The sequence below is a fragment of the Pongo abelii genome, chromosome 16, assembly GCF_028885655.2.
Source record: "Pongo abelii isolate AG06213 chromosome 16, NHGRI_mPonAbe1-v2.0_pri, whole genome shotgun sequence".
Classification (NCBI taxonomy): domain Eukaryota; kingdom Metazoa; phylum Chordata; class Mammalia; order Primates; family Hominidae; genus Pongo; species Pongo abelii.
This window is the reverse complement of record NC_072001.2, coordinates 27,073,824-27,145,912: the sequence shown is the minus strand read 5'-3', so window position 1 is coordinate 27,145,912 and position 72,089 is coordinate 27,073,824. Positions and strand designations below refer to the sequence as shown.

Genomic DNA, 72,089 nt, shown 5'->3' with positions numbered 1-72,089 from the left:
ATCATATTTATGGAATCATGTTCCTTTTATTTCTTTCCTAAGAAGATGAATCATACAGACCAGCACTATTCAATAGAAACATAATGCAAGCCACATTTGTCATTTAAAATTTCTAGTGCCACATTAGAAAAAGCTTAAAAAAAGTAAAATTAATTATAATATATTCAATGTAATCCAATATATCAAAAATATTATTTCAACATGTAATCAGTGTAAAATAATATCCATTAGGTATTTTAAATTCTTTTTGTACCAACTATTTAAAATGTATATTATTTTTAAATTGCAGTACATTTCAATTTTAAGTGGTCATATTCAAGAGCCACACTGTGGCTAGTGGCCATCATATTACAGAGTATTTGTGTAAACACAGACCCATATCAAATGTAACATAATATATAATAAAAAATTATTTTTAATTGTGTATTTCTTTTTTTCTTTCGTTTTTAACTTTTAGGTTCAGCGGTACATGTGCAAGTTTGTTATATAGATAAATTCGTGTCACAGCGGTTTGTTCTACAGATTATTTCATCATGCAGGTACTAAGCCTAGTACCCAATAGTTATTTTTTCTCTTCCTCTTCCTCTTCCCATCCTCCAGTCTCAAGTAGGTCCCAGTGTCTGTTGTTACCTTCTTTCCGTCAATGTGTTCTCATCATTCGGCTCCCACTCAGAAGTGAGAACATGTGGTGTTTGGTTTTCTGTTCCTGCATTAGTTTGCTGAAGATAATGGCCTCCAGCTCCATCCATGTTCCTGCCAAAGGCATTACCTTGTTATTTTTATGGCTCCACCGTATTCCATGGTGTATATGTACCACATTTTCTTTGTCCAGTCTACCATTGATGGGCACTTGGGTGGATTCCCCATGCTTACTCTCAGCACAGGCTTCCAAAATCCTAGTGCTATTCACTCTTAGGGATACCAGTAACAGGCTGTCTTGGTTTCAGGAGGGCTGCTTCTATATTGCTCACAGATCAAGGGTGTCAGAAATTAGAAGACACGAAGTTTTCTCATTTCTCCAACTCTCGAGCTTTATGTTTTTGAGACAGGGTCCCGCACTATCACCAAGGCTGGAGTGCAATGGCACAATCACGGCTCACTGCCTCAGCCTCCCAGGTTCAAACACCCTCCTCCCTCAGCCTCCTGAGTAGCTGGGACCATAGGCATGCACCACCATGCCTAGTTTTTAAATCTTTTATGGAGCTAGGGTCTCTCCATGTTGCCCAGGCTGGTCTGGAACTCCTGCGTTCAAAAGGTGCTCCTGTATCAGTCTCCTATAACTGCTGGGATTATAAGGCATGAGTGCCGAGCCCCCTGTACTTTACATGCACTAATTCAGAAAGCTCATCAGGTCCTACAGGCCAGTAGGCTAGAGCTGTGGACACCAAACTTATAGCACATTAGTTTGAGTTCCTGTTAACCTCAATAATGTTCTGAAAGTTGCTTAAAAAAAAAAAAAAAAAAAAAGCAAACTATAATTAAATTAAGATTGACATGTTACTCTTTTAAGTTAAAAGTAAAATACACTTTTTATTTGGTTTTATCACAATAAAATATGTCTATATATTTTCCTGATTGGTAATACAATTTACAATACAACTAGGGAGTATGCCAACAAATATGTCATATTGTGTCCAGCAGTGGTTCCTTCTGGTGGACTCTCGGTCTCGCTGACTTCAAGAATGAAGCTGTGGACCCTCACAGTGACTGTTTCAGCTCTTGAAGACGGTGTGTCCAGAGTCTCTTCCTTCCAGTGGGTTCCTGATCTCACTGACTTCAAGAGTGAAACTGCACACTTTTGCAGTGAGTGTTACAGCTCTTAAAAGTGTCACATCCAGAGTTGTTTGTTTCTCCCAGAGGGATTTGTGTTCATGCTCTTACAGACTTCAGGAATGAAGCTGCATATTCTCTCCATAAGGTAGTGCACACTCAGAATCAGCAAGATGCATTGTGCAGAGGAAAAGAACAAAGCTCCAACAACATGGAATAAGACCCCACCGGGTTGGCACTTAGGGTGCGGATGACCAGCTTTTATTCCCTTATTTGGCCCTGCCCACATCCTGCTGATTGGTCCACTTTACAGAGTGCTGATTGGTCCATTTTACAGAGTGCTGATTGGTCCGTTTTTACAGAGTGCTGATTGGTATGTTTACAAACCTTTAGCTAGACACAGAGCGCTGATTGGTGTGTTTACAATCCTTTAGCTAGACAGAAAAGTTCTCCAAGTCCCCACCCCACCCAGAAGCCCAGCCGGCTTCACCTCTCAGTGTCCATCTGCACCCTTATCTCTGTCATCTTTTTCATTTTTGCTTGTGTTGATGCAGAGATCCCACATCCAACAATAACTATGGCAGCAAGAGTGCCTCATGTGGAGCTGTCTGCAGAGCTTGCCAACTTGCCAGAGACTCCCTTGTGGTGGGCTCCAGGTTTCATGTCACAAACTTGGGTACAAAAAAGGAAACTGTCCCAGCCCTTTGGGAGGGCAAAGCAGAAGGATTTATTGAGACCAGGAGTTTGAGACTAGCTTGGGGAACATAGTGAGATCCCGTCTCTACAAAAAAATAAAAAAATATTTAGCCAAGCTTGGTGGCACCTGTAGTCCCAGCTACTTGGGAGGCTGAGGCAGGAGGATGGCTTGAGCCCAGGAGTTTGACGCTGCAGTGCACTATGATGACACCACTGCACTTCAGCCTGGGTGACAGAGGTCCTTTCTCTGAAAAAAAGAAAGAAGGCCAGGCATGGTGGCTCACGCCTGTAATCCCAGCACTTTGGGAGGCTGAGGCCGGTGGATTCACAAGGTCAGGAGATCAAGACCATCCTGGCTAACACGGTGAAACCCCCATCTCTACTAAAAACACAAAAAATTAGCCGGGTGTGGTGGTGGGTGCCTGTAGTCCCAGCTACTAGGGAGGCTGAGACAGGAGAATGGCGTGAACCCAGGAGGCAGAGCTTGCAGTGAGGTGAGATTGGGCCACTGCACTCTAGGCTGGGCGACAGACTCCGTCTTGAAAAAAAAAAAAAAGAAAACTATACAAAAAAGTAATCTGTCAATTTCTGGGTTTTCTGATAAATTCGAGATCTCCCCTCAGGCTCCTTCCCTGGAGGATGGGTTTACTCAGGCAGGAGCTCCCATTGGCTTGAGGGGCGGGGCTCTCTTCTATATGGTGTGTGCTTGAGGGGCTGGCACCTACCGTGAGAGCCTCTCCACCTCACCTGGGTGTTTGCTAAGCTCTTCTGCAGGGCCTGGTCAGCCTCTGGTCTGGTCTGGGCTGCGAGGCTTTCCAGCACCTTGGCTCTTAGCCTCAGTCTTGCATTTCTCCAGGCAGTGCAGGAACATGCTTGCTGTCCTCCCATGCCCTTCCAGAGGGCTGAAGAACTCCCGGACCTGCAGTGTGGTGCCGGTGAGGGAGAACTGTGGGACTGTCTCAGAAGGGCCCATCCTCAGTGTTCCTATCAATACTCACATCTCTTGTTTTCTCCTAAGCCCTCTCCATCTTGCTTTCTAGTTTTAGCAAGTATTTTCCTAAAACTTGTCTTCTATTTGCCTCTGGGTTTACTTGTTTATTTTAAGACTGTTTCATCTTTGTGCCCTGAACTAGCTGTAACCATTCCCTTAGGGACATAGTAGCCTCATCGAGCTGTTGATGCCATGGGAAGTGACCTCATACTACTGCCAAGCAATACGATCAAATGATGGGACAGGGTGCGCCAGTTAATCACTGCAAACTGCAACGTAAAGGTATGAAATTAGGAGATTAGTTCATTCTCAGAAAACAGGTGCTGCGTAAATAACTGAGGTTATGATGGCTTTCCAAGGTCTCCAAACTAGGGCACTCACAGTAGGGCACACATACATTTCTCCCATAAGATTTTCCAGTAAACCACTTCATCATAAACCACATCATCATAAAATGATTCATACTGATCAAATTTTGAAGAGCAGTTCCATAAAAACATGGTAAGATCTACAATGAGTTGACTTTAACTTGGGAAAAGAAAAGCTATTGGAATGCTTCCACCTTAATTGAAATAAACTTGGACTTGCAGCCGGGCACGGTGGCTCACGCCTGTAATACCAGCACTTTGGGAGGCTGAGGCAGGTGGATAACCTGAGGTCAGGAGTTCGAGACCAGTCTGTCCAACACAGTAAAACCCTGTCTCTACTAAAAATACAAAAATTAGCTAGGCGTGTTAGCAATTGCCTGTAATCCCAGCTACTCAGAAGGCTGAGGCAGGAGAATCGCTTGAACCCAGGAGATGGAGGCTGCAGTGAGCTGAGATCCAGCCTGGGGGAGAAACGCGAAACTCCATCTGAAAACAAACAGACAAAAGAAACACTTGGATTTGCAATAAACGGTGGTTAACCCAATGTTTCACATGAGCATGAAATTCGCCTGAGGACATTTGTCCCCAGAGATTGATCAGAGGAGCTCTAAATTCTCTGGGCATTTTGCACTCCCCTGAAACAGCAAGCCTTCTGGTAGTGACATTTAGGTTGTGGTATGCCTAGCTATGGGAGCTGGTACACAATTGCCTGCCTCCTTGGGGCTTATTTGGGTGTTTTTTGTTTTTTTTTTTTTTGCTATCACAGATCTTGAGCTTTAGAAACACTAGAAATCCTGTGGGTTGTCTCTGGTGCCACTTTGATAACCCAAGTAAGGTAGAATTAGTTATCAGCCTAGACAAAGTAAAATGATTCTTGGCTTAAATGAATGTTATTTGATCCCACATCTGTTTTTAGAAGTGATGTCCCTGTCTGTGCAGTATCCTGGTGGCACTTCAACCTATAGGCAGGAGGAAGGAAAATGTGGGCTGCCATTTGGAGGAAGAACTGGAAACCAGACCCTCTTATTTGGATCCATTTAGGATGCCTGTGTGTTTGTGCCAATTCCAGACTTGGAAAGCGGGGCGCTTTTTCAAAGAGAGTTTGCAGAGGGACCCAGAGAGGAGCCTGGGAGCAGAACAGGGTCCATTTGTTCCACCTGGAGAATGACATTAGCATGGTAAGGTTTGCTAAGCTCCTTGCACCTCTGCACAGCCAGGGTGCTATTACCCAGGCTTCATGCATCAGGGCTTTGGTTTTGATCTGGAGGAGTGGGTTCCTGTGTTCTCTGGGTTCTTTGTTGTCCTTAGGATCCTACAGACACATCACATATACTTGTGCTTCCTTTTTGAAAAGATGTGCTTCCTTTTTGAAAAGAACTACACCTCTAGGCTGTAGTTCTCCTCCCACATCATCCTTGGCCTCTCATCAGGAGTTTGCCTCCTTAGGCAACAAGGGAGGGGCATTGCTGCAGGCTCAACTCTGCTTCCTCGTGTGGGTGCCCTGCCCTTGGGTGTGCTGGGCTGAGCCACCTCTTACTGATGCCAGGGAAGAGACTGCTATGGCCCAGTCGGCACCAGGACCCACCTGTTAAGTTGGGCTTCAGGATGATGTACTGCCATTGTTTCCTTTTGCCTTGTTTTCTTCTGTCCTCCTTCAGTGTGCTGCACAGCAGCTTGTGTATCTGTCAGCCACCCAGCTTCTCCCTGAGCCCCAGGGCCTCGGGGGGCCATGCTGCCTCATTGTTGGTAGAGTGTGCACACAGTGCTTGGGCACCTGCTCTTTCTTCTCCCAGTCTGCTCTCCCCAAAGGCTGCCAGAGGGTCTGATCACATCCCCTTTCCCCTCCCACCCCACACATGTTAGGCCTTTAGCCCCATACCCTGGGCACCCTGCCTTGCCTCAACTTCACCACTCTCTTTTTTTTATTACTATTTTTCATTTTTTATTTTGAGACAGAGTCTCACCCTGTTACCCAGACTGGAGTGCATTGGCGTGATCTCGGCTCACTGTCAACTCCACCTCCCAAGTTCAAGCCGTTCTCGTGCCTCAGCCTCCTGAGTAGCTGGGATTGCAGGTTTGTGCCACCATGCCTGGCTAATTTTTTTTTTTTTTTTTGGTATCTTTAGTAGAGATGGGGTTTCACCATGTTGGTCAGGCTGGTCCTGAACTCCTGACCTCGTGATCCACCCACCTCGACTCCCAAAGTGCTGGGATTACAGGTGTGAGCCACTGTGCCCGGCCACCTTCACCACTCTTGTTCTGAGCCCCAATTTTGCTGGGCTCCCTCGCTGATCTGTGTTCCCTTCCTGGGTCCTTTTTGCTCCCTTTGGGCCTATACAACCCTTCCAGGTCACTAACTCTTATCATGACCAACCAGGCCAGGCCCTCCGTGGCTCACTCTTCTGGAGATGCTCATTGGAGCTCACACCACTGTAACAACGTCACCTGCCGTGCTGTGGCTCTTTCCCTGGTCTCAAGCCTCTTTGAGTGCAAGGACCACGTCAGGTTTGCTCAGGCCTGAACCTTTCGTGCTTGGCTCTGAGTAGGCCCACAGTAATGCCTGTGTGTTCGACGGGAGTATGAATGAGCTGTACCTTGCTATCCCAGCACACCCTACCCTACCCAACTCCAGTCCTAAATAGTGGCAGAGATGGATAGATCATAAGCAATTCTAAATCAGTTGTACCAGTGTGGTGGATACTGATAAAACTATTTAAAGAATCGCATATGATATATGATCTTCCAAATCATTTGTGATGTATGTTATTTGGCATTATATTATCAGGGCCTTAAAAAATCCTCTTCTCTCATTAAAATATAATAGTTCCTATTAGGAGCATTTCAGACCCAGTAGATACCTAATGCTTGTTTATTGATGGTGGTGATGACAGCCTTTTAGTATAGAGGTAATTGATTTTCACAGTGACAAGCCGGAGGCTCGTTGATGAATGAGCAAATGAGGCCCTGCAAGACACTGAAATGCCTTGTGAATGAAAGCAATTATTTCAGTGCAGTTTTACTGTTAAGTGCTTTTATTGGATTTCAAATTTAAAAAATTAGCAATTCCTGGAGGATATACGCCACAACTATATGGAACAGGATGTGTGATTGACAACTCACAGCACCCTTAGTGAAGCTCGGACTTTGGGAGCTTGAGCTTCCCCTGCTAATTCTGCCCCGCTCTCTGAGGCATGTGCAGGTTTTTGTGAACCTTTCTGTTTTTGTCAAACAATCACTGTAGGGCTGGACAGTGAGTTGACAAACTGGTGATTTATGGAATGGATACCCGCTTTGCACTTTCCCTTTTTGATGATTATCTTAGCAAAGCAGAGCATTCCGTGGACAGCTCCAGCGTGCTTCTCCAGCTGCTAAAAGCAGGTAGTGCAACTCAGATCCAGATTAAATGTCCATTTATTGAGTCCCACTGCTTCCTGGGTGCTTTCTCTAAATGTAAGATTCAGTCCAATCTTCCGGGCACCCTGGTGGCTTGGGGTTCACTGTGCATATTTTTCACGTGTAGAAACTAAGACTCAACTTGGGGAGGTTGGAGAACTTCCATGTCCAGCATTTTTATCTGCATGCTCCCGGGCCCACTCCACTCCTTGCAATTTTTTGGTCATATCCTGGGGAGGTAAGGCCAGCAAACCTTTCGCAAATATATGGTTGAGAGAAAAAGCAACCCGCGGCAGGGAAGGTGACTCTGCGATTGCCATATACAAACAAAATCAGAAAATTCTAAACCAGTCACAAACAAAATGCAGTTGAGCAAATCTTTCTAGGATCTTAATTGTTTATGCAGTAATGGGTGGCATTTGTCTGCTATCATTTGTCAATTGAAAAAGCAAACAGTTTCAATTCAGTGGTGGAAAACTGCATTCAGGAACGAGTGACAGAATAATCGCTGAAGGAAAATGTTATTGGAAACCATTAAGCAAGAATTTATGGGAAAATGAAAGACAAGCTGTCCCCTCATCCCACTCTGTTGAGCTTTCCCTGGAAACTGCAAGCTGCCAATGAGAAGCCAAGTTGAAACGCAAGGCCAGCCAATCAAACGGCTTATCACGTAAGGCAACGTAGGTGAAACAAAGGTACTATGGCTGAAAGGGAACAGGGAGGAAGGACTCAGGAAGCCTTGTGTGCTGAATTTAAACACCTGGCTACCCAGCAAAAAGCAGGTATATTTCGTCTAAAAATTAGGTCAGAATACAAGTCAAATCCAATTATAAAACACATCCTTTTTTTCCCCTTCTGCAAAACATATTTCACGATAAAAGGCAATAACCCTAGCATTATCTGCCACATCATTTAAGAAATAGAGAGGCTTCTAGCATTCCTCCTTCTCTTCCTCCCTGTCCTTCTCCCTCTGTGCTGTACCTGCTTCCATCCATCTCTTTGTATAACTCCCCCTCCCTTTCTCTTTCCCTCCTTCCATTCCTTCCTCCTGCTCTCCCTTCCTCTATTCATTCATCTGTCCATCCATTTACCTACCCACTAGTGTACACTCAACACATATTTTCATTGGCTGTGATGTTCCAGGGACAGTGCTAGGTTCTAGGGATGCAGTCATTTATAAGAGCATCATGGTCTCTGTTTCTCATGGAGTTCACAGTCTCAGGTTGGTGCAGACACGTGACCAGTTACAGTCCTTCCTAATAAGTGCAGGAAGCACCTCCTCTGCAGAGATTTGCAGTGCTAATGTGAAGTTCCTAGCTAGTACTACTACTGCTGCGTCTGCTGCTCCTGGCTGTGCTTACATAATGCCTGCGAAGTGCCTCCCTGTTTTAAAGACTTCACGTATAGTAACTTACTTAATCCCGTAATTACCCTATAAAGTTCCTGCTGTGTTTATCCCTTTGCAGAGGAGGAAATTGAGCTGCAGAAGGATGGAATGACCTGCCAGAGGTGCCCTATCTGTTGGCATAGGCTGGAGCACATATTGGATATAGAAGCACCCCTTCCTTTTTCCTCCCCTCCAGCTCTTTGCTGACAGGATTCTCTCTTGCCTTCTCTGATTGTGCCTGTGCTATGTGCCACATCCTTTCCCTCAATGAATTTCAGGTATACACACTCACTGCAATGAAATAGTGTTTACATCAAGGAGCTTGGGCTATGTTGAGAAGTAAATAAAATATCACCACAGTTGTGGTTCCCCCTAACTCACTGTGTTTTCTTATTCTTGTAAAATCTTCCTTTGCAGACAGTGGAAGGGGGCCGCAGAAGTTCCTTGACTCACGAGGCGAGGCATTCAGAGGCCTCGTGACACCTCCCGGGATCTGCAGTCACTGGGCTGCACTTGTCAATAGCAACATCTGGCAAAAATAGCCAAGAAGCAGAGTGGCCTGGGCTCAGGAGCTGAGCAACCCCTGACTGGCCAGATGGAGACTGTGTTGAGCTCTGCCCAAGCCCTGTGATCCTGGAAAACAGTGAAGTTAAGGAGCCATCTGCATTCTGGGGAATGGCCCACTGCAAAAAGTACCCTTCCTTATAGGACGTAGAGGACTCATGATGTCCCCTCATTTATGACGAGCCCAGACACAGCCCTTCCAAATTCCAATTCTTTGCTTCATAACTGATTAGCTGTTTTGCTCCCACTGGTCAATCAGAACAACATTCTTGTTAACCAGACTTTGGTTCAGCTCTTCTCCCTCCCCATGTCCCTGCCCCATGTCCTATCCTCATCCTGAGCCAGCACACACCCCTCCTTAGCAGCTCCTCCTGCAGCAGGCTGACCTCAGACCCTCTCTGATCCATGGTCCAAATATATCACCCTTTCACCCTACATCCTTACACCCCATTCTTTCTAGTTTTGTTCATTCCTCCCTGTGAAAGATGAACCCTCTTTCCCTAACCCTGGACCTGCTTGCAGACTGCTATGATGGCCAGAGTGTCCCCGCTACTGCAAGAGTCCCTTCTGTCCCTTGCAACATCTTTTAAATAAAATCTGTGCTTACCAAGCCTGGATTTGTGTCTTATTTAACTAGAGAGATCCCAGCTGGAAGCTCCTGCATTAATAATGTGGGTACCTGTTCGTAAGAACTGGAGAGCTGGTCTCTAGCCAGAGCTGCTGTTGCTGGGGTCAGGCTTTTGGGAATATTGAGTACTGGTGGGTAGGATTTAAGGAAGAAAGAGAGAGAGAGAGGGAGAAAGGGAGAGAGGGAAAGAGAGAAGAAAGAAAAAAGAGAAAGAAAAAAAAGAAAGAGGAAGAAAGAAAGAAAAAGAAGAAAGAAAAAGGAAAATAAGGAAAGAAGAGAAAAGGCAGATTCTGAGAAACTATGTCTTATATTCCAAATGAAGTTTTGAGGTCTGTAATGTGGAGAGTTTTATAGAATCAATCCTTTCCTCCAACTTTATTGAGATGGTTTAATGAGAGTCCTTCCCTACTGGGGCCCTGAGAAACACATCCTACTACCGCAGTCACAAAGCATGGAGGGGATTCAAATCCCCACATTTCTTTCTTTCTTTCTTTTTTTTTTCTTTTGAGATGGAGTCTTGCTCTGTGCCCCAGGCTGAAGTGCAGTGGAGGGATCTCGGCTCACTGCAACCTCCGCCTCCCAGGTTCAAGCAATTCTCCTGTCTTAGCCTCCCGAGTAGCTGGGACTACAGGCTTGTGCCACCACGCCCAGCTGTTTTTTGTGTTTTTTAGTAGACACAGGGTTTCGCCATGTTGGACAGGCTGGTCTCGAACTCCTTACCTCAGGTGATCTGCCCACCTCAGCCTCCCAAAGTGCTGGGATTACAGGTGTGAGCCACCACACCTGGCTGAAACCCCACATTTCTTAGGGACAGAGGTCTTTGTCCACACCTGTACTTCCACTAGGCTCCCCACCTCCACTGAGTCCTCATCGCTCTCATCCATACAAGTTTCTCTAATACCTACCCTTGCCCCAAAGCCTCAGAGCAGGGCCCATGGTTCAGCTACAGAAACACTAGTATACTGCTGGGCATACAGGGAGGATGGGGGAGAGAGTGCCTGGGAATTACTCACATTTCTAAATAACCCCTAACTAATCAGCATTCCTGATACAACTGTTGTTGTCTATAGATAATGCTGTACATTCACTCTTTTTTAAAAAATTAATTCCATTCATTCACTTAACAGACATTTACTGGCCACCACTATGTTCCAGGTTAGCGTAGGGATCGATTCACTCAGCTGAGAGGAGAGAGCCCCCATCCCATGGGACTCCCCCCCGCCATGGCCAGTGTGGACGCAATGCTATGGTAGCCCAGAGGATAAAGCAATTACATTTTCCTTGGAAAGTCCATACATTCATCAAAGAAGGGGTGGCACGGGTGACACTTGACATGAACAGTGAACATTGGGCAAAGAGAGAGAGAGAGACAGCACCTCCCTAGAAGGAGGAAAGGATGATGGAGAAGAGTGGAGGTCGGCACCAGCTGGAGAGAAGAATGACTGGGGCTCCAAGTGGGGAGAAGAATGCCTGGGGCTCCAAGCGGCTGGAGGGAGAAAAACGGGGTGTGGTGGGAGTGCAAGGAATGAGATGGGTGATGGGAGCAGGGTGAGGCTGTAGCCCTTGTCTTGGGTCTGACGGGTATTCTAAGGCTCTAAGAAGAAACCCCGCTGCATCCACTCTGTGTTTTAAGATCGTAAGTCTGGCCACAGTATAGAGTAGGCTATCGGAGGCCACTTATAGGCTGAGCAGATGACCAAGAAGCTGCCAGAAAGAACCCGAGATGGGAAGACTAGCCTCAGTCTTCTGGAATGGACGTGGAGATCCAGGGCAGAGGGCAGCAGGCAGGGGCAGAGTTCCATCCACCTCACCACAGCCTGCTCTCTGCCCAGACTTCACAGACTCCTCTCAAGGTATTAGCTCGTGCTGCTGGGGCAAGAGTGGCTTCACTAACCAAGACAGAGGCCAAAAGGAAGTCCAGATGTGTGGGGGACGAGTATGAGCATGGCTTTGACACACCAAACCTGAGTTGCTTCAGAGACGCCAGGGCCAAGTGTTTGCAGCAGCAGATGACGAATGAATGCCACCTTGAAGTCACGGACAGAGGAAATTGTTGGAGCCCTGAGAAGGGGTAAGATTTGGACATGATATTGAAGTGAGGAGAAGGTTGGGTTTAGAAACTTTTATTTACATTCAGCAAGAAGAAAATGGATGGGTTTAAATGTCATCTTAGTATTTTTCCTGTGTTTCTTCTGCTTGGGGTACCAATGAATAAATGAGTCCCCTGAAAAAAGGGGATAAAGCTAGTAAGAGTTTATGAGTTAAACAGTCAGCACCAAAACAACAGTGGTGGACTAAATGGAAATGTTGGATGATAGGCTATGGAAAGATAAAAACTTAACTGCTCAGCCTTTCTGTAAATAAGCTTTCTGAAGTCTAGAATTTGGAATAAGAACCTTCATTCATTATCCATTATTGATGGAGAAAAGGGATGGAGATTTATGAGAAGTACCAGGAAGATATTACTGTACAATGAAGAAGCTGGTATTTATAATATACTCCAGTTATTATACATCCAGAAGCTGTCATTACAGTGGATTTCATTACCTTCTTAATTGTGATACTTTCTTTACCTTCTCAAGTACCCATGAACTTTCTCATATATAATACATTTAATTAAGTTAATAGCTATACCTTACACATCATTTTAAAAAATGATAGCTAAGGAGAAGTAAAATAGAGGAAAAGAAACACAATGCCTGACTTGCTCAAATATGCAGGGCAGCTTAAGGAGTGGTGAGTGACAGCACAGGATTCTTGATCACCAACACTGCTTCCTGAGCTCCCAGCTGTGGGAAGTGTTATACACAGCGTATGTAAACCAATCTGAAGGTGGAAGGCTTTCTGTACATCTACTTCAAATGAGACTACAATCTTCAATACTTATTTGTTGTCCCAAATTTTCGTTCTGATGTGAATGAAACTTTTAAAAAATTGGTATTATTAAAATTGATGTGTATTGTAAACAAGATAAAGGTAATTTATCTACAAAGACTTACGTGATGTCAAATAATCTTTCCTGTTCCCTAACTTTCTGTTCTTAAGTGCCTTTGGTGTTTTGTGAGAAAATAATCAGTAAGTATAAGCCATTAATGTGTCTTTGATTACAAACAATTTATTGCACACCTACCATCATGATACAATCATCAAAAAGCATTAGAATCATGAAAGTGTATAGACAAGAGGCACAGTCTTGGCATCAGAAGGTCTCTAAATTTAATTTAACAAGCGTTGTTGAGTATGCACAATGGAGAGGGCATGTCATAGGTGTATTTCATACCCAAAGTGATTGAGACAGCCTCCCTCCTCTCCTCAAGACATCCCATGTTTTATGTGCTTTGCTTTATTGTGCTTTGCAGATGCTGCAGTTTTGTTTTTTTTTCTCACAAATGCAAGGTTTGTGGGGGCCCTGCATCGAGCAAGTCCATCACCACCATTTCTCCAACAGCAGATACTCACTTCATGTCTCTGTGTCATATTTCGGTAATTCTCATGATATTTCAAACTTTTTCATTATTATTATATCTGTTACGGTGATCTGTAATTCTGTGATTGGTAATCTTTGATGTTACTGAGAGGTAACAACGTGCTGGCAGCCCGCACAGCTCTTGCTGGCTCTCGGCGCCTCCTCCGCCTTGGCGCCCACTCTGGCCACGCTTGAGGAGACTCCAGCCCGCCGCTGCACTGTGGGAGCCCCTTTCTGGGCTGGCCAAGGCCGGAGCCGCTTCCTCAGCTTGCAGGCAGGTGTGAAGGGACAGGTGCGGGCGGGAACCGGGGCTGCGCTCAGCGCTTGAGGGCCAGCACAAGTTCCAGGTGGGTGTGGGCTCAGCGGGCCCCGCATTCGGAGCGGCCGGCCAGCTGGCCCGCCCGCAAACCCCAGGCAGTGAGGGGCTTAGCACCTGGATCAGCAGCTGCTGTGCTCAATTTCCCGCCAGGCCTTAGCTGCCTCCCTGCGGGGCAGGGCTCCAGACCTGCAGCCCGCCATGCCTGAGCCTTCCCCACCCTCCGTGGGCTCCTGTGCAGCCCAAGCCTCCCTGACGAGTGCCACCCCCTGCTCTAGGGCACCCAGTCCCATCGACCACCCAAGGGTTGAGGAGTGCAGGTGCACGAGGCCGGACTGGCAGGCAGCTCCACCTGCACCCCGGTGTGGGATCCACTGGGTGAAGCCAGCTGGGCTCCTGAGTCTGGTGGGGACTTGGAGAACCTTTATATCTAGCTAAGGGACTGTAAATACACCAATCAGCACCCTGTGTCTAGCTCAGGGTTTGTGAATGCACCAATGGACACTGGTATCTAGCTACCCCGGTGGGGACTTGAAGAACCTTTATGTCTAGCTAAGGGATTGTAAATATACCAGTCAGCACTCTGTATCTAGCTCAAGGTTTGTAAACACACCAATCAGCACCCTGTGTCGAGCTCAGGGTTTGTGAATGCACCAATCGACACTCTGTATCTAGCTACTCTGGTGGGGACTGGGAGAACCTTTGTGCCCACACTCTGTATCTAGCCAATCTAGTGGGGATGTGGAGAACTTTTGTGTCTAGCTCTGGGATTGTAAACGACCAATCAGCACCCTGTCAAAACGGACCAATCAGCTCTCTGTAAAATGGACCAATCAGCAGAATGTGGGTGGGGCCAGATAAGAGAATAAAAGCAGGCTGCCCCAAGCCAGCAGTGGCAACCCTTTGGGGTCACCTTCTGTACTGTGGAAGCTTTGTTTTTTTGCTCTTTGCAATAAGTCTTACTGCTCCTTACTCTTTGGGTGCACACTGATTTTATGAGCTGTAACACTCACCCGGAAGGTCTGCAACTTCACTCTTGAAGCCAGTGAGACCACAAACTCACCAGGAGAAATGCACAACAACTCCAGATGCACTGCATTAGAAGCTGTAACAGTCACCGCAAAGGTTTGCAGCTTCATTCCTGAGCCAGCAAGACCACGAACCCACCAGAAGGAAGAAACTCTGAACACATCTGAACATCAGAAGGAAAAAAATCCGGACACACCACCTTTAAGAGCTGTAACACTCAACGGTGAGGGTCTGCGGCTTCGTTCTTGGGGTTAGTGAGACCAGGGACCCACCAATGCCACACATATTACTGTTGTAATTGTTTTGGGGGTGCCACAAACCATGTCTATATTGGGCAGCAAACTTAATTTACAAGTGTGTGTGTTCTGACTGTTCCACCAACCAGCAATTCTCCCATCTCTCTCCCCTTTTGAGGCCTCCCTGTTGCTTGAGTCACAACAGTAGTGAAACTAGACCAATTAATAACTCTATAATGGCGTCAAGTGCTTAAGTGAAAGAGTTGCACATCCCTCGCTGTAAATCAAAAGCTAGAAATGATTAAACCATACCCAGCTAATTTTTAAATTTTTTTGCAGAGGTGAGGGTTTCACTAAGTTTTCCAGGCTGGTTTTGAACTCCTGGCTTCAAGCGATCTTCCTGCACAGGACTTCCAAAGTGCCGGGGTTACAGGGATGAACCACCATGACCAGTTTCATTTTAAACTTTCTTTGGTAGAGAAGAAAGTCAATGCCTGGCTTCAAAGCTTCAGGAGACAGACTGACCTCCTTGTTAGGGGCTAATGCAGCTGATGACTTTAAGTTGAGGCCAGTGTTCATTTATTATTCCAAAAATCTTCAAGCTCTTAGAATTATGCCAAATCTACTCTGCCTGTGCTCCATAAATGGAAAAACAAAGCCTGAATGACAGCGTATCTATTTAAATGTTGGTTTACTGGCTATTTTAAGCTCACTGTTGAGATCTACTGTTCAGAAAAAAGATTCCTCTCAAAATATTACTTCTCATTGACAGTACACCTAGTCACTTAAGATCTCTGATAAAGACGTATAAGGAGATTAATGTTGTTTTCATGGTCCACTAACACAAGGTTTGTTCTAAAGCCCATAGGTGAAGGAGTAATTTTGATTTCCTAGTCTCATTATTTAGGAAATACATTTTGTAAGGCTATAGTTGCCATAGATTCCTGTTATAAATCTGGACAGAAACTAAAAACCTTCTGGAAAGGATTCACCATTATAGATGCTATTAAGAATGTTTGTGATTTATGAGCAGAGGTCAACATAGCAACGTTAATGGAAGTTTGGGAAAAGTTGATTCTAGCCCTCATGGTTGACTTTGAGGGGTTCAGGACTTCAGTGAAGGTAGTAAGTGAAGACATGATAGAAATAGCAAGAGAACTAGAATTAAAAGTGGGGTCTGACGATGTGGCTAATTGTTGCAATGTCATGATAAAACTTGAGCAGATGAGGGTCTGTTTCTTGTGGATGAGCAAAGAAAGTGGTTTCTTGAGATAGAATCTACTCCTGGTGAGATGCTGAGAACGCTTGTGAAATGACAACAAAGGATTTAGAATATTACATAAATTAGTTGATAAAATAGTGACAGAGTTTGAGACGGTTGACTCCAATTTTGAGAGAGGTTTCATTGTGGGTAAAATGCTATCAAACAGCATTGCATGCTATAGAGAAATATGTGGAATCAATTGGCACAGCAAACTTCACTGTTGTCTTATTTTATGTATTTATTTATTTGTTTGTTTGTTTATTTATTTTAGACAGTGTCTCGCTCAGTTGCCAGGCTGGAGTGCAGTGGCGCAATCTCAGCTCACTGCAACCTCCGCCTCCCAGGTTCAAGCACTTCCCCTGCCTCAGCCTCGTGAGTAGCTGGGACTACAGGTGCCCACCACCATGCCTGGCTAATTTTTTTTGTATTTTAGTAGAGACGGGATGGCCATGTGGCCAGGATGGTCTGGATCTCCTGACTTCGTAATCCACCCGCCTCAGCCTCCCAAAGTGCTGGGATTACAGGCGTGAGCCATAGCACCTGGCCCACTGTTTTCTTATTTTAAGAAATTGCCAAAGCCATCTCAACTTACAGCAACCACCACTGAGATCAGTCAGCAACCATCAACATCAAGGCAAGACCCTCCACCAGCAAAAAGATTATGACTCACTGAAGGCTCGGGTGATTGTTAGCATTTTTTAGTAATAAAGTGTTTTCTATTTAAGATATGCATATTATTTATATTAGACATAATTCTATTGTACACTGATGTGGTTTGGCTGTGCCCCCAAAATCTCATCTTGAATTGTAATTCCCCTTAATCCCCATGTATCATGGGAGGGACCTGGCGGGAGGTAATTCAGTTATGGGGGTGGTTTCCCCCATGCTGTTCTCATGATAGTGAGCAAGTTCTCATGAGATCTGAAGATTTTATAATCACCTGGCATTTCCCCTGCTAGCACTCATTCTCTCTCCTGCCACCCTGTGAAGAGGTGCTTTCTGCCATGATTGTAAGTTTCCTGAGGTCTCCCCAACTATGCAGAACTGTGAGTCGATTAAACCTCTTTTCTTTATAAAATACCCTGTGTCAGATATTTCTTCATAGCAGCTTGAGAATGGACTAATACACACATAATATATAATAGACTGTGTAGTGTAAACATAACTTTTACATGTACTCAAAAATTTAAAAATTTGTGTGACTGGCTTTATTGGGGTGTAGTGCTGGAACTGAATCTGCAGTATCTCTATGGTGTGCCTGTAGTCACCATGTTAGCTATGCATCTTGGTACAATCTAACACAAGGGTGGCACATGGTAAGGGAGGAGAACAGCATGTTTTCAGATGCGTTACTTCATGTGATATTCTTAAGAAGCCTGGGAGTGAGCTGTGTCTCCCTAGAGCAGATGGGGAGTGGAGCAGTGTATCACCTATGCTCTCTGTCACCTTTAGCCTGGTGCTGTTGCTTAAGTAATGCCTGGTCAATGGTTCACCTTTACTCAACAACAGTGTTTTTCCAAGAGAAACAAGCATGAAAACATCACAGAGAATTAATTGAGAGGCAAATGTGCTTTTAATCTATTACATTCTTGTATTGTAATTCAAATGATAAAAATGTACTTCCCCTTGTTCCCAAGCTAAGTAATTTTAAACATTGTATAAACCAAAAAAAAAAAAAAAAAAAAAAAAAATTCCGTGGCTAAAATTCCTGAACGTTTGTGAACACTTTGTGACGTTTCTCTTGCTTCTCTCGGTGCTGTCCACTGGCCTCATAATCGGTTGGTCATTTTTTGTTTCTCTTATGTATCATTCTGTCTTTGGGTGCTCTTTGTTTCTGCATTGGAGCACACAGCTGATGAGGGTAAGTGCTCCCGCTCCCCTCTCTTGGTGCAGTAGATGTATCCTCAGCCAACCTCCATGTGTTGGAGCCTGAACACACAGATCCCTTCAGCACCTCCTAAAGCAATCAGACTTCACATACAGGGAGTGCTCAAGGCCACTGGGTGCGTCCAACCACTGAGTCTTAATCTGAGCTCAGACCTGCGTATGCTCATTTTACATTTTATTGTAATTGTGCAATATAATGCAATAGTAGATGAGCCCTAGAAAAACATGTGAAGAGAGAGTTGTTTCTGTGAAAAGTTAGTTGAATGCTTTTTAACAATGGGTAAGACTGCTAATTGAATGGGCAAGGTTAGCATCAAGGGCAGGGGAAACTTACAAAAATCTGGACAGATTCTACCTCAAATTGCTCTGCAAATGTCTGCAAATCTTTTACTTCACTTAAATGCTCCCCAACTGATCATTGGAGTTGAAATACTATGCGCATGTTTAATGCAAGCAAAACAAAGAATTATAACCATACTCAAAGTAAAGAAAGATCTTGTTCTACTGCACAAGATTTGTGAATAATATGTATTTATATATTTAGACTTTAACATTCTTTCAGAGTATCTTTTAATACTTTCAGTAATGTTTTACTTGATTAATTTTTAAAATTTATCAACTACATACTGCTCCCAGTGGAGACTGTTCAGGAGGCAAAGGTGGGTCGTGCAATCAGGCATCATATGTCAGGTTTAGCAGATGCCTCTGAACTCTTCTGCTTTTCATGGAGATTAGAGGGCCATTTGCGAGCCCTGGGAGAATGCCGCTATAGTATCAGTCTTTTCTCAAAACCTACACTTGTCCCCATTTACTTTAATAATCAGCAGATCCCTCCTATAAAACCCTGCAAGGATTATTCTGAAACAGCCCTCCCTTCATCTATTGTCTCTTTTTTACATCTTATCTACTATTAATGTTTGTGGCAATGTTTGCTATTCTTTATTGTTTAAGGCTTCCCCAACTCCTGCTCCTTCTAAATCCACCCCTAAAGAGAGATCCATGTCCATAATTTTCTGTATGTGGCATCAAGCCAATTTCCCCAATGTTAAATTAGGACATGGCAATGCAAATAGCTTAACTTCAAGGAGGATCTGAACAACAACCAGAGAAGCATTAAAGCAAAATGAAATAAAATAAATCCTCATTTCAAACAAGAGGGGCTAACATAGCTTGTGCAAGAAATGTTGAACTATAGATTATGGTTTGACTTTGAATAACATTTGAAAAAAATGCTGGCTTCTAAATGAAGTCTGAGAAATTTTTAAAACGGGACCAGAGACACCAGCTTTACCACTTGCCAAGAAGGCCCTGGGGTGATGGGAGCTATGTTGCAATTTGCCTCCTGGTCTGAGTATGACATGAAAAGTCAGCTCCCTTGGAAGGGGATTAGCCACAAGGAATCTTTCACATATGGCACATATCTTCCAGACTGGAGAAGGGTTCTGGTTTTCTGAATTTGGGGACAGAAATACTTTTCTTATAGAACAATGTAAAATTGACTATCAGCTTGCCTGGAGAAGAAATATTTATGGAACCTTTCTGCTTTTTTATGGGTAGAAAGAAAAAATCATCTCATTTGCTTCTGAGACCTGTTAACTTTCCTGGCCTGGGCTGTATGGCTGAGGCAGCTTCATATTCCCCTCAAATGGTGTGTGTCCTTCCCCATGAGGTTCTGCAGGCTTACAAGGGGTGAGGCTGGGGGCTCCAGGAGTGGTGTGTTGGTTACTCCTCCTATCCATTTCAGGTTCCAAGTGGTAGGTTTTACCAACACCGCCTCTTATAGAGGGATGGACAGGCACTGAGAAGGCATGCATCTTGCGGATGTGGTAGAAACAGAACTAAAGGGGCTTTATCCACCACCCCCCATCTTATTATATGTATTCATCCTACCCCACAAGAAGCCATGTAATCAATATGTTCCTGAATGACATTTGGAAAGAGTGAGCTTTATATGACGACTTTATATGACGATCCAGACATTGTGCATGTGGATCACTGTGTCTGGGAGAGAAATGTGCTACTGTACATCTGGAATTCCAGTTACAAGAATGAAATAAGATAGGATGACAGTCTTGGGATTACTAAACAAGACTGACTTATGTATGCCGTGCCCAGTGATCTTATATTGTAACCATTGAAAATACTAAACTGTGGTGACCAATTCAATTCAACACAATTTAACAGCACTAGTGGGTAAAAACAATATATTAATTATTATAAGAGATGCAATGTCGGGGTAAATGAAATTCCTTCTCTTTTATTCTTGCATCTCACAAGGTCTTGAGCTCCACCTGGATGATTAGTTTGCATGATCATAGATTTATTTATTTATAAGTATATTTGTTCAGAGTGTAGGTGTTTGTGTTGTGTCTCTGGACACTGGATGTATTTACTAGAAGAACATGTGATAGAATAAACAAGTATCTCACCACACTGGGCACTTTGAACAACCAGAATTAGAATTCTAGAACTTCAAGCAAACTCTTGGATTTTCCGAGCTCAATCTCTTACAAATCTATGGTTTTCTGGGATCCCTCATTTCTAGGATAGATTCAATTGTCCAGTTCTTCCATCCATACTTTCATAAACATCCACACATACAGAAATAAATTATGTGACTTTCTCTCCTCCCATGTTTACCTCTGCCTGCCTCTTTATTCTCATTGAAATTGGATGAAGGCTGTGAGAAAGCCTGTACTTCTATTACAGATTTTATTGTGTTGTTTTAGAAAGTAACACTCAAGAAGGAAATATTTATCAATTGTAAATCTGTACCTTCATCGTGAAGCAGACTTAGACATATACAAAATTGAATCATTTCCACAGCTCAGAAACACCCTCTATACAAATTCAGCTTCAATTGTATCATATTTCACTGAGTTTTCAATAAGCAAATGGACTTGGATGTAAACAACAGTAGTCAGGTGCAAGTTAATTTAATTCATTCACTCTGATTTAGACTACGGTATCAGTCTATTGACAGACATATTAATATAAATTCTAGTTTTTCACTTTCTTTCTTTCTTTTCTTTTTAGAGACAGAGTGTTGCTGTGTTGCTCAGGCTGCAGTGCAGTGGTACAATTACAGCTCACTGAAGCCTCTGACTCCTGGGCTCAAGTGATCCTCCCACCTCAGCCTCCAGAGTAGCTGGGGCTACAGGTGTGCACCACCACACCCAGCTAGTTTTTAATTTTCTTAACCTTAAAAACAGAAATGAAGTTTCGTATATATAATTTACAAGTAAGTCCTGTAGCAAAACAACTTTCTTCTGACTTTATAAATTTGTCAGAGCTTTGGGAGATAGAATGACTGAAAGAGTCTGCTTTGCTACATAGAAGAACTATAATCAAAAATAAAAAATTGTGTCCTGGATTTCTTTTAATATTACAGGGGTAAATCAAATGTCAAGAATTTTTGTGAAACATAATCCTTGTTTTATGTAACTGCATCTTAGCATTTGCTAATGAATATGGAAAATAAAAAATATATGCACAGAAAATTATTATAACAATGTTAAATAAAACCTTCAATGAGGCTGGGTATGATGGCTCCAGCCTGTAATCCTGGCACTTTGGGAGGTCAAGGCCAATGGACTGCTTGAGCCCAAGAGTTCAAGACCAGCCCAGACAACATGGCAAAAACTCCTCTCTATAAAAAACACAAAAATTAGCCAGGCGTGGTGGTGTGCATCTGTAGTTCCAGCTACTTGAGAGGCTGAGGTGGGAGGATCGCTTGGGCCTAGAGGTTGTGGCTGCAGTGAGCCATGATTATGCCACTGAGTTCCGGTCTGGGCAATGGAGTGAGGACCTGTCTCAAAAACAAAAACAAAAAACTTCAATGAATGTTTATCTATAAAGTGCAGCTGAAGGTATAGTTACCGAACTGGATAATCAAAAACCAAGATTTTATAATCTTAAGTTTTCTTTACATAGTCTTTTTTTAAGGTGAAATTATTCATTTTGTCAGGATTCTGTCACTTTTTTTCCATGACTGGACCATGAGATGTCTTGTGGCCATCTTCTGCCTTCTTGCTAGATTATTAGGGCCTTGTGGACAGAAACAAAGAATTGTTCCTCCTGTTTTTAAGCACACTTTGTTTTTCTGGTGATAGTAATAAACAAAATATAACAGCACCAACATTATTGTTTCTTGGTATCAGTCTCCCTGATTAAACCTCTTAGAATTGATGCATTCTCATGAATGCTTAACAAATATCACTTAAAAACTAATTATTATAATTAAATCATATCAGATCCCTGGTTTTTCATCTGCAGTGGAAAAAGAGGTGTACATAGGTTGCAAGATGCAGAATTCCATTAAAGTAGCTTATATGAAAAAAATTAGAGTTACAGGGTCTCTGATGGAGTCCAAGTTCTGTGGATCCATTGAGTTTCAGGCAAGAATTGCCCCTTAGGAGTGATCTGTAGTCAACAGTTTCTTGTCCCTGTTCCTCTCTGCTTCTCTTTGCTCAGCTGCTTTGTTTTTGTTTCCTCACAGCCTTTCTCTTCTCTAGACTCCAAAACACAGCCAAGCTCACAGGGGAACATCTCCCCTCCTGCAGCCAACCACACTGAACCTGGAGTCCACATGTGAAGGAGAACAGGGCCTCGGGCTGAGCATCTCTTGTAGGACAGGTCTGGTGTTGATAATAATCCTTCGGCTTTTGTTTGTCTGGGAAAGTTTTTATTTCCCCTTCATGTTTTAGGGATATTTTCACTGGATATACTATTCTAGGGTAAAAGATATTTTCCTTCAGCACTTTAAATATGTTATGCCACTCTCCCCTTGCCTGTAAGGTTTCCACTGAAAAGTCTGCTGCCAGGCATATTGAAGCTCCATTTTATGTTATTTGTTTCTTTTCTTTTGCTGCTTTTAGGATCCTTTCTTTATCGTTGGCCTTTGTGAGTTTGATTGTTAAATGTCTTTAGGTGGTCTTCTTTGGGTTAAATCTGCTTGGTGTTCTATAACCTTGTATTTGAATATTGATATCTTTAGGTTTGGGAAGATCTCTGTTATTATCCCTTCGAATAAAGTCTTTATCTCTGTCTCCTTTTTAAGGCCAATAACTCTTAGATTTGCCCTTTTGAGGCTATTTTCTAGATCCTGTAGGCATGCTTCATTATTTTTTATTCTTTTCTCTTTTGATCCTCTGACTGTATTTTCAAATAGCTTGCCGTCAGGCTCACTAATTCTTTCTTCTGCATGACCAATTGTGCTGTTAAAGGACTGTTGCATTCTTCAGTATGCCAATTGCATTTTTCAGCTCCAGAATTTCTGTTCTATCCTTTTTAATTATTTCAATCTCTTTGTTAAGTTTATCTGATGGAATTCTGAATTCCTTCTCCGTGTTATCTTGAATTTCTTTGCGTTCCCTCAAAACAGCTATTTTGAATTCCCTGTTTGAAAGGTCATATATCTCTGTTTCTCCAAAACTGATCCCTGGTGACTTATTTAGTTTAATTTTTTTCAGATTGTTCATTACTAAAATATAAATCTTGTATGCTACAATATTGCTGAATTTATTTATTAGTTCTAATAGTTTTTTGTGGATTCTGTGGAATTTCCTCTGTATGTGATTATGCCATCTATGAATAGGGACTGTTGCATTTCTTTCTGAAAAATGATTTGAATATCTTTTACTTGTTTTTCTTGTATAATTGTTTTGGCTAGAACTTCCTGTACACTGTACAAGTAAGAAAAGTGGACATCCTTATCTTGTCCCTGACCTAAGTGGGAAAGTTTTCAGGCTTTCGTGCTTAAGTAATGAATGTGGGTTTTTAAATAAATGTCCTTTATCAGGTTGAGGAAGTTCCCTTCCACCTAGATTGTTAAATGTTTTTTTTTATCACGAAAGGCTACTGAATTTTATGAAATGCTTTTTTTTGCATCTATTGAGATAATTATATGATTATTTGCCTTTGTTCTGTTAATATGACATATTAGCAATTTATGCCTAGTGTTCCACTATTGGAATGCTAAGCATGTGGGAGTTATTTATATCCTACTGCTCAAAGTTATTGCCAAAATCTGATTGCAAAATTTCAAAAAATTGCAACCTCAGGCATAAATGGGTTAATTTTTACATGAGCCACTCTTGAACTCCTACAATAAATCCTACTTGGTCATGAAACATAATCTATTTAATATAGTGTTGGATTCAGTTTGCTAGTATTTTGTTGGTTTTTGCATCTATATGCATAAGGTGTTTTGATTTATAGTTTTCTTGTGATATTTTTGTGTGGCTATGGTTGGTATGAGGGCTAATGTCGGCCTCATCAAATGCCTTAGAAAGTATTCCCTCCTTTATTTTTTGAAAGTTTTTAAAAATTATCGATGTTAATTCTTCTTTAAATGTTTGGTAGAATTCACTTGTGAAGTCACCTGGTCCTGGATTTTTCTTTGTTGGGAGGTTTTTTATTATTGATTTGATCTTTTTACTTCTTATAGGTACTTTCAGATTATCTAATTCTTCTTGAGTGGTTTTTGGTAGTTTTTGTATTCCTAGGAATTTTCCCACTTCAGATAGGTTATATAATTTGTTGTAAAAGTGTTCATTACTCTCTTATAATCGTTTTTATTTCTGTAAGGCTAGACTCCATGTACTCTTTCTCACTCCTAATTTTAGTAATTTCAGTCTTCTTTTTCTCTCTCTCTCTTTTTTTTTATTTAACGTAGCTAAAAGTTGGCCAATTTTGATGATCTTTTCAAATAACCAGCTTTTGATTTTCTTGATTTTATCAATTGTTTTTCTCTTTTCTATTTAAGTTTTCTCTGCTGTAATATTCATTTTTCTTTTTCTTCTGCTGGCTTTAAGTTTAGTATGCTTCTTTATTTCCTCAAGGTATAAATTTAGGTAATTGATTGGAGGTTTTTCTCTTTTTTTATGAAAACATTTGCAACTCTAAATTTCCCTCTGAGCACTGCTTTTGCTGCATCCCAAACATTTCGATCAATCCAGATTAGATGTTTTTGACAGTGAGCTGTTACTGTTCATCATGCTTTTGTATCTAGGACTTTTGTGTAAACTACTCTTATGGCTGAGTAAGTCACAGAAAATCAGGACGAGTGGTTCTTGGAAGATTCATATATTTCTAGAGTTCTTACTTTTATATATTCTAAATTGTGCTAGATGTAAAAAGATGTTAAAAAAGAATTATATTTTCAAATTCTACCTAATAGAAGAAATAAGCTTAATATAACAGTATACCAGGAAACATTGATGGACTCAGGAATATACAACATTCCAACCTAAAAACAAATTCAAATATGTCATTCCCAAGCCTAAAACCTTTTAATGGCTCTTTCTTGTTTTCCAAATAAGGCCCAAGTTCTTGTTTAAGATGAGCAAGAATCTTTAGTACGTGGTTCCTGTCCCTAGCTTCCTCCTTCCTTCTTTTTATTTTCTTGCAATGCCTGCTGCATTGTCTGTGGAGCCTCTGACATCCCCAGCCTCTGGAACCCTACCCATGCAGTTCCCTTGCCTGGAATGCCCTTGTCCTCTTTCTTAGCTTCGTAAATATTTCTCATCTTTGAAGACTCATTTCAGGCATGATTTTCTCCAGGAAACTCCAGATATTTTTACATACGGCTTATACATTTGTCTGCATTGTGAACATCTTTTTTACTAAATTATACTGGAATGATCTTGTTCTCATTTTGTTTTTTTCCCACTATACTAAAATCTCTTGAATCTGAACCTCAATTTGTTCATCTTTTTTTTCCACAGTGCCTCATAAAAGGCTTGGCATGTAGTAAATGCCCAATAAGTATATGTCAAATTAAATGAAATGTGGGCATATATTTAATTGCTGAGTGCTGCAGTCCCTCAGGGAAATGAAGATTAAGAAAGAAATTAAAAGGTTGCCAAGAGCTAAAGTGTTAGGAGTCACCAAGGAAACAGGACTTGGATTGTTTCAGGATAGTAGGATTTGAATGGGAGAAAAAAGAAGGATCAGCTCAGGCCAGGGTCTTACAATTAGAAGGTGAAGCAAAATGAAAATAGACTCGGATGAGCTTGGAAATAATGAGACTGGCAGGATTAGAAGGTGAAGGGGCTTAGGGGAAAATTGAGAATGGCCTGTGGACACAGGGTGGGCTGGCTTGGATACCACATTCAGACACAGTACCTGCCTGTGCTGCTTCCCACTCAGTCTCTCCCTGTTTGGCAAGTAGTGTGGATTCTTCTAGAAGGCTATCTGTACTCTGCTGAAGGCTACTTTTTCTGACTACCAGCTCCAGGAAGGCTTTGCTCTCAGCACACGTTGGAGTTGGCTCTTGGTGGGTGGGTAGCAAGCACTGATCGCCCCAGAAGAAGCCTGGGCAGGGTCAGCAAGCCCCACAACCCCAGAGAGGCAAAGAGGCCAGCTCGAAGCTGAGTATTGCTTGTTATGCATATCAGGATTTCCCTTGAATCTGCAGTTGTTTTGCTTGCCTGCTATTTTATAGGATACTAATTGCATCCTAGTGCTACGAACTTCTAATGAGCCAGTACCTAGGAGACTAAACCTGGACTTGCTTCTTCTTAGAGAGTACTTTCTAAACAGTGAATTTTAATATGCAGATGTAGAATAATAATTTTTCATTTAACATGTAATATTCCTTTGTGGATTAACCTATCATTAGGCCTGATTATTCCACCACATTATGTGCTTTGTTAAAAGGAGGAAAAAAACAGCTTGTCTTCTTGATGGTACCAAAAAAATGAAATAAAGTAAACTAACTGAGTATAAGTGATGCTATATATAAAAGCTGCTATGGGTTACCATGGCAACCAAAGTTCTAAAAATGACAGAAAGAAAAGAACATCAGGTTGTTGTGACAAATGACACTCGAAGTGACAGTTTTCTTGTGGTGCTTGCTTTTAATTAATGCAGCTCAGTAAGGAACGTTATTATTGAATAATAGATTAATGTGGTAAATCAGGAGGCTGGCTTGCAGATTTGTTTTTCCCACACTGGGATAACTGATCAGAGAATGCAGAGAGCGATGGGAGAGTGAAACTCACTGGGAGAGGAGATGACGGATGGCGGCTATCCAGAACCACATGACGAATGTTGGTGCCATACGCTTTTGGGGAGCATAGAAACAGCTGTCTCCAGCAGCCGCGATCAAAGCAAGGCTAAAAAATACAGCAGTCACCACAAAGGAAGGCAGTCGTGTAACATAAAAAATATCACTGGCTTAAAAAATCTTAATACACCATTTTTATTGCTGGTGGGTTTTGTTAAGTGTTTTAATGTCTGCTATGTAGGATGAATATATATATATTTTTTCCTTTGGTAACCTATTTCTTTCAGCAGGAGAGTCTCTGGTTCTTAACACCTCATGTCAGGAGGCCCAGTAGCCCCCCTACCCAGGTATGTGCAGATATGAAAATGTGCAGGCAATGTCTAGAGGAGACAACAGACAATTACTTTTCATACACATGGAAAAAAAGAGACACAGATTCTTCCTACAGTTGTGGAAATTAGGACAATATAAGGAGACAACATGTCCACCGCACAGGAAGCTGAGATGAAGACCCAGGCCTTCGCCCTCCCAAGTCCCTGCATTCACACCATCCACTCCAGGCCTGGCTTCTATGGGCTTCCATGTGCTGGCTTTGGGTGCTTCAGTCCCCCACCTCCGGGATGGGTTAGATGTGCTCCTATGTGATTCCATTGCCCCACGCAGCTGTCTTTGTACACACTCGCCATGTCCTGTGTTAATGGTTAATAGCTCATCTCGCCTTTTAGACTGTGAGCTCCTGGAAGCAAAGAAAATATCTTTTCTCTTAACTCATTTCATGGCACATAAAATGGGCTCATTACATTTTTGTAAATGAAGGAATGAATAAATGAAGCAAACTCTGCCTGTCTAGGTGATTTTAGCTGAGTTTCACTGAATTATAATTATGTTAGTTAATTCATCCATCACTCATCAACACTTTAGGGACTGGCCTTGTGTCAATGACTGGGTAGGTGTGGGTAAGACAAAGACAGTAAGATCTAGTAACCGCTTCCAAAGTTTTGACATCTAGAGGTCAGCATGAGCAATCAGTACCACAAGACATCAGGGGAAACACGCTATAACAGAGGTATATGTACGGTAGAATATGGGAGGATAGAGGACTCTCAGAATTGGGAGCTTCGGGACAATTTTCCAGGAGAAAATGAAATGTGAATGGGAGCTTAAGAAGCAAGTGTTAACTAGGCAGAAAAGAGAGGAGATCGTTTTAGAGCAAAGAGTCACAAAGCAGAACAGGATATCGTTGAATCTGAGACATGAAGCATGGCTATAAAGCAGGTATGTGCAGAGGAGCAGGACAAGCAGGGGCTGGGGAGCTGTAAGCATGTAGTTCATGGGGCCATGTGCCTCCCAGGAGGGCTTGGCTCTGCAGCTAATGGGGAACCTCTAGTCCTTCCATGCATGTATTTCAGATTCTGAAATTAATACATGCTTACTATGAATATTTAGAAAATATAAGTAGTAGAAACAGAGGAAGAAACATGAATTGTCTCACACCAGGAATAGTGTTAACACACTCTAATACAGTTTTTTTCACAGCAACATAGCTATTTGTACAGGGCTCCTACTTTCCTCTTTTCATGCAATCAGGATATGTTGCTGAACTGGTATCTGTGTATGACAATACTCAGGAGTAGTGCCCACAAGGGAAGCTCACCTGAGCCTCAATGTCCACAGTTTCTATGGGAGCTTAAAGTAGGCATGATCGATTGATTTATTGCCCATGTGGCTAATTTCACTGTCCAAATAGATTAATATTGTTTGACCAAAAGCTCTCACCCTAAGCCACATTGTTCTTTCTAGCATGGCCAGCCCTACGTTGAGTATTATGGATGTGGTCAGTGCCTGCCCTAAATCACATTGCTAGGCTATCCAGTATGACCCAAGGACCCCAGGAAAACAGACACAATCTTATCAGGCATCATATTCCGGGGATCCAGAGACTGCCTCTCAGAAGCTGGGGGACAAAGACCAGAACTTTTCTTTGGGCAGGGCCAAATTTTTCACTACACATGGGCACTAGCTGTGCTCACTGGTACTAGGGTGCTAATGTTCTCAAGCTCTCTCAGGGGACAGAGCTAGGGAACAAATGTGTGTACATACACATGTACATCTTTATTAATTTCTCTATCTGTCTATCATCTATCAGTCTATATCATCTATTATCTATCATCTATTATCTATCTCTCTATCATTTGACTATCTCTCTATCATCTATCCGTCATCTTTTTATTTATCCATATTAAAAACCAGGAGTTCACACCAGTACTTCCAATACCAATCCAAATCCACGGTGTTCTTTATAGTTTTTCCCTTTCTCATATTTGTAACTCTCTTCTCTAAGAGTAAGAAACCTATTTCCCATTATCCTTGATATATGTACTGATTTGTTCAGTCCTCCAGTATTGATCAGTCCTCCATCTCTGCCACCATTTTCTCCCTCCCAGGCATAACTGCCTTCCTAATGCTGCTTGATCTCTGTGCTCCATGCTTGGCCACTCCTCCAAGAGGAAACTCCCTTCACCAAACCCCATGATGGCCCACCCTCTACGTGCATGCCATTCTCACACTCCCACGCCACTCTTGCCCTGACACCTCATAAGAAGGGAGGGAGGAAGAAGGGGGAAGAGGAAGAGCTATACACTAATTTGTTAGCATAGCCTTTTCTGAGTCTAGAAAATGATACTTGTTCATTGAACAGCATTCAGAAATATAGACAAGTATAGAGAAGAACTGGAAAGTCATCCATAACTGCTGTTCAGAGATTTTCATTAACATTTTTTGTTTTACATTTTGTTCTCTTCCTAAGAACATTTAAAAATAGTTGATAACATAATCTGTACAATGTTTACAACAAAATCAGACAAATTCAGACTTGTTCAAGATAGCAGTAGATAAAATGAGGGCAAGTGCTAAAACAGAATAATATTAAATGCTGATAGATTATGAAAACATTGGAAGATCCAGGAAAGTGTACCTGAAAATGCCACCAGTCACTTTGATCATGCCCCCTCCAGAGGGTGATGTCTCCCTCTCGTGCAGTCCTGCCCTGCTGTTGAGAGACGGCTGCTCCATTGTAGGTCATGTGTCTTTAATTTAAATGGAAGTGGTGGCTGAGGGAAGGAGGCACAGAGAGGTAGAGAGGAGAGAAGACAGGAGGGGGCAGAGGAGAGCCAATCACCCTGTGACTGTCATCTCAATACCTGCTGGAGGGGTACAGACTCCGTCTCTGGTGGCATCACCCAGCCTGTTGATCATGCTTGGAGGATGCTTGGAGTGTAGTCATCAGAGATAAAAGTGCATGCTGGAGTCTATAAAGAGTCATAGTTTCTGGCCATGATGTTTCTGTTTAAGGAGTCTTCATAGACGCAGCAGTGGAAAATCAGAGAGGATGTGTCAGGGGCTGCCACATGACCCCCTTCCAACCCAAATTCTCCCTGAATGTTGAAGAAATCCAGAAGGCTGATGACTGTGTAGGTGGGATGTTTTGGAAGCAGAACTGAGGCCCTGATAGTGAGAAAGAGGAGGAGGAAATTGCAGGGAGCCCTTTAGAAGATCGACTCAGGGGAATACCATGATTTATGACATACTAATTATGAGTAAAAATGAAGACAACTGATTCTTTTAGGTTTTCCTGTGTGGTTGTGGGTGAAATACCAAACGAATGTATGCATTATTAATATTTTAACTTTTCTTTCCTCTAATAACTACACTTTGCAAAAACATCCTGGAGAGTAAGAATTGGGTCATTTCTTTGGGCTGTTCACATACTGATAGTGTTGAACAATTAGAATACAGTCATTCCATGCTTCTTGGATGAGCTTTTGGTCTTACCTACAATAAGCATTATTGTGAACATTTAGCTCCATTGTTATTGATAATCATCTCTGGGTATATTAAACTGAGAGAACAGAACATGTTCACTGAGATTCCCACCATCTATCTGGCCCTTCTGGAAGAGGATGTGTGCTTTCAGTGTTTTGCTCCTGGGTAGTCAAAGTCAAAAACAGTGTGGCGATGAGGCCATGAATTTCAGAATTTAGCCCTCAGGATATGTTTATGCTTTTGCATCCTCTCTTGGGTAGTATATTTCCTGTATACTTATTTACATCTTAATGTGAATATAATATTAACCCCCTTTCTAAATAATTCACAGGAATTGCTAATACATTGCCATGAATCATTTATTTTTATTAAAAAAACAAACAGGCCAGGCATGATGGCTCACACCTGTAATCCCAGCACTTTGGGAGGCTGAGGCAGGCGAATCATGAGGTCAAGAAATCGAGACCATCCTGGCTAACACGGTGAAAGCCCATCTCTATTAAAAATACAAAAAAATTAACCAGGTGTGGTGGCGGGCACCTGTAGTTCCAGCTACTTGGGAGGCTGAGGCAGAAGAATGGCATGAAGCCAGGAGGCGGAGCTTGCAGTGAGCCGATATCACACCACTGCACTCCAGCCTCGGCAACAGAGCGAGACTCCATCTCAAACAAAAAACAAACAAAAAAACAAAAAACAAACAGCAAAATAAGTATAGGTCTATAAGGAAAAGTATGATACGCAAACCATGACGATGAATCAGCTGATGAGTACCTAGGGTTTTTGTACCTTATGCAAATATTAGAAAAATGAGTCACATGCAATTCTTTCCCACTTTAGATTATTTGCCACAAGACAATGTCAGTTGCATTGCTCCTCCCTCAGGGAACCTTAAGAGGAACTCATATCTTTTAATAAAGAAAGCTTCAATAAAAGGTCAATTGCTTTTTTTGTTATCTATAAGCATTTTGCTTTATCAACAAAAATAAAGCTTCCTTTACTGAGGCGGCAAATAAAGCCTTTGTTCATATCTGCACAGGGCACTCACAGACAAAGCACGGCAGGGAGATCAGAGCCCATAGAGAGGACAAGAAGAGACAATACTGAGAAGCTAGGAGTAACATTGTTATTGTGCTTGGGCACTAAATTTTTAGCCAAAGCAAAAAGGAAAAGTGGATAAGTTCTGTGGATGTCACTGCCTGCTAGAAGGAAGGCTATTCCTTCCACAGAAGAAATAATTCCAGACCTTCATTTATTTGTCCTTTCAACAAATATTAACTGTACACTTAAAATGAGCTAGGTAGAGAGTTAGGCTTGGAAGAGATTTGTAAACAACACAAACACCTGCATAGATGTGGTAGCTTGTCTTGAGGATGACCAACATCATTTTTCCTCTCTGTGCAAGCACAGGCCCCTCCTCTATTGAGAGATAAAGTCTGTTTCTCCAACCAGAAACTGGGCTGGTCTGGGAATATGTTGACCAATAGAATATAGCATAAGTCACACTAGGCCAGTTCTGAGCCTACCTTTTTAAGAAAAGTGAAAATTCCCGCTTTCTTCCTTTTGGAAGCCAGCTACCATGTAAGGAGTGCAACTACCCAGAGACACACTCCCATGGCATGTGGAGAAGTGCTGGAGAATAAGATGACACATGGTGAGGTACTAGCATCAGCTCCGTCCGACTACCAGCTGAATCCAGCCAAGGGAGTGACCGTGGTAAATGTTGCAGGGAACAGCAGCAAACCACACAGCTGAGCCCTTCCTTAATCATAAGCAGAACAACGTTTTTTGTTTTGTTTTGTTTTGTTTCAAGCAGTATATTTTGGGAGTAGTTCATTACATAAGCTCAAAACCAATAACTTACAGTTTCAGAGAAGACCAGCAGATAAACAAGTAGTAACAAAAAGTATGATACATGTTAGGCTTGCTTCCTCTGCTCTGTATTTCAGGGAGCTGTAATCTTACAAATATTTCCAGTTCACCTGACCAGCTGGCTCCTGATTAGGTTATGCCAATTGCAGGCACTGTCAATTTCGCCTTTGGGATCATTGATGGGAGGTTGGAATGTAGGAGGAAGAGACAATTTTTTTCCTTCTCTTTTCTAGAGTGGTGATTGACTCCAGGTTCTGGTATCTTTGGCATTTCCAGCAGAAGTTGCCATAGCTGCCTATGAGATTCAGCATTTCCAGAAGCTGAGACGGTGTGTAGTGAGTGGCCTGCTCTCACGGTGGCCATCACAAGCAGCTGATTGACTGCAACATCAGCAGCCTGGGTAGTTCCAGCAGTATTATCTGCAGGCTGTAACAATGTCAGTGGTGAGATGCTCCCCAGTGCTGCTAGTGCCACTTCCTCCCTCTTTGCTCTTTGGTCACTTCGTCTACTAGAAATACCTAAAGTGCATTCTGGCCTGGACGGTGGCTCACACCTGTAATCCCAGCACTTTGGGAGGCTGAGGCGGGTAAATCACTTGAGTCCAGGAGTTTGAGACCAGTGGTCTCACGTGGTCTCACCAGTGGTATCTGGCCAATGTAGTGAAACACTGTCACTACTGCAAATACAAAAATTAGCCAGGTGTGGTGGCAAGTGCCTGTAGTCCCAGCTACTCGGGAGGCTGACGCAGGAGAATCACTTGAACCCAGGAGGCGGAGGTTGCAGTGAGCCAAGATTGCACCACTGCACTCTAGCCTGGGTGACAGAGCAACACTCTGTCCCCTCAAAAAGATAAATAAATAAGGTACATTCTGCTTTTCTAGTGAGACATCCATGGATACAGATTTTGCAAGCAACACTGCACTCAGGGAACAGACCCCAAATGATGAAAAAGTTAAGATTGTTTATCTTTCCTTGGGCATAAATACAGTAATGACCTCATTACCTGGGGAAAATGAGATACTGGTATTTCACATATGTAGTGGCAAAATATTAATTAATTAATTAATTTTTCAGAGGGTGTCTCACTCTGTTGCCCAGGCTGGAGTGTCCTGGCGTGATCTTGGCTCACTGCAACCTCCACCTCCCAGGTTCAAGTGATTCTCCTGCCTCAGCCTCCCTCCCGAGTAGCTGGAATTGCAGGCACCCACCACCATGCCTGGCTAATTTTTGTATTTTTAGTAGAGACAGCGTTTCACCATGTTGGCCAGGCTGGTCTCGAATTGTTGACCTCAGGTGATCCCCCCACTTCAGCCTCCCAAAGTGCTGGGATGATAGGTGTGAGCCACTGCACCTGGCCAAATATTTATTTAAATTATAATTTGGCATTATGTAGGATAAAGGGTCTCTGAAAGTTAAGGTACTGGAACCAAGAGACTGCTACAATAAACCATTGTGATGAGGGGCTGGCTATTTCTGACTACACTCGAGAGTTTACAAAAATTCTTAAATTCTCAGCTCAATATATGATCAGAGAACAAGAGATCTTGTGATGGCTCTCAGATGATCCTCAGACAATCCATTGTCCTTTGTTAGCCGCAAGAAATAAGAGATACAGTTGAAAATCAGGCCCGTAATCTGATTCTGCAAGTCACAGAATTCAATATAAGTTAGATTCATAGCCTGTCTGTATCGCTGAAGTGAAAGTCAGGGCTCTAATTTAGAAAGAATGGGGCCTCCAAGAAATGGAATGGGGATATTTTGGTTGGCTCAGATGAATCTGAGAATCATGAAGCCCCACATTTCCTTGAGCTTTTTGCCAGTAGAGGCGGCCTCCCCTTCCTCTGTCTGAGAAAGATTGTCTTCTCTTGCTTGAAGTCTTGATCAGTGCTTTTCCGACCTTGGTGGGCATAAGAATCACCTGAGGATCTTGTCAAAATCAACATTTTGGCTCACTAGGCCTTGAGAATGGCCTGAGATTCTGTACTTCTAGCAAGCTCCTAGGCGACACCATGGCTGCTGATTCACAGACCACACTTGGCACACCAAGGGACTCAATAATTGCCTCCCCATAGCAGTTGAAAAGGATGCTAATTCTCTACCAGATCTATCCTCACCATCTGTCAATATTTCCAGACCTGAAATTAGGAGGTCAAGTATAAAGTCTAACCCAGCATGAGATAGCATTGAAAGAGTTGTAACAATGTGCCAATTTATATTAGAAGGAAGTTAAAGAAGATGTAAAGAAGTGGATCCTAAGATTGCTAGACCAAGGAGAAAGAAGATAACATTGAATTAGGCCAAATTTATCAAAGTAGATTCCACATGTTAGTTTGAGAGTCGGGGAGTAGTTCTACCTCCCAGCTTCCCTCGTTAGTTGACTGAAAACTGGACTTAACAGTGACCACTTTCATTGGGGTTATAATGTTGTACACCCATAGTGTGAGGTGGACTAACACTTTTAAAGGCTTAGGCAAATAGTTACATTGGAGTGGGATTTATCAAGTGTGACCCACAAACCTGCCCATTCACTGCATTTCCCAGATGGGACCAGACTTTCTTCATTAAAGTATTGAGAAATGCATTGGTGAGGAGAGCACCAGATGCTTGAAAACTCTTTTGTAGCAATCTTCCATGAGCCAGGTTGGTGAGAAAATCCACAGTGCTTCCTGATTCAATGGGAATCACGGAATCTCAGAGTGGCGGGGTCTAAGTGTTAGATACAGCAAAACCACCAGGAAAAAAATGGGCTCAGTTACTGAAGTATTGATGGGGCAGGAGGAATCTTTGGCAGTGATGTCCTAAGAATGAAATAAATGGGTGGTCTACCAAATGATTGTTGATATATGCAATTTTATTTGATTGATTTCTTATTTTTTAAGAGACAGGATCTTGCTCTGTCACCCAGGCTGGAGTGCAGTGGCCCAATCATAGCTCACTACAGCCCTGAACCCCTGGCCTCAAGGAATCCTCCCACCTCAGCTTCCCAAAGTGTGGGAATTATAGATCTGAGCCAGTATGCTCGAGTGGTCTATGCAGTTTTAAAACTCTAGGTCTGGTGGCCAGAAACATGTCTCGATTTACTGGAATGGAGATGTTTTGTGTCATCCAGTACCAAGAACTGAGTTAGCTCATAGTCCAAAGTTCCACTGGAGGAAGGGGAGACTCGTTCTACTTGAAGAATGGCCCCTCTACACTGCAACAGGAATATGATGTAAAGATCCGCCTTCCCCATTCTCCAGAGGACCTGTGGTCATTTGTTCTGTTAATTCACACTGATTTTGAGGTGGCACTGCTTGAATCCCTTGCTGCAGGTAGGAAGCTCAGAATTTTTATTGTTATTTATTCCTCCTTCTCTTCCAATACTTTTGTGTGGTTCCTTGGAGCTTAGTAAGTAAATGATGTTTTGGCCTAAACCTATCTCAGCATGGCTCCTGTGGGTTGCAGACCAACCTGATTCTATTATGTACAATTCAGATATACATACTTGGCAGCTGACATTATTGTAGTGCTCCCGGAATCTTGGAGTAAGGACTATTACGGTGAGAAAAGACAAATGGTGTTCCCAGAACTTCCCCCTTCTTATCAAAATGGTAAAGCCAAAGTGATCCTGCTTCTCAGGGAGAATCAGAGAGATTTGTGCCACCAACAAAGACTTGAAAGATGCAGAGATTTTCCTGTCATCTACCCAATTATTCACTTGTCCACTTGACCTGTGCAAAAGCCAAATAGATCTTGAGAATAACTTGACTCATGCACATTTACAGCCCCCTTCACCTTGCTAACTCATCCTTCAGGTCTCAGCTGAAATATCATTCCCCTGAGAAACTTCTCTGACACATAGAATAAGTTGTGCACACCCTCCCCCTCCCCCAAAAGTCAGTAAGGCTGAGTGCATAATGGTAGATGACAATTACACAAAAATAACACTTGTATAGGTTGGTCTAAAGCCAGGAAAACAGATACTTCAAACAGGTAAATAGAACAGAGGAAATTGGTTGCTAATTTTTTTTGAGGAGCTAGAGGAGCAAAAGGGGTTAACAATTAGATTGTTCAGATATTAGTAACCGCAGGTGCCACCATTCACTTAGGGTTGAAAGAACAAAAAGGGAGGATGGTATTACCTGCAGGTAGGAGTTTGCCATGCATGACCACTGCTGGGCACTGCCATTGCCACTGGGACCACACCACTGTCAAATCCACTTATGCTCTGCTGAAGCTTCCTGGCTACTGGAGCCCAGGGCTGCCCACTGCCACTGCTAGTGGCTCTCAGCTGATAACAACCCCTGTCAGAATGTCCAGTGCCACTGGATTCCACAGTTGCTGGCAGCCATCAGGGAATGTCTGCTGCCAAAGACACCATCAGAAACTCTGCTTTCTTGATATATTCCAATCTTCCAACAGAACCTCCCCGGGGAAGGTGCTGACCTGATGTCTACTGGAAAGGGAGTCTGGGAAATGGGGTTTGCAGAGATCCAGGCCCCTCAAAAAGGAGAATACTATAAAAGATACTAAAGAGGACACAAGCAAATAAGAAAATGACCAGAGCAGTCCACCCTTTTGGCTACTTGGCATCCATTCCCAGCCTTCCACTTGAGTTTCATTTCTGTACAATACAATGCTCAGGGTAGCTTGCTGGATTTATGAAACAAGTGAAACATTTTCATCTACTTTTTCGAAAGGTGAGGCACAAAGTCCCATCTATAGCTGTCCCTGAAGCCAACCCTGGATGAGGCTGACAAGTTAGTTCTGGCCAAAGCCAATGGTACCCTGGAGTTGTGTAATGGAAGTGAGAATGGAGAGTTCCCTCCCACTCCCACTCCCACTACACAATCTTTTAAGATTGAGTTTGTGTGTGTGTGTGTGTGTATTTTAGTAGAGATGGGGTTTCTGTAAAGCATCCCCTGTAAGTATGTCTCAGATGGCAACCAGTATGAGAGATATTTACAGGAGAAGTTTTTCAGAACTCAATCATAAAAGAATTGTCATATGTCACATAATAGAAATGTCTAATGCAATAATTGCAAGGATTCAAATGATCTTTTGGGCCAAATCTTATATTGCCTCCAATACAAACTGAGTGCATAGAATTAAAATTCGGTCAAGGAATGGAAGTGACTGTGTCTGCATGAATAATACAATTTCCCCCCACATAAAATCGTATCCCTGTCTGCAACTCATGCTGTTGGTTTATGAATGGTCCAGGCTCTCACTGGTTCATGTTCGTGCTTTCTTGAGTGATTTTGATTTTGATTTTGATTGTCTGAATTAGGCTGAAGCATCAGCATTGGGAGTAGTCACAAGCTGGTCAATCCAAGTGAGTGGCACAAGGATCGTTTCAAACAATAGAACTTTCAAAGGATGGCCCTGCCTGTTCTGGAAGCGGTTGGCACTACTCACGCAGGCTTACATTATGGTTAAGAGTATCCAGGCCTAAGCACGGAAAGAGATACTTTAATCCCATTTAGGAAATGGCTTAGAAGCTAAGAAAGTTTCAAGAACTTTCCACCTCTGAAAATGTGCATTTGCTAGGAGTATTGACCTTAACTTAGCCACATGTGTGAGTCTATCCAGAGGCTGATCCCGTGCCTGTTTCCCCAACTTCTGTGAAAGCTGACTTGGTGAATGGGATCTGGTTTCTGTCCTTGCCCTCTACGTCCCTGTGCAAACCTCTACTGAAGCTATATTTCTACTTGCAGACCTCTCACTTCTTTATATCCCAGCCCTAGTGACTCCTGCTTCAGGAAGCGCCTCCCCTCCCTTCTCAGTCCTCAAACAACTTCAGAGGGAGGCTCCTGTGGCTGGGATCTTCCATGCTCCTTCTTGTCCCTCCATCCTGTTCACCATCTCGCTATCTGCCGGCCGGAAGCACTCACTGGGGGCATAGAGAACAGTGAATTGCCTAGAATGTAAGAATTCCTTTGTAAGATTTGACCCCTAAATATTATCATTATTTGTTGTGAAAATTTGGTATGCAAACACAGCAATGCTGATTACACAGCCCGTTTTGCAGGGGTTGTGAACTACGAGGTGAGTTTTCAGGTCTCCACAAATCCTTAAGGCTTATATAGCTTTTCACAGTCGTGTTTTTAAGCTTCTTGCTAAGGCTTATAAATTTACGAGTTTCACTGTGCGTTCCAAAAAACACCAATCATTCCCACACCGGGAGTCGAACCCGGGCCGCCTGGGTGAAAACCAGGAATCCTAACCGCTAGACCATGTGGGAGATGACGAGAAACTGCTGAATTCTAAACCAATTGAATCATTTCCGCCTGCCCTTGCCTTCCGCGTTCTGCCCCGCCTCCGACAACAAATCCCTGCCTGCGCCTGCGCGGGCTTTCGGCGCTGACTTCTTGCTGATAGAGCTGTGCTCGTTCTCCAAAGGCGGAGGCAGGGCTAGGCGCTGTGGCTGCTGGCACTGCAGGGTTCTTCAGCAGCGCTGTGCCCGGAGGCCCCCAACCCCTCGCACCCCGGCTCGCGGGAGGCGGCACCAGACCTCCTCAGGCCCTGGTCCCTAGGAAACTGCAGCCCGGCCTCAGTTTCCAGAAAACTCCTCCGTGCGATTTGGGAAGAGCACGGTTTGAATGGTTGAAAATAGAGGGGCTGAAGAACCGAGCCGCGCGGGCCTGGCTCCGGGTCTCGGTTCCCGGGCGGGCGCCGAGCGGAGCCTGTCATTAGACCCCATTCTGCCATTCAGGCCATTTTAACTGAAATTTTGCATTTAGATTAATTCTAATTTCGTGAACCAAGCCCGAATGGATGAAACCCCGAATAACCCATAGGACATGTTTTGGAGCGAAAGGCCTTCCGAAACTGCGGGCTTTAAGATCTTGTTCAGAGAGCATGCTCTTTGCAGGGACGTGATTGGAGCTGGAGTTCTTTCTCCTTAGCGAACTAACGCAGGAAACAGAAAACCAAACACCGCGTGTTCTCACTTGTAAGTGGGAGCTAAATGATGAGAACACACGGACACATAGAGGGAAACGACACACACTGGGATCTATGGGAGGGTGGAGCGGGGAGGAGGGAGAGGATCAGCAAAAATAATGAGTACTAGGCTTAGTACCTGGGAGATGAAATAATCCGTACAACAACCGCCCATGACACAAGTTTACCTATGTAAGACACCTGCGCATCCTGCATATGTATCCCTGAACTTAAAAAAAAAAAAAAATCTTGTTTAGGGATGGCCTTACATTATTAAAACAAAAATAAAAACAAAACACCCAAAATCATATGGGAAGAACCCAGTAATTGCACTATGGTAACAACACTTCCACGGCCAAAAAAAATAAAAAATAAAAAACCAAACTGCTGAATGGCAGATAAACATGTAAAACCCATAAAAGAAAAAAAAAAAGAGACTGATATTAAATAGATCAGAAACTACACATGAATGATAATAAGACAAACACTGCGATATAAAAGTGAGAACTTAATGAGACCAGGCCCTTCATGGAGAGGAAGCCTATGGCTAAAAGGCATTTGAGAAAGATCTCAGCCTCACTGATTCACAGCCAGCATTTGGCCAACAAGCAAAAATGTGGAAATGTCAGGTACCGGCAAGCATGTGGAGAAAAGCAATTTCCTAGAAACCGTAAAACTTGATCAGGGAGGGAGATTGTCAGGATTTCCTAAACGTGCCTATGATCAAGCAATTCCATTTAAAAATTTTTTGCAAAACCAGTATGGTTCTGGAACTGCTGTGCATACGCTGAACACGAAGAAATACTGCTTTGAAAATACCTATGTTAGACACAGCCTAAGGCACAGTAGCACTACCACACTGCAGCCGGCAGAACCGTCCTAAGCAAAAAGCACAGAAGGATGGAGGGGTTAAGAGATTCTTAATTTCAGCTGTAAGAATTTCAAAGGTCTATGTGATAAAATTAAATAATTCTTAAGTATTTCAAACGTTTATGGGATGAAATCACTATAAACAATGCAACAGCCAGCCCTAGGCTGGGAGAAAATATTTGAAATATTTTTGATAGGAAAAGGTAACTATCCTTAACGCACGACTGAATCTAAGCATGCAAGAAAAACCCACAGAAGGGGCTGAGGCTGTGAATAGAGGATTTAGAGGAGAGGGGTTCTGATTGGTCAGCAAATGGGGGCTGGAGCCAGCTCAGCCTTGCTGGTACCATAGCAACACAATTTAAAGCAGTGCTAAAATATCCAGCATTAGGGAGGAAGTGAGGCCACAATCTCAGACAACGACAATAGGTACAACTCCTTTGGGGCAGGAGCAACCTGACAATTACCTATCAAAATAGGAAGGTGCACCTTCAATCTAGAAATTTCAATTCAGTGTTGCCCAAGGCCAGGAGCCCTGTGATGGCCAGGTCTTAAAGGTGTCAGTGTGAGGGGACAACTCTGGGGAGTGGCAAGCAGTGGGGACTTGGGAACCCTGAGGCCTCTACATCCTGGTCTGCTGCTCCTACACCAGGACAAGGCCATTCACCTTTCTGACAAATGAATGGAGTGGCTGGCTTTCTCCTGCTGTGCTGCGCAGTTTTGCTGGAAATCGCCTGCCCAGGCAGAGGCGGTCTTTCCCAGCTGTTTCTCTCTCGGTGGAGCCATGGATGGATAAGGGGTGAGTGTTGATTCCAGGCCCAGATGCTTAGACAACTGGCGATCCTTTCCCACTCTGCTAGTCCACTACCTGAATGTAGAGGATTCTGAGGCTGGAGGAGGAGCCAGCGCCACAGATGGAAAGACAGTGGGTCCCTGAGTCACTGCGTGGAAGCCACTTCCAACCACCAATGAACACATCGGGTTTTTAAAGCTAGAAATAAAGTTTTATTGCATTCATCATTTAAATTTGGGGCTTGTTTGTTATCACTATCCTAAGTGACACAACAGGGTCCTGAAAAAAGGGCAAGCACCACAAACATGAAACAAATGTTCTAGTAGATGATTATGTGCCTTAGCAATGATGGGGGTGGGGTGGGGAGACGTGGGGGTAAAGTATGGTAGAAACTGAAGTACAATAAGAAGGCTTGAATAGTTTGCTTCATTTTACAGAGTAGTGTATCAGGATCCTTCGCTTCAGTTTGGTATTATTAAACCAAATAATTTTTAAAAATAAGAATTAATATCATACATTTCTATTATTAGATACTTAATGTATTTTAATAATTTAGAATTTAGATTTCAGAAATGTTTAGATGTGAAAGATAACTGGGGATTGTCAAGGCTAGAACCTCAAAAATATCCAGGAGGTAAAAATCACTTGCCCCAAATCATCCAACTGAGAGATTTAGTGAAATCCTTTTAGCAGATCATCCTGTATTGGTCCCATGATAAAAATAATATTGGAATATGATGAAATGAATGAAAGTCTAGACAGCATTTTTTCCATCAAGGAATGGAAAGTTCCGTGACAACAAACATTCTGAACCAGTGTCTTTCTATTAGTTGTAATTTGGGTGCTATAATATTACTGGTAATCAGTGGTTTATTAACTTGAGCAACCTGAGAGTTAAAATAGAATAATATGGATTGTGTGTGTGTGTCTGTGTGTATATTCATGTGTATAAGTTTCCTCCCTCTTTTGAAATCAGATGTCCCTGGCATAAATGCTACTTCTAAAAGCTGACTAGGGCCGGGCAGGAGAATCGCTTGAACCTGGGAGCAGGAGGTTGCAGTGAGCTGAGATCGTGCCACTGCACTCCAGCCTGGGGACAGAGCAAGACTCCGTCTCAAAAATAAAAATAAAATAAAAATAAAAATAAATAAATAAATAAAAGCTGACTAGCTAATTTTTGGAAAAACTACTGAAACTTTGAATTTGAATTTCCCTCTATAATAAAAAGAGTCACTGTGAGGGCACTGAGTCCTTGTGAGGGTGAGTTCCTAGTATCATGCCTGAAATGAAGGTGGTACTTACTGCGAGTTAATTGCCAGTGTCCGCTCTCACCCTACAAATGTTCTGTGGAAAGCCTCAGTCTGGCCACCTCCACTCAACTACTGAACAGGGGTTAGCAGGGACCCGTAGCTCCGCCAGTGACAGATTTTATGGATGATCACTTCTCCAGTGGTGTTTGGTTCTGACTGAGCAAATTACCTGCATTTCACCCCTATTCTGTCTGCCTAGACCTCTGTAACAGTATCATCCCTGGAAAGCTGAAGGGACTTGCTTAAGTGCACACAGCCAATTTGGCCAAGCTGCTGGGAAAGATATCATGTGTTCTCTGTGTGTACATGCGTGCTTTCCTCTTCAGCTCTCTTTCTTTTGCTGGAATGTGGCAGTGCTTCTTGTATTTATTAGTTATTTGATAACTGTTTAAGGCCTTGTGGTTTTTATCATCTTTAACCCAATTAATGAGAGCTCTTTCATATGTAAACATCACATGTGCAATACATGTAAATACACAGAAAGACAAAAGAAGGTCCAGTAGTTGTAAGATTTTTCATTTGCCAGTTTTTAAGTTTCTTAAATGTATGTTTTCAAAACCTTAAATTGAATGCAAGTTCCTTGGGTAAGAGTCATGTCTGCACTGTTTTTCTGCCCTGTCCGTGGAAAAGCATGGAGCCTAGTACACAGGTGAAATGCAACTTTTTTTTTTTTTTTTTTTTTTTTTTTTTTTTTTAAGAAAGGGAGTCTCACACTCTTGTACAGGCTGGAGTGCAACAATTTTTTTTGATGGGTTTATTTCCTTTTTAATGATAGTAAGGTTGTAGAAATAATTTTTGGCAAGTCCAACTTTCTCAACTCATGTTAAATAAATGTGTCCAGTGGGGAAGGAAGATGATGACTACCCTTATTCTTGCTCTAACAAACACACAAAACAAAACAAAAATTGACATTGCTTCCAGAGCGTGTCTGTGGTGGTTCTCTAAGCCAAGCAAAACTTCTATTTTAAAAAGTAACAGTTTAATTATATTAGCTTAACCTCATGAAATTGTCAAGAATCCACCGGTTTTGACTTACTACAATGGAAATTTCATAGCGTTCAACTTAATTCCTCTACCCCTAACTGTGAGTGTCAGATCTACCTATTATATTAACAGGGGAGACTAAATGGAAAGCTCACTGTTTAATTAAAATTTGAGATTCTCCAATATCAATATGAACAGCAATAACAACAAAAAATTGTACTTGCTTCCAAAATTACAGATACTTTGATTTTTAAAGTGAAAGAATACTTCAGAGGAAAGAGACATTTAACTGATGGCAATTAAAATATTTTATTTTGCACATTTTTACAAAAACATATGACCCTAAGAAGACATTCTGGGAGCTACTCCCAGGGCTTGGAAAAGGCCGGAACAACTGAGGTTCTGGGAAGCTTAAGCCTCATTAACTTTGTGAGACTTCACCTCCGGCTGTAAGGAAAGAGTTAAACATTCCTGTCACTATTCTCCCTTAGGTCCTATTATCAATGAGTGTGGGTCTTCACTGGGTCCCTCCAGAACTGTTGGATAGTCTTACTCACTGGTCTCTCGTGCCCCAGGTTTGTCCTCTATCTAATACGATTATGCAAGTCCACAGTTTAAAACCCTTTAATAGCATTAATCATATCAGATCACGTTCAAATTCCTTAGCAATTCAGGAAGGTTATTAGCATCTGACTCATGCCCCCACCCACAGCCTCACTTCTCTGCTTCGGATCCTTGAAGCTTCTCCTAACACACCCTACTGCTTGAAAACATTTTTCTTTTGTCTGATTTGTTTCTTCCTAAAATCCCTTCTTTCCCCTATTTTATGCATGTTATTTGTCCACTCTACCTAAGAAATGTGTACCTGTCAGCAAGACTCAGCTTGAATGTAACTTCATTATAGAAACACTCCTAAATAAATGAATATTTCAAAGAAGAAATCCTCCTGGAATTGACTTCTGTGCCATGGTGACTCCATCCCCATCTGAAGAGGATTATTCTCATCATACCACTGATAAAAGAAAAAACTTCAGCTGAATTAAATGTAAAGGGGTTTAAGCAATGAATGATTTGTGAATCAGACAGCCTCCTGAGCCAGAGTAGACTCTGAGACTCCAGCACAGCCATGGGGTGGAAGAAGACTGATGGACAGAAAAAGGAAAGTGACATATGGAAAATGGAAGTGAGGTACAGAAAGAGCTGGATTGGGGACAGCTTAGCGTTTGCCTTATTTGAACAGTTTGAACAGTTGGCTACATTTGATTGGCCAAAACTCAGTGATTGGCACAGTGATTGGCACAAATAGGCTGCAGTCTGTTTACATCTCCACTTGTTGTAGTTCACCATGTGCAGAGAAATCTTTAGGCTGAACTTAAAATATGTAAGGAGGCAGCTTTAGGCTAAACTTGATTTAACAATTTCACCCCAAATTTGAGAGATCAAAACTTTAGTCATTGATGTCACTATAACCATTGTAAATATACTTATTTGGTCTTTAAACCCACTGGGAAATGGTAGAACAGTGGGTTTTGCAAGGTAGGAGCAAGGACTGAGTAGAAGTTACCTCCTTATGCTGGAACGTCCTGTTTACAGGAGAAAAACAAAACCTGATCTGTTCTAGGATCTGTGTGTTTCCTTAAAGTCTTAGTTTGATTACATCACATTTAACACAAGTGACTCCATTTTGGTTTGGTCTGGTCCTTTTGGGTCCTAGTGCGTGAGCTCAGTCCAAAACAATGGTCTCTCATAATTTTGTTTAAAAATTCCTCCTTTTGGTCAGGTTCTCACTTAGGTGAAAGTGTGACCAAAACTTAGGGCTTTAGTGCCACTTTCAGTTACCATCAGTTTGGGTTTCTGGTCTCAATGTGGTCATTCATAGGTTACGATGTCCTCATGGTCACACATTTCTTTCAGTTCTTGTCATTCCAGTTGAAGAAAGATCATTTGACATTTTAGAGATGGCTGCATGCAAACATTTAAAACTTTTGAGAGAATACAGCATACCGGGGAGACTACTATTATAACTATCAGGGGGATAATAGCAAGAGTTTGGAGCATGCTCCTTACCCAAGACCCCCATAAACCAAACCACCTAAAATTAAATAGATCAAAGCATGAGCTAAAGAGTCGATTTGCTTAATTAAGTGGTCTCTTTGCTAATCCTTTACAACTGAATCTCTGTAATCTACTTTTGATATATTTCTCTATAGGCCACAAGTGTCAACAGCGACACAGATAGTGTTCTGTTTAGCCAGTTCTATTATTTAGCATAATTTTCACAAGAGAATTTAAAGTCTGCTGTGTAACCATGGTTTTTACAGTAGAATCTGCTATAGAGCCTATCATGAGGGAAACATTTCTAATCATTGCCTTTTTTACTCCAAACCATGGAAAAAAGGACCTTACAAATGATGCCCTTCTAGAAGAGTGAAGCTCTCCTGGTAATGTTCTCTTTAACCCATAATGTGGGTTAAGAGGAGTGAATCAATGTTCTGTTTCTGACTGATTATTAGGCAAAGTGTGTACCATTAAAGTTTCTGTTTCTCACCTACATTGGGCCTTCATCTTTCATCTGTCAAGATATAAAGTTATCCATGTATAAGGCTGGCTGCAAAATCCTTCATAACTAAAAGTATACCCCATGAGTGCACACAACAGACCCCTTTTCCACTTGTATTGTTCATACAGGCATAAGCAAGGGAAAAATATACGAAGATAAGAGTCTCATGATAATAGAAGTCTTGATCTGTGATGCTGGGAAAAGCTTTTTGCATTAAGGGTGCCATCTTCTTCTTAGGGAGAAACTTCCCTGGTTAGCTTTACCTTAAGGGTTCCAATGGGTGTACAGTTCCAAGAGTGTGGAGGGACCCTTCTCAGTTGTGAGATTATGAACCCAAGGCTCAAGGTCCTGAAGTTTTATTGCAGTAAGGATGGCAAAAGCAGTCTTTCTCTGATGTCTCAGAAGATCCATTCTTCAGGTTCTAGATTGTGAAGGAGTTGATTGTCCTCAGTGAACCATAAAAAGGTTTTTTACCTGTGACATAATTATTATTATAACATCAGTCCTCTTGCATGGTAAAGCTTTCATACAACCAGAAAACATGCACTGAAAATGACTATTAAATGAAATCCCATCCCTCTATAAATGTTTAAATGACCCATTGGGTAGCCAAACATACCTGAAGCTTTGATTGTCTTCCCAGGAGTATAGGTTTGAAAAACCAAACATTGGTCATAAACTATCTTAGCAATTTAGAATTCATCATGCCAATGTATATTTAATTTGGATCATTTTGTCTTTTCTATGATGAGTCATGGAATGCAGAGCTTTTAATAAAATCTTTAAGGAGTCAGAAAGGACAAGGTGACTGTCCTGGTTCTCCATGAGTCCATGCTTAACATTGGACTTATGTCTTCTTGAATACCAGTTACTTCTCCAATTTAGATACATAACGCTGATAACTGATGGGTTAACATAGGTAATTTGACTTAGACCATGGAGTTCATTCAAATTGTGTATCTAAACAATTTCGGTATTCGCTGATTCAGCGTGAAAATCTGGCAAAGTATTTTCTTGGTATTCAATTAATTTTTGTTTTACTTGGGTTAGCAGTTTTGTAACCCAGTCAGTCTTTTCATTAAAGTTCCAGGAATTATTACCCAGTCCAAATGATATGATTCTAAAGTTACCAGAAACCTGTGTACAAGAGTGATTTTCAGGGTCTTTTCCATCCTTTCATGAAACTCCTAAAAGACACCATATTCTAGGATTTCGTGTGCTTGTGAAGTTTTCAGAAACTGCATCAGCATTAAGCAATTAACTGTGGAAATGGCTTTAAATAGTCATAATTAAAGGCACACTTGACAAGGAAATTTGGTTATTTCTGTGGTCTAAAATAAAGTATTATGATTGACAGCATATACCAGACATATTCGAATTTTAGCAATCCCATACAATTTTGGAACATATATTAATATCATTCACTAAAATATAACATGAAGAAGGTTAAATATTATTTTTTATTTTGACAGAGCTTCCCATGTAACTTAACATGTCAAATAATCCTGTTGACCTCCTTTAAAGGCTTCAGGGGCCCTCTATAGCATCTCAAAGTTAGAGGTCAGAAGAGACAATTTTGAAGCTGAAATTTGATTTTGGGAAGCCTGTGTAACCACCCAGTAGGTTCACCTTGCCCACTGCCTAGACAAAGCCAATTTATCAAGACAGGGGAATTGCAATCAAGAAGGAGAAATTCATGCAGAGCCAGCTGTGTGGGAGACCAGAATTTTATTATTACTCAAGTCAGTCTTCCTGAGCATTTGGGGATCAGAATTTTTAAGACCAACTTGGTGAGTCGGGGGAAGCCAGTGAACTGTGAGTGCTGGTTGGTCAGGTCCCAGGTGAAATCATAGGGAGTTGAAGCTGTCTTCTTGTGCTGGGTCAGCTCCTGGGTGGGGACCACAACCCGATAAGCCAGTTTGTCAATCTGGATGGTGTCAGCTGATCCATCAAGTGCAGGGTCTGCAAAATATCTCAAGCACTGATTTTAGGAGCAGTTTTGGAAGGGTCAGAATCTTGTAGCCTCCAGCTGCATAACTCCTAAACCATAATCTCTAATCTGTGGCTAATTTGTTAGTCCTATAAGGGCAGTCTAGTCCCCAGGCAAGAAGGGGGTTTGTTTTGGGAAAGGACTGTTACCATCTTTGTTTTAAACTATAAACTATAAACGAAGTTTCTCCCAAAGATAGTTCAGCCTACACCCAGGAATGAAAAAGGACTGCTTGGAGATTAGAAGCAAGATGGAGTCGGTTAGGTCAGATCTCTTTCACTATCTCAGTGACAATTTAGCAATGGTGGTTTCACCTATAAAATATGTTAACGGTTTGAAACACTTGATATTATGAAATAGAATTCTAGGTCACCATAAATCATTCATTTAGTCAAAATACCAACTCGAAAGTTTTAAAAAGAAAAATCTTCACTCATTCATAGAGGGAAGACTTAGCTTTCCAAACAATCTGTCTCTTGTTTTTCCCTTCTTTATTTGGTAGTTTATTCAAAAGGCAAAGTAAAATCTTTCGTTATCGTTTAATATTACATGAAAATCTTGTTCAAGAGAAAAAGCCAAGTTTCACCCTTGAATTAGTATACTATTAATGTCAACCCCAATCTTTAATAAAATCTTATAGACAAATCTATTTAATCTTAATCAGTTTGATCATAAGGTGAGATTCTCATAAACCCTTTATAACCCTTTACAAATTTTTGTTAAAGAGCAGATCGGTGCTCTAAGAAAACCCTGTTGAGCTTTTATTCCAATATGTAATTTATGGAAAAACTGAATAAAACCCCTTTAACTTTAATTAATAAGTTCACACACAGAGTTACTTTTACAAGATTAACTTTTCACAAACCTTCCACAACTTGCTTAAACCTTCAGCTTTATCCTTATCTAACTTAAAACAATCCTGTAACCCTTTAATCTAGGCAAAAATATCCACATTCCCATGACTTCTTACAATCTTTTACTAAAAACACATTTCACTTTCTTTATACCCCCTGAATGTCAAACTGTTCCTTCAGTAGTCTCAATTATATGTTACAATGTTAACACTTAGCAACTTTTTTTTTTTTAATTATTTTTTGGAGATGGAGTCTTGCTCTGTCACCCAGACTGGAGTGCAGTGGCATGATCTTGGCTCACTGCAACCTCCACCTCCCAGGTTCAAGTAGTTCTCCTGCCTCAGCCTTTCGAGCAGCTGGGATTACAGGCACTCACACCACTCCTGGCTAAGTTTTGTATTTTTAGTAGAGACGGGGTTTCGCTGTGTTGGCCAGGCTGGTCTCAAACTCCTGACCTCAGGTGATCTGCCAGCCTCGGCCTCCCAAAGTGCTGGGATTATAGGTGTGAGCCACCACACCCGGCCTCACTTAGCAAGTTTTATTTTTGGTGAAAAACCTGGTAAATGAGCGATTCTGATTATGTACCAGGTCTGGAACCTAGAACACCAGACAGAAGTGCAGATAAAGTCTGACTCTTTCCAGCATAGCCGGGGGCATGGGTAACTCCACATGTCCCCAGGCATTATTTAGAATCTAATAGCTCTGAAGCAGTTCAGTCGAACACTTTTCAAAAGTCAAAGCAGTTTATGACCTTAAAGTATTTAGTAAACCTAATATCTGACTTGCCTAATTTAGACCAAATGTCTTTATTTTACCAATAACATTTATAGCTGTTTCTATTTCCCAAAGATTACTGAAGTCATGTGAACTAAAAAGCATTACATTTTTTACTTTTCTGACAAAATATTTGATTTAAGCACTTATTATTTTAAGCCAATTAATCAGAGCTCTTTCATATATAAACATCACATGTGCAATAATATAAATACACAGAAAGACAGAAGAAGATCCGGTAGTTGTAAGATTTTTCATTTGCCAGTTTTTAAGTTTCTTAATTGGATTACTGGCTTCACGGTGGAGTCCTTGGAGGAACAGGGCTAGGAAAGCACGCAGTTATTTTCTAGGGTCTAATAAGCAGGCACAGCTGGAAGGCAAAACAGATCCCCCAAAATTCAGGGTTCTATTATCATACTGGCTCCTGGATCCCCAAAAGAGAAATGCTGTGGAACAAGACAGTGCAAGGATTTCCCTGTGCATTTGATTGCAAAGCAACCCAAAGCTGATCAGCCCATCCCCCAGGGGAGTCTTCTCTCTCAGCTCGGGTGGGGGCGTTTCCATACTTTCTAGCTGGCTGTGAGCATGCTTTTCTGATCCCAATGTGGAAAAAGCTGTGTGTCCCCCATAATTACCATTAGCCATCCCTAAAAGTATATTTAGCCGTAGATTTTGAGAGGGATCTATCTGCTTTCAATTCCTGGGGTTTCATGAGGAAAACAGAGGTTTTTCCCAAAGCAGGATCTATGGCACCTCCTCTATTTTCCCCAAGGAGTCCCAAGCTGTTAGAAGTTCTCTTAGGTCCTCTCTTGTGTGCATCAAGAGTGGCAAGACAAAATAGAGAAAAGCAATTCAGCCAACTGAGAAGAAAAAAAACCTTTTTTCTCCAGAAAAAGAAGATTCAAGAAGAGAAAAAATCGTAAAGACCTTTTAAATATATGAGTGGCTTAGATATCTGCTTTTAATTAAGCTGACTTTTAAACATGGCGATCTTTAAAATTTCTTATTACCCTACTTTATCCAGGCCAAACGATGAATATTTCTGGCTTCTAAGCTTTATCAAAACTGACCTCACAGGCGAAACCAATAAGCCTCAATTAAGGTTATGACTTAACCGCGACCGTATGAGATATTTTCAAAGAGGTGGTTAGCAGTTTTTAAAAAATCTAGACTTTCCAAAGGTAGATCAGAGAAAGGAAGATTCTACAAGGAAGCTAGAAATTGTTCATGGAGGGGAAGAAAGTCAACAAATGGCCAAAGTTACACAGACATCAAACCAGAAAGGACTCATTCTCTTGGCCCAGAATTGAACCCTGAACCTGGGCTACCACTGTGAAAGGACAAGGTCCTAAGCCTACGTTCTATCCTAAGGTTCCATTCTTTGTGACAGAATGACACAGAAAGACAAATTCATAGCACAAGGTATACCAGATTCGCTACAGCTTAAGACTGGCCTCGTGAATACTTTTGCCCATTAATTAAAACTTTGCAAGAGAGAGTGATTTTTAACCATTCTAATAACTGGTTTGCAGAGAGACAGAGAGAAAGAGAGAATTGCCTGCAGCAGAGTGGAGAAGGTGAGGAACTCAGGGAACCCAGAGAAAGACTCACCCATTGCAGTGATACTGAATCAAAAGTTCAGGCAGCCACTCGTCGGTCGTGAAGGGATCTTTTCCAGCAGTTCCAACAGCTCTCAAGTTTTCCCCTTTGGGAAGGAAAAAGCTCCCCATGTCCAGTGAGCCTGTACATGCCTAATCCTGTCCCCCACAGCTGTCAGGAAAAAGTAGAAGGTAGATTAATCCCAAGAGAATAGCAGTCAACATCCCATAGTACCAAATCCATTTTTAACTGAGAGGGACTTTACCGAAGGGAGGGCCTCTAACCCATTCCTATCTTTTACCCAGGTAAAATGTACCCCATTACTTACCCAGAGTCAGCCAGTTGGTGCTACGGTCTATTTCCTTTGGCTCGAGATCACAACTAGGCCAAAAGTTAGCAGATTTAATTTTTTTTAATCAATTACTCGCTTAAGCTTTTTATTTGACTTTCATAAAGTCTTTAAATAAAAATACTGAAATCCATTTAGAAGCTTCTGCCTATCAATAGGCATCCCCAGATGAGACTAATTTGGGAGCCCTCATTTTCAAACGCACTTCAGTGCAGTGTTGTTCATTTGGAACATTCCACTATAAGTTATCTTTAGTAAGATTTCACCATTTCTGTCAGACTTTGTGGCTTCTGGGGTCTAATACTTATGCATGTATAAGCCAGAAGGAACTCAGTTCTTCAGAAATTAAGGATCCCATTTTTACCTAAAATATTGGCTTTCTCTCAGGTACCCTTGATCAACTTTGCCAATGATTTTTCCTATCTAAGCGCTCAAGAAAAATGACACAAAGGAGTAGAACACAAAAATCCCTGCAAATTCCCAAAAGCCAGATTTACACTCCCTGCAATATTGCCATTTACCACCATTTTTTTTTCTGCTCCAGTCAGATGTAAGAGGCCTCTAAGTTAGTTAATTACTGCATCCAACCCAATTATGCACACAGTGCAGTTTCTGTCATGACTTCCAAACCCAGTTTACATCAGAAATTTGCTCAAAGAAACTCGGAGAGCTCAAAACACTAATCCATGGAGCTTTGGAATCTGAGTGAGATCTTACCACCGTCCCCAGCTGCCCTGAGAGAGCAACGGGCACGAGGAGGCCGGCGGGTCCCTCGCTTGGTCACTCAGTGCTCACGGGGGTCATTAGAAGCTCTACCTCAATCCGTTCTGACACCATCTGATAAAAGAAAAACTTCAGCCAAATTAAAGGAGTTTAATTGAGCAATGAATGATTCACGAGTCAAGCAGCCTCCTGAGTCAGAGCAGACTCAGAGGCTCCAGCACAGCCACATGGTAGAAGAAGATTTATGGACAGAAAAAGGAAAGTAACATAAGGAAAATGGAAGTGAGGTACTGGAACAGCTGGATTGGGTACAGCTCGCCATTTGCCTTATTTGAACATGGTTTAAACAGTTGGCTACATTTGATTGACCAAAACTCAGTGATTGGCACAAGTGTAGGCTGCAGTCTGTTTACACCTCCACCTGTTACAGTTCATGATGTACAGAGAAACTTTTAGACTGAACTTAAAATATGTAAGGAGACAGCTTTGGGCTAAACTTGATTTAACACCACCAGTCTACCTTGTACACGTTGTTGCAATTCACTTCCCATCCCATAGTATGCTTAGTTAATGCTAATTCTTTGCTTATATCTATTTTCCCCCAAACTTTAGTTTTTGAGAAAGAAAAAAACAGACCAAACCAAACAGGCCTGATGTCTGAAAAGCTGGCCTGGTATTCCCAGCTAGACCATCCTGTTCTCCTTGTGCACACACTCAATCTTGCAAACACCAACCTCAGAAAAGGTTACTTTGAGACCATGATACAGTGAGACAAAATAAGCCCATTTCATAATTTTATTTAAGCACAGATAAAAACAAGTTTGCTGTGCCATCCACAAAATACCAAACATCCTCCTCTCTTGGCTAAAATGAGTGATGACAGCTCCTTATCAATTACAATATTTACCCGTGCACTAGTCTGGTCTGTCCTCCCCACAGATAAGATTAACTGAGACACCCAATTACTGAGTTGCCTCTGTTTTTGGATGATTTCCAAAATAAAGCAAACCCTTCCCTTGAATCGTCCTCAATTCACCAACATAAGCCCAAATCATATAATAGCTTCTGATACCTCCTTGCTGAGATGTCATGGTTCTCTGTGGTGTGTGTTCTGCTCACTGCAACTAGCAATAAACCCACCTTGTTCAATCACAAGGGTGCTCCTGGTGGTCTCTGATTCAAAGACACTGATAGAAATAGCAGTTCCTCTGAGATGCAGCTGAGATCCACACTGCCTCAGACTGGGATGGTGGACTCCGTGTATTAGTCCCTTTTCACACTGCTATAAAGATACTATCCAAGCCTGGGTATTTTATAAAGGAAAGAGGTTTAATGGACTCACAGTTCCATATGGCTGGGGAGGCCTCAGGAAACTTACGATCATGGCAGAAGACAAAGGGGAAGCAAAGACCTTCTTGACATGGTGGCAGGAGAGAGAAGTGCAAGCAGGAAATGCCAGACCCTTATAATTCCATCAGATCTCATGAGAACTCACTCACGATCATGAGAACAGCACGGGGCAAGCAGACCCCAGGATCCAATCACTTTCCTTCCTCCATCCGTGGGGAGGACAATTTGAGATGAGATTTGGGTGGGGACACAGACCCAAAGCATATCATTCAGTGAGGGAGCACATATCTGCACAGCCCTGCGCCTTGGGTGCCACGTTTCCTGGCTGGGAGGTAAGTTCATGCTACATTGAACTGCTGTATTTCAGTGTAGCGTTTGGGCAATGGGTTTATTTTGTTTTCCTAGGCGTTATGTCCCTTGGGATTTTTAGTTATCAGATCTAATTTGTACTATTCTTTGGCAAAATCGTTTCGTGGCACCTAACACCGGCTTGTCTAATGCACCAGCTGTTTGTCTGTCTGCTTGTCTAGTGTCCTGAAAGTTATTTGTCTCTGAGGGGAAAAGCCTATAAGAAGACAGCATTTCTAAGCCTGAGAGTCCATCATCAAAGCCAACCTTAGAAGAAACTGAGAAGATTCCTTCTCAGGCCCGTGTTCTGTTGGCCCTGGGTTACCATTTCAAAATCTTGTAAGTACTTCTTCCTCAGTCTTGCTTTTGTGTCCCTGAGAACTGTTTTTATTTAATTTTTTCTGCTTGGAACCAGGAGATTTTGTCTGGCCCCTGATGGATGCCAATGGGTCTTTGCCAAGCTCCAGAGACAGAAGGAGACAAGAGCCATCAGTAGGGACATGCTGTAGGTTTCATGGCTCTCTTCAAGATACACCACACCCCTTTCAGGCTGAACTGTGGATTTCTTTATGTTTTATTACTAGAACTCTTACTCTTGTGCATAGCTTTTTAAGTGGCACAATTTTTCCAAAACAATTCAAAACTGCAGTGACCACTTTAGAAAACTGTTTATCGAGTAGTACTTTAGAACAAAAAAGAAAGAAAAATGGTCAGTTCTCTTTAATTGATATGAGGAAGCTTCTAAATCCAATTTAGGCCCCAAATTTGCCCCACTAAGATACTCATTAGCTACAGTTAATGAAAAACATAACAAACTATCTCTCTAAGCAACATCGTTATACAGTATTCAGGATTAGCTACTGCTGACATTTCCAAATACTTCTTTTTCTGTTGTTGTTGTTGTTGATGGTTTGAAGCCAGAAATTGCAGATATGATTGTAAATTTAAAATTGGCTAAGAAATCACCTTACTGCATGATTCTTCACTATTTGACTGAATATTTTGTAGAGACTTGAGATATCAAAAAGTTTAAAACCCTCATGAGGGAATTGTCTTGTTTAAAATAAAGCATTTTGTTTAACATGGGACCTATCTCCTCCTTCATTTTCATCTTCTTCAAGACTAAGTCTGACCTTTTTGATCAGATGGCTTGATAAAAATTTTAATGATCCCCATTGTGTAGAAACCAGCTAGATGACACTCTTGGGTGTGAATATGTTCAAATCTTTCTTTCATACATATAAACTTTCTTCCCTCTCTTTACTAAAAGAAGATAGTTAGCTTGGTCTGAAGAGCACTTCCTTTCTTCTTTCTGTCGCACTTTTATCTCGTGAGAAACTTTACACATTAACTGATAAAAAAATTCAGTTGTTGTATGCACATACTCTAGAAAGATTTAACTCAGATAAACAGTCAAAATTGTCTAAAAGAGACAGAAACAAGTTATCAAGCTATGTTTCTCTTTGTGGCTACTGAGAAGTTCATTTACAAGATAGCCTTTGTTACAACAGCTATGAGATAACAATAAGAGGCTTCAGTTTCAAAATAAAAGAAAACCTTGGCATGATTCACAGTCTTCAACAATTAGCTTACCATAAAAAATGTTAGTACAATACTTGGGTTGTTCAAGACCAAGGTTAAATTTCTTGTGCTTCAAACTTCCCACGTCAGTTTTCTAATTTAAATTTCCACTGTTTTCATAGCTTGCTTCAAATTAAAAATTATACATATAAATTTGTATTCAATTGAATACAGTAATAATGCTGATGTCTTTTTACTAATAAATTTTAGCTTTAGAATCGTATTATATGTGCAGAAAATTTGTGAAGGTAGCACATAGCATTTCCATTACGCCACAGTGGGTTTCCCTGTTATTAATATCTTACATTAGTAAGGTGTATTTGTTGCTATTAGTGAACCAATATTAGCACATTATTATCAACTAAAGTCCATACTTTAATCAGACCACCTTAGTTGCTTACTAAAAAAATGTCTTTTTTTTTGTTCCAGGATCCCATCCAGGATACCACGCTTCATTAAGTGGTAATATCTCCTTAGACTTCTTTTGGCTCTGACAGTTTCTCAGACTTCCTTTACTTTTCATGACTTTGACAGGTTTTGGGTTTTGTTGCCGTTGTTGTTTTGAGACAGGGTCTCGCTCTGCTGCCCAGGCTGGAGTGCAGTGGTGCAATCTCAGCTCACTGCGGCCTCGACCTCCTGGACTCAGGTGATCCTCTCACCTCAGCCTCCCAAATAGCTGGAACTACAGGCACGCGCCACTACGCCCAGCTAACTTTTTGCATGTTTTGTAGAGAAGTCTCGTTGTGTTGCCCAGTCTGGTCTCAAACTTCTGGGCTCAAGCAATCCTCCTGCCTTGGCCTCCCAAAGTGCTGGGATTACAGGCGTGAGCCACGGAGCCCAGCCAAAACTTTGTCCCTGTCAAAACTTGGACAGTTTTGAGGAGTACTGGTTAGGTATTTTGTAGAATGTCCCTCAATTGGTATTTGACTGATGTTTTCCTCATGGTTAGACTGGATGTATGTGTTTTTAATGGAAAGATGGCTGAAGTAAGTGCCATTCTCATCTCATTCTATTACAACATGACTTGCTGCTGTCAACCTTAACCTTGATGGCCTGGCTGAGGCCGTGCCTGTCAGGTTTCTCCGTTGGATTACGTGCAGCCCACGCTTAGGGAGGTGGGAGTTATGCTCCACCTCACTGTGTGGACTATCTACATGAATTATTTAAGATTCTTCTGCAAAAGAAATTTGTCTATTCTTCTCTGTTATTTACTCATTTAATCATTTATTGTGTGCATGTGAGTTTTGGCACTTTTCTTACCTTTTGGCACAATAAAACGTACCAGGCTCATCTTGTTTCTTCCCTGCCCCAATCCTAGAATCAGGCATTAGTTCACGGAGCTTTGGTTTCTTTTATTGGAGAACCGTGTTAGAAATCAAGATCTGTGTGATAGGTGTGCTCATTATTCCTGGGGCGTCACTGCTTCTAGGCCCTCTTAACAAAAAGAGCATATACATGTATGTGTGTACACACCTTACATATGAATTTGTATTTATAGATACTGCTAGAGATTTTTAAAGTTAAGGAGGTATGTATTCTTATTTTATTAAGGGCTTGATAAAAATAATTGGCAAATATTTAAAATATATCTTTTCATTTTCTACAGGGATGATGGCTTTTTATATATAAATGTACAAATTATATTAATAAAATTGCATTATATTCAGAAAATTATATGAAGAGATTTTCCAGTATTGAACTACACTTGCATCCTTTAATTAAACCAGAAATTGGTCAATCGTCATGAGGCAGGAGAACAGGGAATTAGGGTAACCAGAGGTTAAGGCATAAGCAAAAGAACAGCAGGTGCAGCCATTTCTAGGTGAGATTAGGTGGCATCCAGGCCACATCTTCACTCCTGTGATAACAAGACAGAAGTTTCCACTTCAGCCTCTGATTCACAGCAGGCCAAATCTCCACTTCAGGCTTTGATTGGTCGCCAGCCAATCCTTCATAGGGCATAGCCAAATGGAGGCCTCTAAAGGGCACCTAGGGGTGTTACCAAATTCTTTTTAGCCTAGTAAAAACCCTAAAGAATATTGCAATTGGGTTCTTAAGCATATATATATATATATATATATATATATATATATATATGCTTATACATTCATATACATATATATCCATTTATATATGAAGCTAAATGTGAGCACATACTGATGTCTCCAACTCTAATCTATTATCTATGGGTCATTCTAGCCTTCTGCTTTTGCTTATATGTAACCTCCCCCTTTAACAGTGAGAAACCTGGCACCCACCATTCACCACTCATTTCCTTTTTAATTCCATATACTGTATAACAGTTTCAGGTATGTAAACTCATATTTTGGGAAAAAATTACCATATAGATTACAGTGCCATGTATAGCTACTTTTACCATTAGTCTTGCAATCTCTACTCATTTCTAAAACTGCTTAGGTCAGCACTTTTCTCCTTAACTCTCTTTAGTGAGGTCCGTCATACATTTGTAAGACTGTTAGATTCTTTTGCCACAGTCCGCATTTCATCCTGAGACTCCCCAAACTCCTAAGTGATTTTTTAAAATTTGAATCATTAAAGTTCCCCTTTGTGCTATAAGGTTCTATGCATTTTGACAAATGCATAGTTTCATGCATCCATCACTACAGTATCACACAGAATGATTTCACTACCCTAAAAAATTCTCTGTGCTTCACCTACCTACCTTCCCTCCCCAGATCCCTGACAACCACTGTTCATTGTCTCTGCAGTTGTCTTTTCCAGAATGTCATATAAATGGAATCACATTGTATATGGCCTTTTCAAACTGGCGTCTTTCACTTAGCAATGTGCATTAGGATTCACATGTTTTTGTATGGCTTGGTAGTTCATTCATTTTTATCATGGAATAATATTCCTGTATTTCATCTACAGTTTGTCTATCCATTCACCCATTGAAGGACATTTTGGTTGTACCCAGTTTTTGGCAGTTTTGGATAAAGCTGCTATAAACATTGTATGCAGGTTTTTGTGTAGACATACATTTTCAAATCAGTTTCGTAAATACCTAGGCACACAATGCCTAGATCACATGATGAGACTATGTTTCACTTTGTGAGAAACTGCCAAACTGTCTTTCAAGGTGGCTGTAGCATTTTGCATTTCCACCAGCAACGTATGAAAGTGTTTCTTGCTCTGTATTCTTGCCAGTAATTGACTTCGTCAGTTTTTTGGATTTTAGCCATTCTAGTAGATGGGAAGTGGTATCCCATTGTTTTAATTTGCATTTCCCTAATGACAAATGATGCTGAGCACCTTTTCATATGCTTATTTGCAATATGCTAGGTTCTTTGACTCTCCTCTGATTTTTTGCTTTGTCAGCATTCGATGGTGTCCCTACTGCAGCAAGAGCACAGTCTTGCCTTATGGCACATAACGTAATTTCATGTGCCATTTCTTACTCCGCTATAGGCTCTACCAGGCCAGGCTAGTGCCTGCTAACCCTGATGATCCAAGGACACACGGTACAAACTTCTGAAAACATGTAATTATGAAAATAAATGCCTACCCACACTTCCAACCAGGAATAGCCAACTCAACCGATTTGTTGCAATACCTTTCGGCCTTTATGGGATTATTTTTTCTTTGTGTTGGACATTTAGTTTATTTTCAACTTTTTCTTATCTAAAATCATGCTGAAATAAACCACATGCTTCACAAATCTTTGACCTCATTTCAGATGAAACCCTAGAGTCAGAATTAACGTGTAAAATGTTAACGCCTTTCAAAGGTTCTTTAATACACATATCCAAATTGTGTTTTCACCAAATTGCTGCCATGTGACTTCCACAGGCAGGGGAAGAAGCTGTTCTTTGCCACGACCCCACCAGCACGGAGGAGGGGCAGTGGCTTTCATCTTTGTCAGGCTGTCAGCCCCGCCTAGTATCCTGTGCTAGTTTTGATGTATTTAATTTATGAGCAGATTTGAACATTCTCTATTATGCTTGAAATTAGTTTCCTATAATAGTTTTTGTAAAGTACTCATTTGCAGCCTCAGTGACGATTCACTTTAGTCTGAGTCACAGCCTCAAACTGCTTCTCCAGCTATCTTGGAAACATGTCCTTAGTCACAAAGCAAGACCAAGGGAGGGTGTAGAACACACAGCCCCAGCTTCCAGGTCAGCAGAGGCAGATCTGCACCGCAGCCTCTCCATGGCCACCACCACTCTGGGCCTTTGTAGCCTCATTTGCAAAACTGGGGGCATCGCCTATGCTTTGCAGAGTTTTGTGAGGATGACAGAAATAATGCATGTGATAAGCTTTCCTCTTTTCAGGCTATTTGCCCAAGATTGTTTGAGAACTTAGCTACTGTGTCCTCTGTCCACTGCTGTGAATGGAGAATACAGGAGGCATGTTACACGGAGGACAGGGTGGAAGGGAGGATAAAGGAAATGGGGATAGGGTCAGACGGTGAAATAGATCTCTGGGGAGGCAATTTTTGTTTGTTTAAGGACCAATTTGGAAGAAGGGTAGTTTCACAGAATAGACTTTGTCTTTCTGCCTCAAGAGAGCTTAGTAGTTTGCAAGCTTGCCCATTGCCAGGCCACAGGAGAGGATGTAGATCCACCCTCATAAGTGGTTCACCGCTTCTCAGCCGACCCTCCTGACCCAGCAGTGGAGGGCGCCGAGAGCTCAAGAGCAGCCAAAGAAGGGAAGGAACTGTGGCCGTGCGTGGGGGCTCACACCTATAATTCCAGTACTTTGGGAGGCCGAGGCAGGTCATCACCTGAGGTCAGGAGTTCGAGACCAGCCTGGCCAACATGGTGAAACCCTGTCTCTACTAAAACTACAAAAATTAGCTGGGCATGGTGGTGGGCACCTGTAATCCCAGCTACTTGTGGCTGAGGCAAGAGAATCACTCGAACCTGGGAGGTGGAGATTGCAATGAGTGGAGATCGCGCCACTGCGCTCCAGCCAGGGTGACAGAGCAAGACTATGTCTTAAGGAGAAAAAAAAAATTGAATCAGAAAATCCTGTCCACAATTTAGCTTAAAAGCAATAAGACTCAAGAGGAGATACAGTTAGAGCACAAATATGACTTCCCCAATTCTAAATTTTATAGGCAGACTGGAAAAATATTTCACAAGTTAGAATAAAAATGCCAAAGGAATGGAAATAATGAAATTAAAGATGTTGGAAACTGAAAGTAATTATGGGGACTGTAACCAGCAAATAATTTAGCAGTCCCAAGAGATAAAAATAAACAGCTCCAAGAGAGATAATAACTAAATAATAAAGAAAAATTTCTGAGATGAAGTCTTGAGTCTGCAGATTTAAAAGGCTCACATGCTAGTGAAAAGATTAACTTAAAAAATAATTGAAAAGATGCCTAGACATACCTATTTCAAATTCTGACATTCCAAGTATAAATTGTTTAAGCTTCAAACTGAAAAAAAGGACTACTTAAAACTACTTTTCTCTGGTAACACTGAAATAACATCTGCAAAATACTGAAAAGAGAGGATTGTGAGCTAAGAACATATCTCCAATTAAAATAGCATTCACTTGCCAGGGCTAAAAATGATACTTTTGAATGTGCATTGATTTAGGTTATATTACCTAACTATTATAATTGAGGAGAATACTTGTGAAAGTTTCTGAAACAGGTAGTGCTTTAATCAGAAGAGAAATCTCAAGACAAGTAAGAAGATTGCTGGCCCCAGCATCTAAAATCTAAATAAATTAATTACAGTTTGATGGAGAACTACTGCTGTATGTTTTAATTGTTTGACTGTTCAGACAGAAGAGAGATATAATGTAAGGACAAACCTATGGGAATACTTAAATATATATTTAAAGAAAACATTAAAGAAAAACAAATTCAAGTCTACAAATTTATTGTCCAAGAAAAACGGATATAGGACATTACATATCAAATTTATACCAACAAAATTTGTGAACTTCAAGAATTGAGAAACAATCCCTTTGCATTCATGTATATGATTAAGTCGCACTTAATTAAAAAAATTATAAACATGACTGGCTTTACATCTTTGATTACTCCATATAAACATTCAGTATTAAAAGGCAGTAGAGAAGTAATTTCAAGTTCTTATGGAAAGGAGGTATAGGCAAAATTCTATCCCAAGGTAGTCTTTCAGTTATAAAGGCAAGAGGACAAACCTTTACAAACCTGATAGCTCCTTTGAGCTGATCCTGAAGAAAGTGCTGAATGCTAATTTCAGCCAAGCAATAGATAAATGGATAAACCATGTGGAAAAAACACAGGAGATTGGAATTGACTGAAGCCAATGTGAGAATTCTGATTAGAGAATTTATTTATGATTAGGATAAACGTTGCATATCAGAATGCTGATGCTGCAGACGGTGCCGTTGAAGCGCTCCTTCAAACAAAGTAAAAGAAAGGGTAAAAGGTGATTTAAAGATCCTGATGCTTGGGCTGGGTGCGGTGGCTCATGCCTGTAATCCCAGCACTTTCGGAGGCCGAGATGGGCGGATTGCGAGGTCAGGAGATTGAGACCATACAAACAAACAAACAAACAAAAAATTAGCTGGGTGTGATGGCACGCACCTGTAGTCCCAATTACTTGGGAGGCTGAAGCAGGAGAATTGCTTGAACCCTGGAGGCTGAGGTTGCAGTGAGCCGAGATCACGCCACCGCGCTCCAGCCTAGGCAACAGAGTGAGACTCTGTCTCAAAAAAAAAAAGGAAAAAAAGAAAAATCCTGATACTCTTGTTTTCCTAGCTGGTGTCAAGATAATTTCAAAACTGACAAATAAAATAATAGAGGAATACGTATTTTTAAACTTTAAAAGTAAACACTAAAATAATAATCAACTAAAATACAGTGGTGTAAGGGAGACAGGAACAGTGTTTAGCAGTGAGAATACACTATGTTCATTGTTACAGTAGGGAAATAATGTGTACTGTTTGAACAAACAGAGGAGTGAGTTTTGAATAATGGTAAAGCCATAAAGTTCATTGCTGAAATGAAAATTAAATAAAATTCTCCAGGTTAGAAAAAGACACACCAACACAAAAGTAAACACCAGAAATCAAAAATGGAACCACAAAATAAATTATAATAGAATTCACCGACAGAAATTCTACCAAAACCTTAAAAGAACAGGAAACTGTTCTAAGTCTATTTAAACTACCCAACAGCAGAAAAAGCAGAAAATCTTTTAAAGTATTTAAATAAAACTTACCAAACATGGAATAACAATAAAAAGAACAAAATAAAAAAAAAAAGACTAAGCTGACATAAATGTCAATGCAAAATTCTAGGTAATATATCCTAATTAATAAAATATTTTAGCAGACAATATCGTAAGTGTTACCAGATAGACGGTCTTGACTGTGACTTTTCCAGGTTCTTGGTGTGTTGAACAAAGAAATGAACAAAATGCTCAAACAAAAGAACTAAAGGAGGAAGCAATGAAAAACAAAACAACAAAAGAACAGAGTAATGAAAGTACAGATTTACTGAAGCAAAAGTACACTTCTCAGAGTGGGAGTAGGCTTAAGCAAGCAGCTTGAGAGCCCCAATTGCAATGTTCTTCAGGGTTTTCATTAGGCTAAAAGAATTTGGTAACAACCCCAGGTGCCCTTTAGAGGCCTCCATTTGGTTACACCCTATGAAGGATTGGCTGGCAACCAATCAGAGCCTGAAGTGGAGACTTGGCCTGCTGTGAATCAGAGGCTGAAGTGGAAACTTCTGTCTTATCACAGGAGTGAAGATGTGACCTGTATGCTGCCCAGTCTTGCCCAGAAATGGTTGCACCTGCTGTTCTTGTGCTTATGTCTTAATCTCTGGTTACCCTAATTCCCTATTCTCCTGACTGATAAAGACTGACCAATTTCTGGATTATTTAAAGGATGCAAGTGTAGTTCAATACTGGAAAATCTCTTAATATAATTTTCTGAATATAATGCAATTTTATTAATATAATTTATACATTTATCTATAAAAATATCATCTCTGTAAACACTGAAAAGATATATTTTAAATATTTGCCATCTATTTTTATCAAACCCTTAATAAAATGAGAATACATACTTAACATTTAAAAATCACGTGTGTGTGTGTGTGTGTGTGTGTGTGTAATCTCAAATTAAAGGCCAGTGTCATTTTTAATGAGAGAACACAAGAATCTCTTCCAACCATTAAAATTAGGTAAAAAACAAGGATGTGAAATATCACTACTATTTAATATTATTTCAAAACTATTAGCCAATGCAAAAAGTAAAAAAAAAATGTAAAAGAGAAGACAAAGTGGTCATTATTTGCAGATAGTATACTTTTATATTTGGAAATTCTAAGAAAGTTACAAGACAATGTTACAAATAGAGGATGCAATCAGCTAATTAAATATAAAATTGAAACAGAAATGTTTGGGTTCATGTGTAAAAACTACAACTATTTAAATGCTTTAATGACAGAAAAAACTATTTTTTAGCAATAATAAGTATGCATTTAGGAATAAACTTAATATGAAATGTACAAAACCTATGTGAAAAATGTTTAAATACCAATGAGAAGTACAAAACAAAATATGAGCAAACCCTTCTTGGGTAGAAAGAATTAACATCATGATGATATTGATTACCACTATATTAATTGGTATTTTTAAAGTAATCTCAATAAAATACCACCAGAATATATTTGTGCGAACTAGACAAGCTCATTACAAAGCTTGTATTAAAAAACAAACAAATAATAATTGCTAGGAAAATTCTAAGCAGGAGTGATGGTGGAAGAGCAGGTTTATTGAAAGTTGAAATACATTTTTTTAAAGTTAATAATGAAAAGAGTGTGGTGCCTACTCATGAAAGGAAAGATAAACAGAATGGATAGTACCTAAATTGGGTAAAAATTGTAGGGAATAAAACATGGTGACTGTAGGTAATAACAATGTATTCTATTCTTGAAAATTGCAAAGAGAGTACATTTTAAGTATTCTCACCATGATAAATAAGTACGTGAAATAATGCATATGTTAATCAGCTTGATTTAGCCATTCCACAATGTATACGTGTTTCAAGGTATGTTGTACTCAATCTATACAATTTTTATTTTTTAATTAAATATGAATGTTTAAAAAATTAATAGGGAATAAATTTGTAAGTGGTCTTGGAGAATCTGCATATCCAAATAAATTTACATTTTTCAACAAGTAAACTAGAGATAGGCAAATATTTTTATCTAAAAATCAAAACAAAAAATTAAAATAAAATATAAGAGAATGTTGGTAGGGAGTGGAGAATGCCTTTTAAAATACGTTATAAAAATACAGCAATATAAGTAGAATGGTGGCTGCCTGGGGCTGGAGGAGGCAGAATGGAGAGTTAGTGTTTAATGGGTGCAGTGTTTCAGCTTAGGAAGATGAAAAAGTTCTGGAGATGGATGGTGGTAATGGCTGGACAACAATGTGACTATATTTAATACTACTGTATTAAATACACTTAATGGTACACTTAAAACTGGTTAAGATGGTAAACTTCATGTCGTGTATATTTTGCCATAGTAAATAACATATAGCAGCATAAAACAAAAACTTTGAAAAAAATCAATACATACAGCTAAAAAAAATCCTGACAATCACCCATCCCCATAAACAAGATCAGAAGACAAATAACTGGGAAAGTTATACACAATTTATATCACAGAAAAATACAGTTTTCCTAACTGAACAAAGAGCTCCTTATAACTCATAAAATCCTCAACAAGCAAACAGAAACATAAAAAAGGATTTTAACCTTTTTCAGGAATGGAAATAAAAATTGTTCCTATCTATATAAATAGTCAACTCAAATGCTCATGCCACTTTTCACCTAGATTATCGAAGATCAAGGTGGGTGAGGGCACGCCTTTCTGGGAAGGGTGCAGGGAACTTGGCACTTGTATATATTGCAGGCAGAACACAATTGAGCCAGAACTACTAGAATGTAAAAAAAAATCCACCCTTTGTCCCAGTGATTCCACTGCTGCGAATGTAGCCTATAGATACACTCAGACATGTGCACATGGTATGTGTGCGGGGCATTCACTGTAGCATTGTTTGTGGCAGCTCAAGATTAGGAAAAATAATTAAATGAAGATTGTGGGGCCACTATAAAGAGTGAAACAGTGAACTAATATGTGACGAAAGCCAAGATTTATTATGCAGTAATGGGCAGAACAGAGTGTACTGTCACCATCTGCTGAAAGTGCACGTGGAGGTGAAGGTTCTAGAAAGACATATGAGAAACTACTCACTGAGTGCTCAGGAAAGGAAATGGGGGACAGGAGACAAGGGCTGTGTGTGTTACATTCTTTCCTTTTGTATTTGTTTCCTGTGGCTGCCATAACAAATGATCACAAACTCAGGCCTTAAAAAAACCGAAATTCATTCTCTCACGGTTCTGAAGGCTAAAACCTGAAATCCAGGTGTTGGCAGGGCCCGGAGCTTTCTGAAGTCCCCAGTGGAGGATCCTTCTGCCTCTTCCAGCTTCTGGTAGCCCCTGGGGTTCCTGGGTCTGCAGCAGCACCTCTGCAGCCTCTGCCTCTGTCTTCACATGGCCATCGTCCCTCGAAGACTCCTCTGGGTGCTTTCCTCTTCTTATGAGGCTTCCAGTCAACGACTGGAGAGCTGATGCTAAATCCAGGATAATGCTATCTTGAAGTTCTAGAATAGTTACAGCTGCAAAGCCCTCTTTCCAAGAAAGCTCACATTCGGAGGCTCTGGGTGGATGCAAATTTTTAAGGGACATTGTTCAACCCAGTACACCTGCGTATATGCTTTTGGAGCGTTTGAAATTTATACTATGTATATTTATTACCCATCCAACATAAATTAGGTCATTAAAAACTACAGAAAACACATCTGTTTACAGATGGGAATATATGATGGCATTTATTTATGCATGTATGTATTCATATTTTTATAACGAACAGTTTTAGAACAGTATTTACCAGGTTAAAATGAGCCCTGCGGTAGAAGGGTTAGAGACAAGAAGGAGGGGAGGGTGGAGGGCTCATGACCATGTTCTCTGTAGAACTCTACAATGGCTTGTGGCATTTGATGCACTATTTATATACTGAGATACATTTTATGAAAGATTATATTTTGAAATAAATATGCTTGAGTCCCAAGGTAAACAGACATAGCCTTACAACTTAGGATCAATTCCCCCACATAACTCAAGAATGACAATGAGAAGCTTGAAATGATCTTTATCAGTACAATGTTCATATCTGAGTTACTTGGCAAGCAACAACACACAGGTGACTTTCTAAACCTGCATCCTAAAATTAAATCCTGTTGTACCCCAACACCAAAAGGCCACATGTGACCATCACCTTGAGCTGGTGAATGCTGCGAGCTTACTTTGCCTGGTCAGCAAGAGATGAGGGCAGCGGTCTGGGTGCTAGGGTTAGACAGGCACACAGCGGGTCCACCATCTGTTGGGGAGTAGGGACACCTGGAGTGAATGGGCAGATGTAGGACAGGCTAAGAAAGTTTGGGGTTCCTTGGCTCATCAAGGGGGCTGCTCTTGGGGAGAGCAAGTGAACTCCCCAAAGAATTATTTTCAATAAAAATCTCTTCCTGGCAGATAATTCTAAAATATCCCCTAGGTTGACCTGGAGCTGTTAATGTGCTTTCCTTCTCTCCATCCCAGGTCTTAAGGGATTCACACACATTACCGTTCAATATTAAATGGGAGGCAGTGTCCTGGCCACGGATATTACAGCTGGGGGATCTCCACCTCATGGGTGGGCACAGCCAGTTTGAGGGGTGCCAACTGTCCCTCCTTCAAGGAGGTGTTCCTGGTCTGCTTTAAGGAGGTGTTCCTGGTCTGCTTTAAGGAGGTCACTGAGCCTGAGCCCCAAATACTCTCTAATTAATCAAGCCGAGATCACAGTGCTTATTAAACATCTAAGAAGGAGCCATGCAGGCAGCTTTTGAATCTTTCTTCTGGAAATTTTGTATTGAAAATTCACGAGGCTTAAACGGCGCCTGTGTACCAAGAGACGGTCATTGCTAGGAAAATTTGTCCTTAAAGTGATCCTTCCTGGGAGTTACTTTCTGCTCTGCAGTTTTCTCTGCAGAGAAACTGAGCACAGAGTCTCTTGAGGAGTTGCAGAGAACTCAGAGACTTGGCAGTGGTACCAGAGCCACATGCCATGGTGGTGGCTGACAGGAAAGTGCATCCTCCCCAGCCGGGTTACCTGTTGCTGTACATATGATGTCCACTGTACCAGACTAACTTCAAAGCCTCTGAGGACAGTGGGATGCTGATGCCCCAGAAAGAATGTGCAGAAGACAGCTACCTCACAGAGACATGGAAACGTTCGGCTCCTGGAACCAGGTGCCATCGTCTTCCTTTGTCACACACTGAGATTAACACGATCACTTTATAGTATAGGTTGTTTTTCCTTTGGATTGGACGTTCTAGCTTGCTCCTGTGTTCTCCTGGCTGCTGCGGCCTTGTAGGTCATCAATCAGGGTGCTGACTGGCAGGAATGACTGATGATGCTGCCTGCCCTCCCTGGCCCCACGGTTTTCCAAATCACAACTCATCTTCTTATTGGCATAAATGTACCTCCTGTTTATTTAAGTAGAATGTAAATAGGGAGAAAGGCTGTGACCCACGCTAATATTCCTCCTACGTGAGAGCACACTATATATCTGCCCTTTGTCTCTTGCTAAAGTCTCTCATTTTCAATCATATTTTTTACTTAAAATGTCTACTTTTCAGTGTGAGTTATCACAAAAAAGACACATTTAATCGTTGTGTAGTAGGAAACCCTCTTGCAGGAATAAAATAGGATGGAGAGGAGTTGCCAACATAGGCCACAGTTCCCAAGCTGACCCTTATTTTTATTGAACTAAAGTTGCATATAAATCTTTTATAACACATAAATCCTTGCTGCCTCGGCACCGCTATGTGCTTTTTTTTTTTTTTTTCTTGAGACAGAGTCTCGCTCTGTCACCCAGACTGGAGTGCAATGGCATGATCTTGGCTCACTGCAATCTCTGCCCCCTCCCACCTCAGCCTTCCAAGTAGCTGGGACTACAGGTCCCTGCCACCAGGCCCGCTAATTTTTGTATTTTTAGTAGACACAGGGTTTCGCCATATTGCCCAGGCTGGTCTCAAGCTACTGAGCTCAAGGGATCCTCCCACCTCGGCCTCCCAGAGTGCTGGGATCCTGGGCATGAGCCATCACGCCTGGCCCTGCTGGGTACTTTTTGTTTTCTATATTACTTATGTCTTTCCTGTTGTTTATTCTACTTATTCGAAGTTTGTTTTATTGACGATTTCATAAAATATTATTTTGGTGCTGATTATCTGAAAGTTATGTGTGTGGGTTTAGTTTATTGAATTAAATTGTTTTTCTCCTTATTAATTTTCTTCTAATTTATTTGGGTTTATTGTGCTGTTCTTTCTCCTGGATTCTTGAGCAGAAAGCTTAATTTATTTTTAATGCATCTTTGAACCTAATTAATGCATGTAAGAATACTAATGGTTCTCAAAGTGCCTTTTGCCTCCTTTATCTCACAGGATTGAAGAGGCGCTCTTATTTATTATTCAGTTACAAAGTTTTGCAATTTCTACTTCTATTTCATTTTTAATTAAAAGTTATGTAAATGTTTTTTTGTTTTCTAATTTTATTGCTTTGTGAAAATAAATGTGGTTTTAATGGTGTTAACTTCTTGAAATTTATGATTGCCTCTGTGGTTGAGAATAATTTATTTTAAAAATTACATGTGTGTTCAAAAGCAAAGCATATGCCCTCCTGAATAAATGCAGTCCTGGGGATTGTGAATTTGAAGCATTTACATTGGTCATGGTTTAGATCTATCCCTTTCTGAGAGAAGTTTAGAGCTACCACTATGTAGAATTGGGAGTTCTACATTTTGAAACTATACGTATTTTGAAAAAAATTTTTGTCACACATACCTGTAAACAATTCATGATTAAAATTTTCGTATTTTTGGAAATCATCAACACGGACACACACATTTATTCTTTCCGGTTACTCATTCCTGCTTATTTTGCTCACCATGACGTTTCTAAGGTAATCTGGCCGGAGCCCACTATCATTCTGGGACTTCGAGGTAAATGCTCCCCTGGAGATTTCTGAGACAGCAGGCCACGATGAATTCAGAGCACCTGCCCCAAGCCAGCCTGTGATTGCGGTGCTCGTTCCTGACCGGTCCCCGCCCCGGTCTGTACCCTTTGGGTCTCTGGCCCGGAGCCTCAGCACGCTGTGGCAGCATCCCCGGAGGTCGCAAGCGCCCTGAGGAAGGGGGCGGGGCTACATGCCCTTGCCAATCTGGTCCCTGTTTTCTAATTTTGCCGCCTTTGCACTTTCAGAAATGATTTTCCCCATTCATTTGAAATATATTTTTTAACTTTTCTATTGTTTTTCATTGATTTCAGCATGACAGGGTCTCAGGATGTATGTTCAACATATAGTTATAAAGCAAACCCAGAAACCCATTTTTGTTTACCTAAAAGATGTACTCAAAACGTCGTACAAAACACCACACGAAGATACTAAAATCACAACTCAACACCAAAAAACAATCCCTCGTATCACGTGGACACTTTATTTCCTACGCTTTGTAAAAATCTCCGCTGCAAATACAGATTTTTAGGCGAAAATCGTAGAACTACACTGTTCCTTTACTTTTGGTTTTATTTTTAACACTCAGTACTCTTTGATGGCCACATCCTTACCCACTTCTGACTGCCTTCTTTCTCTGCTGTGTCCGCAGTTGGTTCCTTCCGGTGGGTTCGTGGTCTCGCTAACTTCAAGAACAGAGCTGCAGAACTCTGCACTGAGTATTACAGCTCTTAAAGATAGCACAAACCGAAAGAAAGAGCAGCGGTAAGATTTATTGTGAAGAGCAAAACAACAACAACTCCACAGTCTGAAAGCAGACTCCACCAGGATGCTGCTGCAGTCTCCGGGTGGCCAGGTTTTATTCCCTTATTTGTCCCCACCCATGTCCTGCTGATTGGTCCATTTTACAGAGTGCTGATTGGTCCATTTTACAGAGCACTGATTGGTCCATTTTACAGTGTGTTGATTGGCCCATTTTACAAACTCTAGCTAGCTACAGAGTGCTGATTGGTGCATTTTAGAAACCTCTAGCTAGCCACAGAGCGCTGATTGGTGCGTTTTACAATCCTAGCTACAGAGTGCTGATTGGTGCATTTTACAATCCTCTTGTAAGACAGAAAGTTCTCCAAGTGCCCACCGGACCCAAAAGTCCAGCTGGCTTCACCTCTCACTGCCTCCCCCACCCCCAACCCCCAACTGCCTGCTCTGTGGTGGCATGAGCCACCATGCCCAGCCAACTTTAGTGTTTCTTGTGACAGAGAAATCTAGCTTAATTTTTCTCCTTGGAATTAACCAATTGGCTGAGCACCATTTATTGCATGACTCTTCCTTTCCCCACCAGCCGAAATTATGACCTATAACTCTCTGGGTACAGTGGGCTCAGTAGCTGCCCTTTTATGCAGTTTTACTGGGTGCCAATCTATTTCTGTGTCAGAGTAATACTTTTGTAATTGTACCTTCATGATAAACTTTATGTGCACTGATGCAAGTTCTGTATCGTTTTTCTCTTTCAAAGTTTTATTTTCTATTGTCTCATAAACTTTAGAATAATTTTGAAATGAAAGTTGAAAACAATCCATATAATACTGTAGTTTTTTGGGGGGGTTTTTTGTTTGTTTGTTTTTTTAGATGGAGTCTCGCTCTGTCACCCAGGCTGGAGTACCATAGTGCCATCTCGGCTCAATGCAACCTCTGCCTTCCCAGGTTCACGTGATTCTCAGTCCTCACCCTCCCATGTAGCTGGGATTACAGGTGCACACTATCATACCTCGCTAATTTTTATATTTTTAGTAGAGACGGGGTTTCCCCATGTTGGCCAGGCTGGTCTCAAACTCCTGGCCTCAAATGATCCGCCTGCCTTGACCTCCCAAAGTGCTAGGATTACAGGCATGAGCCACCGCGCCTGGCCTATAGATATTTTAAACTCAGTTGGCTATTTGTCTTAATCTTATCCATGAGAAAAAAAAAATTGATATTTAAAAAGTTATATAGATAAACCCCATTGAGGTCCTTCTTTATAGCTTCTGGCTTTGATGATGTGTCAGTGTTTAAACGTTGACTGTTTGTGAAAATAATATTAAAATATTCACCTAAATTAGCTTGTATTATTTTACTTTTATAATTTTTTTAAATTAAAATGTATTTTATCTGGAGCTTATCTGTTGCAAGGAATGAGTTAAATATTTTATTTTAGAAATTATTTTAATAAAATAATGATTTGAGGTCTAACCTATCTTTTCCTCACTGATTGCAAAGCTCCCTTTACCATATGGTAGATTCCCGTGTATCCTG

At 41.3% G+C, this 72,089-nt stretch overlaps 1 long non-coding RNA gene and 1 other non-coding gene across 6 annotated transcripts; both read right to left on the bottom strand.

Moving 5' to 3' along the window:
• Positions 1–38,847: 38,847 nt before the first annotated feature.
• On the bottom strand, positions 38,848–38,919 carry TRNAE-UUC (transfer RNA glutamic acid (anticodon UUC)). Its single transcript has one exon. It is a non-coding gene; the product is annotated as a tRNA-Glu (tRNA).
• A 4,948-nt stretch (positions 38,920–43,867) lies between these two features.
• Positions 43,868–52,559, bottom strand: LOC112129081 (uncharacterized). 5 transcript variants are annotated; one of them, XR_008513502.2, is made up of 5 exons: positions 52,421–52,551; positions 51,683–51,735; positions 51,367–51,525; positions 47,925–48,099; positions 43,868–46,611 (listed from the first exon to the last, which is right to left on the bottom strand). It is a non-coding gene; the product is annotated as an uncharacterized LOC112129081 (long non-coding RNA). The 5 variants fall into 5 exon arrangements; XR_010137123.1 differs by having other exon boundaries at positions 47,925–48,118; positions 52,421–52,542; XR_002911507.3 differs by lacking the exon at positions 43,868–46,611 and having other exon boundaries at positions 47,849–48,099; positions 52,421–52,559.
• Positions 52,560–72,089: the final 19,530 nt, after the last annotated feature.